The 72,089-nt window shown below is 39.5% G+C and overlaps 2 protein-coding genes and 1 long non-coding RNA gene across 8 annotated transcripts; 2 read left to right on the top strand and 1 right to left on the bottom strand.

The window, feature by feature from the left end:
• The first annotated feature begins 32,322 nt into the window (after nucleotides 1-32,322).
• LOC133718290 (uncharacterized) lies at nucleotides 32,323-37,393 on the top strand. Of its 6 annotated transcripts, XR_009850223.1 has the most exons (5): nucleotides 32,323-32,552; nucleotides 32,673-32,923; nucleotides 34,743-34,847; nucleotides 34,993-35,141; nucleotides 36,995-37,393. It is a non-coding gene; the product is annotated as an uncharacterized LOC133718290 (long non-coding RNA). The 6 variants fall into 6 exon arrangements; XR_009850222.1 differs by lacking the exon at nucleotides 32,673-32,923 and having other exon boundaries at nucleotides 34,770-34,847; XR_009850220.1 differs by lacking the exon at nucleotides 32,673-32,923.
• A 5,143-nt stretch (nucleotides 37,394-42,536) lies between these two features.
• Nucleotides 42,537-45,056, bottom strand: LOC133718285 (rust resistance kinase Lr10-like). The gene is made up of 3 exons (XM_062145098.1): nucleotides 44,249-45,056; nucleotides 43,847-43,873; nucleotides 42,537-43,765 (listed from the first exon to the last, which is right to left on the bottom strand). Exons 1-3 carry the CDS (start codon nucleotides 44,910-44,912, stop codon nucleotides 42,654-42,656), a joined length of 1,803 nt encoding a protein of 600 aa, XP_062001082.1. The 5' UTR covers nucleotides 44,913-45,056; the 3' UTR covers nucleotides 42,537-42,653.
• Nucleotides 45,057-46,109: 1,053 nt separating this feature from the next.
• Nucleotides 46,110-49,427, top strand: LOC133718286 (protein FAR1-RELATED SEQUENCE 5-like). The gene is made up of 3 exons (XM_062145099.1): nucleotides 46,110-46,292; nucleotides 46,812-48,691; nucleotides 48,937-49,427. The coding sequence occupies exon 2, from the start codon at nucleotides 46,812-46,814 to the stop codon at nucleotides 48,504-48,506; it is 1,695 nt and encodes a 564-aa protein (XP_062001083.1). The 5' UTR covers nucleotides 46,110-46,292; the 3' UTR covers nucleotides 48,507-48,691; nucleotides 48,937-49,427.
• The last annotated feature ends 22,662 nt before the right edge of the window (nucleotides 49,428-72,089 follow it).

Here is a 72,089-nt window from a genome sequence, read left to right as displayed (position 1 = left end):
ATAGTATTGCAATTGCCGATAAGGATGCCAAGGATTTAAAGGCGCTTGAACTTTGTTCTGTTAATTGAGATATGATTAAAGATCTACAGTGCAAACTATTTAATTATCTCAATCAATAAGAAGATCCATATCAAATCCCTATTTTCGTTTCTGGGTAGAATTTCAAGAAGAAGGGTTTAAATTGAAGATCTGGTTTTTGGATTCAAATCCATTCCATCCATATTATCTTTGATACGTCCACCTAAACTCCTTCCCTTTTACTTTGAATTCTTATTTTCATTCAGAACATTTCAGTTACAGTTTGAGGTTCTCCTTCTTGCTCTATCACTTGAGAACTTAAGTTCTCTTATCATATATAGCAGAGATTCAAAGATTAAAAGAATATGGGAAGAAGAAAAGAAAACTATAGATTTAAGATCTTATCGACAAAAACTTTCAAGATAAATTTTCTTCTAATTAACCTCTGATGCTAATGGCATAAGTTTTGCTAACCTCTTATGCTAACGGTAGAAGCTTGTGGCTGACGATTAATGACTGATGTGTAATGATTGTACACATGTAGAAATCTTATTAAAGCGTCAAACCACTTGTCAATGTTGATGTGGTTTGACCGTAACACTGAAAAATTTCTCTATATGAGTAGATCACCTCTACCTATTTTCAGCCAAATTGATAATCATTAAGGCATTTATAACTACGATTTAAAATTATAAGCACGAATGGTTCAGGTTGAACAGATTCGGTTTGTCCATTGATTTAAACTAGTTCGATACCTTAACAATCATCAATTTGGCTGAAAATTTGCAGATTTGATCTATACATTAGGACTAAAAAACTGAAACATGGAGATGTGAATAACGATCATTAATTTGGGTGGAAATTTGTAGATTTAATCTATACATTAGGACAAAAAAACTAAACGGTGAATATGTGATCAAAAAGTGGGTCTAATAAGCTATCCCTTAAAATGGCAAAAAAATTGATCCTTTAATGGAAGGGCCCTATATATATATATATATATATATATATATATATATATATATATATATACACAGCCCTTCTTGGCTGCGGACGTCCGCACTTTTTGCTTAAGTGCAGATTTCCGGTTTGTACTCACTTTCCGATCACATTTTCACATCTTAACCGTTCAGTTTTTAGGTCCTAATGTATAGATCACCTCTACAAAATTTCAGCCAATTTGGTGATCATTAAGGCATTCAAAACTGCAAATTACAACAATATATACGAACGGTTCTGGTTCGACAGATTCGGTTCATTCATGTAAATTGCAGTTTTGGATGCCTTAACGATCACCAAATTGGCTGAAATTTTGCAGAGGTGATCTATACATTAGGACCTAAAAACTGAACGGTTAAGATGTGAATGTGTGATCGAAAAGTGGGGAAAAACACAAAATCCGTACGTTTTTGCTTAGGTGCGGATATCCGCACCTGAGCAAGGTTCTATATATATATACAAAAAATGTTCTGAAGAGGACGTCCGCAACCCAGAAAAAGTGCGGACGTCCCTCCTTTCTCCGCGATCAAGCTCCGACGGCGGCGCGCCTCTTGCCGGACGAACTGAATCTGTCAAACTTGAACCGTACTAGCTTTAATACAGTTATCAATGCCTTTTAACGACCATCAATTTAGCTGAAATTTTGCAGAGATGATCTATACATTAGTACCTAAAAACTGAACGGTCGAGATGTGGATATGCGACTGAAAAGTGACCCTAAACTTCAACCTCGCACTTTAATTTCAGAGCGAGGCCTCGCTCTGGATAGGATCTGTGTATATATATATATATATATATATATATATATATATATATATAAAACATCCGAACAAGATGTAGGAAAAGAAAAAAAAAAAAATTTGGGCCTGAGTCAGCTGTTTCTTCAGTCTCGCCTCAGGTCCGGGCCTGTGTATGTTGGTATAAGTATAAGTTTGCCATCGCTCCTTCACTCCTTTACGCTAGTGTCTGGAGAAATGTTGTGAATTGCTTCGAGGTAGAAATGATGTGATAACTCATGGAAGCTGTGTGTGATTCCAAAGCAACTTTTCAACTGTTTAAAAATCTCAAGTTGGTTTTAAATTTGGGAAAACTACAAACTTTCTTCTTCCATGAAATTACAGTAGAGATTGGAAGTTTTGAAATGGAATTTTTTACTTTTCCGTTGTGTTTACTTTGCTCCTGAAGGGAGTGCTGACATTTTATATTATGCAGGGCAAGCACTACCTTGGAACTGCGTTGATCGTTCTGGCTGGAAGATTCAAAGGCAACAAGGTTGTCTTTTTGAAGCGTCTTTCTTCAGGGTCACTGTTAAGTTTGTTTTTCTTAACTGATTGAGAAATTATTTTTACATTTGGTTACAAAGTAGTGCCTTTTGATCTAAGAAGCACAGATACGGGTATGAGTACCCGAATACGATACGGTGCTATACGTAGATACGACAAATATGAAATGTAATAGGATATGGGTACGTGAAGGATACGTCAATTATAAAATAGAGTGCGCTCGCGCGTGCGTTTGTTTTGTATTATGATTAATATTTTGTCTAAATATTAATAGGGTGCTATTTATTTACAAATGTTTTGATAACTATCTTGAGGTTGTGTTTTCATAATTTATTTAGAGAAACCTCGACGGTGCGAGGGAAACTTTATTGATGAAGAAAAAAAAGAGTACACTTAGCCGGGGAGGGGGGACATAAAAACCTTAACCTTCTCTAGAAGATATAACATGGAAGAAGAGACACAATGCTGTTAATCCTACATACGAACTAAGAATACAAATGTAATATTGGTACAATAAAAGAAACTAATTAAACTGACTCATATAGTGATGAGTATGAAATTAAAATTAAGGTAGACAATACTGTCTTCACCCAAACATGAAGACTTGCTGCAGCATAGCTTATCCATCGATCTTTGGTTCTCTACCTCTTGCTTTGAAAATGTGTCTTCCTCGCGGCCAATAAGATTAGCATACCCATGGTGTCCTGAAATATATAGATGGATTAAATAGGGAGTATAATTAGCTCAATAAAGTAACCTTTAGAAATTAAAATAGCATCATATATATATATATATATATATATATATAGAGGTACCTTATAAGATCACATTAATTGGAAGGAAGCAAAATCTCTTTATACACAATATTTGTTGTGAACGTACACCCCTTCCTCGCGCCTTTGAATGAGCCTTTCTTGAACAAAACATTGGTGGTAGCCTCTGAAACTCCTCTTGATAAAGCCACGTACAATTGTCCATGACTAAACACGTGATCAGGAAGGTAAATACCAACATTTGGCATTGTCTGTCCTTGAGCGTTCGTATTATTGTTTTCGATTTTGAGTTGTACTTGTTAAATTCGTCTCTGGCCTTCGTTTTTTATGCGCGTGTGGAAGGATTGCGCTTGAGCATGCGTATTATTGTTTTCGATTTTGAGTTGTACTTGTTAAATTCGTCTCTGGCCTTCGTTTTTTATGCGCGTGTGGAAGGATTGCGCTTGAGCATGCGTATTATTGTTTTCGATTTTGAGTTGTACTTGTTAAATTCGTCTCTCTGGCCTTCGTTTTTTATTCCAAATTTGTCACAAGGACAAATTTTTTAATAGTAAGTTGGAAAAACTTATCCTATTGTTTATGTTAATGGTAATACATAAGTTGCACAAATCTTTGCATTCATATCAAGTATTATGTAACCAAAAAGAGAAAAAATATTTCATTTACGTACATAAGTAACAAAATAAAAAAGATACAATTGATTGCCACAAAGAGCATAAATATCTTATAAGTTTCAATGTTCTTTAACAGTTTAGGCAGTAGCAAGTTGAGGGGCGAGGCTTTCTCTAGTTCCCATCTCTAATAACTGCTTGAAACATTTTCCCTTGGGAAGGAATATTCCAGGCTTAATAGCGTTGCCATTATTGTGCACACATTACCAACTGAGGATGACATAAAGAATGCAGTTGTCCCATGTTTCTTGCTAGTCTAAAGAGTGTCATTGTCCTTCACCAAAAAAGAAAATGGTATTGGAGTCTATAATAAGTACTGGATGCACGAAACAGTTAGTCTAACAAAGAGTGTTAAAGAGTAAAAAAAAAACACACTAACAGTCTTCTCTGTGTTTGAAAGTGAAGAATGGGTATGTGAAGAAAGCAAGAAGGCTCCTTGAGTTGATCATACCAAACCATATCTTGACAAATACAATAGGTAGTATGCTAACAAATCAATTAACAGAATTCCAAAGAGACAATTTGTACTAAATGTACAGTATATACGACACAAATAATGTAATTTGTGACAGGAAATAGTTCTTCAAAGAATAGAACCAAACCTGTGGCACAACGTCCACATTCATTGCGCGGCTGCAGTAAAACCTAAGCATTACAGTAATGCCATGGTCCCCAAAAAATACAAAAAAAGAAAGAAAAGAAAAGAGGACTCTAAAGCTTTTCTTAGAGAACTTGATTGGGACAAATCCTCTTAGCTAGATAGATCATGAATATGGAAAAGGAAAAACTATGACCAAACTATCAATCTTCTCTAAATTTGTGAAGCTGCTATTGAGAATAAGAGAGAAGGAAAAACTGGAATCACCAATTGAAACACTATGGCATCTGACAGGATTGTCATAAAAGACACTACAGTATCTGAAAATGGGGAAATTCTACAATATGTTAACGTATGACATGCATACAATTGCCTTAAAGTGGTAAAATGAGTCCTCAAAATAGTAATATTAGTCCTCAAAGTAGTAACATGAGTCCTTAAAGTGGTAAATTTTCTTAGTTACCACATGAGTTCTCAAGTGATAAAATGAGTCCTTAAAGTGGTAAAATGAGTCCTCAAAGTGGTAAAATGAGTCCTCAAAGTAATAAAAAAAGTTGATGTATGAGAAACATTAACATACCATAGCCTTACCCCTGAAAATGATTGTTCAACACTTCAACTAAATCAAACACTAATTGCTGTTTGAGAGGGGGAAAAAAACTATTTGAGCCAAGATAAATAAAAGAACAGACTCAAAATGAAAAGGGAGAAAGTTTATCAGTTTATGCTTCTTCTTTTTTTCTTTTTTGGTTTTCAAATTCTTTGTTCCTTCCCTGCAGCATCGTAATAAGCAACAGCTCTTTGAAAACCAAGAACCAAGAGCCGAAATCTTTATATCTGAATTACTTACTAAATAGTAAAAAGAACATAAGTGCTAGCCAAGGCAAATTACTACTTGCAGAATTTGAGGAAGCAAAGGAATATACCGTTCGAATTCGGTTCTTTTTTTTTTTTTTTTTCCGTCGAAGGACATTGAATTTTCATGGATATGCTCGAACCCATAAACTGTCATGAACAACGAACCCAGATATTGTGAACAATGGATATTGAATATTAAGGACAAGAAGAGAACTCATGTTTCTCCCCTCCCACAGCTTAAAAATACAATTCAATAAGCGAAAAAAAAAAAAAAAAAAGGAGACTCAAATCAGCAACACTAAGCAATTACATACACATTCATCAGATAACCTTGTTTTGCCCTTCTGCATAGTGATTGCAATGGATCCATTGCTACAAATGGAATCAAAATCATTCAGTAAGCAAATCCAAATCAAATACTAATTAGTCAATGAAGTGTTTCCTAATTTGAATTGCCATGTAAATGATGCTTCGTATATGGTTGAAAGGGCAATAATTACTCCAAAAAATGATGATGTGGATGTACTCATTGAAATGATCATAAAGCGGTTTCCGGGACCAGTGCGCATCTTATACTCTTTCAACTCTGTTGAGGATGACACAAGAAATATGTACCAACAAGAATTCTTAAATTCAATTTCCCCTTCTGGTATGCCGCCACATCAATTGACGATAAAAAATGGTGCTCCTATTATGCTTTTGAGAAATATTGACCCAAATATGGGGTTGTGCAATGGTATGAGATTGACTTGACGTGGATTATATAAAAACCTCATTGATGCAGAGATTCTAACTGGACAATTTGCGGGAATAAGAGTTTTCTTACCAAGAATCAATCTAAAGAGTGCTGAAAGTTCGGAACTCCCTTTTGAGATGACAAGAAAGCAGTTCCCTGTAAAGTTGAGTTTTGCCCTTACTATCAACAAATCACAAGGACAAACAATACCAAATGTGGGTATTTACCTTCCTGATCATGTGTTCAGTCATGGACAGTTATACGTGGCTTTATCAAGAGGAGTTTCAAAGGCCACCACCAATAAAACTAGTCAAGAAAGGCTCATTTGAAGGCGAGGAAGGGGTGTTCACAACTAATGTTGTCTATAAAGAGATTTTATTTCCTTCCGGTTAATACGATCTTATAAGGTACATATAATATTATTGTTAATTTGCAAAGTAATTTTTATCGAGCTAAGAAAACTCTATATTTAAACTATTTATATTTTGCAGGACACCATGGGTAATATCCACACTGGCCAGTCTACCTATTTGGGTGATAATAATATTTTCTACTGTTATTCATCACTATTTATATAAGTCGCGTTAGTTAGTTTTTGTTATTGTGTTTAGTTTGTTGTTTGTATGAGCATGATATATAAAAACTGTTGTTTGTTTGTTATGTATCAGTTACGTTTGTATTTTACTTCGTGTAGGATTAAGAGGGTTGTTTCTTTTTCTATTTTCAATTTCTAGCGAGGGTTAAGGCTTCTATGTCCCCCCTGACTAAGTGTACTATTTAGTTTCATTATTAATAAAATTTTCCTCGCACCGTCGAGGTTCCCTAAATAAAATACAAAAACCCAACCTCAAAATAGTTGCAACATAAACATTAATCTTCAAAAAAATTTGTAAATAAATAGCAGCTTATTATCTATATGGCTGTCCACGTAAATACTAATTAGTTGTGTACTTTGATGTAAACCCTACCTCTATATAAAGGAGGCTAATGAGACTGAATGAGAACACTTCTACTTCCTCCCAACTATTTTCTCTCCATCTTCTCTCTACTTTATAACACGTTATCAGCACGCTCTGCTATTTTTTTTTTTTTAAACTCTATGATGATCTACGAGTTTATGGTGCAACGTTGTTGCTATTAACTATAACTTATGATCTATGAGTTTATTTATGATCTATGTCATTTATGCATATAAGTTTTTATAAAGATAATACGGCATCATATATATCTAGCCAATGTTTGTTAATTACTCAATGCCACGAGTACTGTTCCTTATATATGCTATGCGTTTGCTTTGACTAGATTCCATTTTTGAGATATAGGAATCGCACCTCACTTTGCCCTTAATCAATCTTATAATCATAAGGGTGCCATCGATTCCTGCTTCATATACTTATATACATATGTTCATTTCTTATATATATATATATATATATATATATATTGTAGTTATAGTCATATAAATATATGATATTATCTCTAGCACAAGGACATTTCTTTCTTCTGTTTTGTTTTCAAGTCTGATACGTCTCCTATAAGCATTATCATATTTATTCTTATATTATATATATCTTCCATTTCCTTATGGTTTGAGATTTAATATGGTTGCTAGAAAATCTGAAAGAGACGTTGAATGGGTTATCCTTCTCCTTTTTCTGTTGGTAATCGGTTGTATGGACCGGAGTCATATTCAATTGATGATACAGACTCAATGGAGTATAACAACAGCAGCCGCTACAGTATTAGCTACCAGATATTCATCGATTTGGGCAATAAATCAGTTACAGATCTGATTTCTGCCGATGGCTAGGGATCTATAATTCTACAGAAGGAAGCTTGTGCAGATAATCATGTGAAACAGATTTGTTCTTTCTCTATCACATATATATATATTTCATTACTACAGCATATCAATTATTTAATTCATATATGCTTTGTTACTGATTATCTTTTTACATATGCAAGGTTAAGTCGTACACGACTGAGTTATTAACCAAATTGGTTGATAGAAAACACAGTTGATAACTGTTGCAGACTTCGGTGAGGAAATAATTTTGTTTGGTTCTGTATCAAAACAATTGATTATTCCAGAAATAGTGGACTAGTTTTCCTTTGGTCTACAAGCCCGGTACGGGTGAGCTTAACTGATCAAGAGGACTTGAAGCTCCTCAAGGATTATATAGTGAAATATTGCGACATGAAGTTTCCCAGAGTTTATACAATTACGAGGGCCAGAAGACCCTCATAGCTATACAATCGAATATATAAACTCATCTTAATCCCCAATTATAAGAGGGCCTGAAGTTCCTCTAATCTTTTTTCGATAATGGGGTTCAAACCACCTCCAGAAGCTGTAGTTCGAGGATGGACACCAAGTCAATGCCAAAAGCCTCTTGACCATACATTTTTTTTTATAAAGAGAATTTGTCCAGAAGACAATATTACGTTCTTGTGCAATTTGAAGAGAGATAGAAGATTATCATGAGCAAGACCAGAAGTTCTGTGTATTCTCTTCATTAATGGAACCAGAAGTTTCCATTATTATTTTATTTATTTGCTCGCATTCTATTAATTTCCTTTCTTTCATTAAAGTAATTTTCTTTCTTTTTTTATACACGGACTAGCAGTCTGATATCTCGAACCTCCAAATTTCGAGTGTACATTTTTTTGAACCAGAAGTTCAAAGTACCATGGTAGAACCCGAAGTTCTAACAGTAAAAACTCGAACCTGAAGCTTCGAGTACAAAATATAAATTAGTTAAAAGTGAACTTGAAGCTTCACTTTAGTCATCTCGAGCCTGAAGTTTCGAGCACCAAATTTATTTGAACCCGGAGTTCAAATTACAAAATCTTAGAACTTGCAGTTCATAGAAAAAATTCGAACTTGAAGCTTCGATTACACATATAATTCATTCATAGTTTATTTGACTTTATGTCAACTCGAACTAGAAGTTTCGAGTAAATTTTCATATGTCGATTGATACATTCTTCTTTATGCCTGCTTAAAGCATTCCACCTTAGAACTTGAAGTTCTAATTGTGCAGACTCAAGCCTTAATAAGTTTCGAGTGGATATATGGACAATTTATCGAAGAGTTTTACTCTCGGTCAACCTCAAACCTGAAGTTTTGAGGGAATTATATTGACACCAATTTAAAAGTAAGCAGATATTTAACCGTTGGTTTATGACGAATGAGTATGAGTATGCCTCAAATTTGTGATCGTGAATTTTGTAATTAAAAGAGATCAGAACCTGTAGTTCCTTGATCCTTAATTACATGAGGACTTGAAGTTCCTCAATGATCAAACTAACTAGATGACCATCTAAAGTCCTTCACTCTTAAGTTATGGTCATAAAGTTTAAACTCGGTATTTCGAATAATCATTTTGGCCAGAAGTTCAAAATGCATTTGTTGTTATTAATCTACATCAAACAACAATATAATAATTGAACGTCATGTTTTACCTGTATAACATGAACCAGAAGCTAGCGTCGTGTATATCCTATGAGATCCATTGTTCAATTCTTGCAAATTTGATTTGTGTCATCTTCAAACTTTATGTTTTGAGTGACTTTCAGGCAATGCAATTTTATCCATGGTGTCCAGAAAACATTACTAAGGCTTATGCTTATGAGGCTTGTACATACTAGGGAAGTCTCAACTAAGTTTGGCACTATCGGCTTGGCCCATCGGTACTCCCATGTACTATGCCATGGGCCGGGTTCACGACCCACCATGGCGGGGCTCATTTGGGATGCCACCCCGGGCACCCAGGGCCCTGGGCAAGGCCAGCACAGCCCAACTATTTACACACAGGAGAACTGATATGGCATCAGAAGAATAACTAGTGTCCCACATCGAAGATGGGGGAGACTTCCTTGACATGCTCGAGTATAAAGGCATTAGCACAACCACCTTTTACGGGTAATAACTCCTTCGTCTACTATTTACTTACTATACACCTATATTAGCTTCTCACTCAGGCATCGGAGAGGTGTAAACCGTCCGGTACGGTTTATCCCTCTAAGCGTGTGTTCTTGGTACAGGATTTGAAGGTGCATCGGTACCCCAGACGGTATAGCATTCTGTGTGAGGTACCCGGAGAAAGCCACCAGAAACATTGGCGCGCCAGATAGGGGCCTAATCATGACTGAGCCGGAAGGAACGGCAGGAGAGGGTAGAAGTGTCGCCCGGGCACTGATATTCTCTCCGGGTACTTCATCAGCAGAAGCGCCAGGTGTTGAAGAAATTCATGGTCTCGGATCCTCGGACCCGCATGTCCCGGACCAAGTGTCTCCGGTATCGGAATTGGAATCCATGCGGGCGGAGATAGCAGCGTTCAGGGAACAATCCAGGATCGATCGGGAACAACAGAGTACCGATAGGGAAACGAACCGCCTTACGCAACAGAAAATGCAGGAGCTGGAAGATGAAAACACAGCGCTGGCCCGAGCACTGGACCGGAGGCATCAGCACAACGAGGCGCTCACCTAGGCCCTGGCTAGGGCATCCCAACCAGCAACGGGCGTGAACGCTGCCCAGCGGGTAATCCAAGTACCGGTAGAGTTGTTCCCGGAAAGCTTGAGGCATCTACCACCACCACCGTTGCCACAGCCAGTACCGAATATTCCCCCGGTAACCGACGCAAACACGGCATTACTTGTGCAAATGAGCAACTCTTTGCATGCTCTGCAGGCAAGGGTGCAGGCCACAGAAAACAGGGACACATGGAGGGCCCTGGCCACCTACGAGGACCGCCCGGGTCCTTTCACCCAACAAGTCAGAGGAGCCATTCGAGCGGATATGTCGAAGCCACTAAAGATTGACTACACGGGGGTTGGAGACCCCTACCAGCATCTACAGGCCTTCCGTTCGCAAACAAGCGCCAAGGGATATACGGATGAGGTGTGTTGTAATATGTTCCAGGAAACCTTGTCAGGGGAAGCTTTGAGTTGGTTCTACGAACTGCCGGTCGGTTCTGTAGGGAACTTCAAGGAGTTAGCTGACAAGTTTGTAGCTCGATTCATCTTACGCACCGATGGGATACACACACCAAAGGGCCTATTAAAGGTCCAGCAGGGAGAGAATGAGACTTTGAAGTCTTTTGTAAACCGGTGGCAGGCGGCTACCGCCAAATGCCGGGACCTTAACAAGGAACTGGCCGAGCTGGCTTTCAGGAGAGGCTTGAGGCGCGGAGAATTTCTCTATGGGATTAACCATAATCCTCCAGCCAACTACGACGAGCTGATGGCCACTGCCATCAGACACGCCCAGGCCGAATTCGAAACCTACGGGGATACCCCCAGACCAGAGCTAAGGGTGCCAACCCCGGCTTCAACTGTCAGGGATGAGCCACGAAAGAGGGAGTGGGCCCATAGTCATGACAGGTCACCCCATACCTCGGGCAAAAGAAGCAAAGAGTCCACGTCCAGGACTAACAGTTATGGGACCACTCACCATCAGCGGGAGCCAGGGGTACAGCAGGCCCCGCGAACACCACCACCCCCCCCCGGTATGAGGTGTTCACAATCCTTAACGCTTCATACGAGACTATTTGGAACGAAAGTAAGGATGAGATACCGGGCCCACCCCCAAGGAAGTTCCCGAAGAGTAAACTTACCCAGCAAGATACCGGAAAGTTCTGCACTTATCACGAGGATGCCGGACACAATACCAATCTCTGTGTTGCTTTAAAAAATACTATCGAGTCCCTTATCCAGAGGGGCAAGCTTTAGCGGTACCTGCCTGCTAAGGAGGTAGGAGCGGTGGACGTGTACGGCCAAATCTTCACGATCCACGGTGGGGGCCCGAAGGAATTACATCCCCAGAGGAAGAGGCGAAATTCTAGTTTCGGTCATCCGGAAGTTTTCAACTTCCACAAGGCCCCGCGGCCGGACGGGGGTACCGGATGGACATCGGTGACATTCCTGCAGGAGGAGGAGGCCGATCTGAAAATGCCCCATGATGATCCCTTCTTAATCACGCTCCAAATGGACCATTATATAATGTCCCGGGTTCTAGTGGACACCGGGGCTTCAGTTAGCGTATTATTTCGCGATGCGTACAAAGCTTTGAACAGAGGGAGAGCCAAGCTGTCGCAGGATAATGAGCCCCTCATTAGCTTTTCGGGGGATATTGTCCAACCACTCGGATCAGATTACCTATCAATCACGGTAGGCGAAAGCCCAAATTGTTCAACCATCAAAACAGAGTTCATCGTGGTGGACTGCGTCTCATCCTATAATGCTATCCTAGGCCGACCGGCACTTTGGCGTCTGAAAACCTTCATTGCAGGTCACATGCTGATGATGAAAGTGCCACCCCCGGTCGGCATTGCTACGATCCGGGGTGACCAGGCCGCAGCGAGGAAGTGCTATTCATTGACCGTATCTCGCGGTAAGGGAAAGTCTGAGATGTTGCCCGTGGCTACTAACCCTCTGTCGGAAAGGTACGAGGATCCCAGGGACGATACCGATTCAGACGAAGAACGGCCCGGTGCCGTAGAGGACATTGAGGAAGTGGTTCTATCAGAACAGTTCCCGGACAGGACTGTTAAGATAGGTACTAAGCTCTCTCCGGTTATCAGGGAAAGGTTGATCTCGTTCCTCCGCTCAAACTCATCTGCATTCACCTGGTCATATGAGGACATGCCCGGTATACCAATGGAGATAGCCACGCACAATCTTAGTATTGTCCCTTATTCAGCACCGGTAAGACAAAAGAGGAGGGCCTTCACACATGATAAGTACCGGGCTATCCAAGCTGAAGTAAAAAAGTTGATGGCCATCAACTTTGTTAGGGAAGTCACGTATCCTCGGTGGTTAGCTAACGTGGTCATGGTGCCAAAGAAATCCCAGGGATCATGGCGCATGTGTGTTGACTACACAAACCTCAACCGGGCATGCCCCAAGGATAGCTTCCCGCTCCCGCGAATTGACCAACTAATCGACTCTACTGCTGGGTACCGGTTACTCAGTTTCATGGATGCGTTCAGTGGGTACAATCAAATTCGAATGAACCCGGCAGACGAGGAGCACACTGCCTTCACCACAGACAAGGGTCTCTATTGTTACCAGGTCATGCCTTTCGGATTAAAGAACGCAGGCGCCACTTATCAGCGACTCGTCAACTCTATGTTTGAAGAGGTCATCGGTACTATCATGGAAGTTTACGTGGACGATATGCTGGTAAAAAGTTTAACTCCGGAGGACCACGTAACCAACTTGTCAATCGTCTTCACCATCATATTACGCAATGGTATGCGGCTTAACCCGCAGAAGTGCATCTTCGGGGTCGAGGTAGGAAAGTTTCTCGGGTACATCATTAGCCACAGGGGGATCGAGGCCAACCCGGAGAAGGTGCAGGCTATATTAGACATGGTATCCCCTACCTACCGGAACGAGGTCCAATCTCTTACAGGCAAGGTGGCCGCCCTGTCAAGGTTCATCTCCAGGCTGACGGACAAGTGTACCCCTTTCTTCAACCTGCTAAAAACCCAGCACGTCGAGGTAATAGCCTGGACAGCTGAGCACGAGACTGCTTTTATTGGCTTGAAGGCGTACTTATCAGCGGTACCTCTACTTTACAAACCTGTTCCAGGAGAAATGCTCTACATATATCTGGCGGCATCTTCGACGGCTGTAAGCTCAGCTTTGATTAGGAAGGACTCCGATTGCGAGTACCCGGTGTACTATGCTGGAAAGGGGTACACTGGTGCAGAGTCCAGGTACCCGGACATTGAAAAAATAGCACTGGCCCTCCTGGTATCGGCCCGGAAGCTAAGGCATTACTTCCAAGCACATTCAATCACCGTTTTTACTAATCACCAGCTGAGGCAGGTTTTGCAGAAACCAGAGACATCGGGCAGGTTAATTAAGTGGGCCATCGAGCTGGGAGAGTTCGATATCAAGTACCAACCCCGGACAGCTATCAAGGGCCAGGCAGCGGCAGATTTTATTTCTGAGGCGATTCCCTCCCATAACCCTTCCCGGGAATCACCTGAACCACCAGCCCCGGATCCGCCTCCACCGAGCACTTGGCGATTATATGTTGATGGCGCATCCAACAAGAAAACAAGTGGAGCCGGTATCCTGCTAATTAGCCCGGACGATCAAGCGTACGAGTACGCCCTCAAATTTGCCTTCAAGGCATCCAACAACACCGCAGAGTACGAGGCACTCATAGCAGGTCTGCAGATCGCCCGGGAACTAGGGGTGCAGCACCTTAGTATTTTCAGTGATTCCCAGTTAGTCGTGAACCAGGTCAGCGGTAACTTCGAGGCAAAGGAGCCCCACATGTCCTCTTACCAGGCTCTGGCCCGGGCATTAGTGCAGAGGTTTACCTCTTACATTTTTACCCAAATACCGAGGGCAGAAAACGACAAGGCAGACGCCCTTGCTAAGCTTGCGTCAGCTTCCCCAAGTCCTACCTATGGAGCCACTAAAGTCGAAATACTCGAGAGACCCAGCACCTCTAAAACGGTGTCAGAAATATTCGCTGTGGATCACACAACTTCGTGGATGGACCCAATTTTGAAATATATGATCGACGGCTTAGCACCGGATGATAAGGTCGAGGCCAGAAGATTGCAGTTAAGGTCAGCTCGATACACGATCATGAATGGCAAGTTATACCGGAGAGGCCACTGCTTCCCCAGTCTGAGGTGTGTAACACCGGAGGAAGGTCACAAAATAATGAAGGACATACATGCTGGTGTATGCGGTAACCATGCCGGAGCCCGGTCTCTTGCACACAAGACCCTAAGGGCAGGATATTTCTGGCCAACCATGTCGGCCCTAGCCCAAACAATATCCAGTTCTTGCCACAAGTGCCAAATGTATGCAAATATCCCAAGGGCACCGCCCATTGCGCTCTCCATCCTCCTGGCACCGTGGCCGTTCTGTCAGTGGGGTTTGGACTTGATTGGTAAACTTCCCACTGCAGTGGGACAATTCAAATACGCCATCGTCGCTGTGGACTATCAAACAAAGTGGGTTGAAGCAGAACCTCTTGTCGCCATCACCACGGAAAAGGTAAAAAATTTCCTGTGGAAGAACATCTACTGCAGGTTTGGAGTCCCGGACACCATAATCACGGACAATGGTACCCAGTTTGACAATGATGAGTTGAGGGCTTACACAGAGAACCTGGGCACCCGGATTCTGTATGCGTCCCCGGCCCACCCCCAGACCAACGGTCAGGTCGAAGCTGTCAACAAGATCATCAAGAAGATACTGAAAAAGAAGCTCGACGATGCCAAGGGACTTTGGGCTGCTAAACTCCCGGAGGTGTTATGGGCTATCAGGACCACGGCAACAGAGGCCACCGGAGAGACCCCATTCTGCATGGCTTTCGGGACAGAAGCGGTACTCCCTATCGAAACACAGGTCCAGAGTCCCCGGATCGAATACTTCGATGCGGGTACCAACTCGGAAGGCCTACAACTCGATGCCGATTTACTAGAGGAGCGAAGGGATGTGGCACACATGCATAACTTGGCTAACAAGCGCAGGATAGCTCGCTACTACGATGCCAAGGTACAATCCCGCACACTGAAGTTGGGGGACTGGGTCATGAAGCAGGTCTACCCAGAGCCCCGGGGGCTGGATCCATCCTGGACAGGCCCTTACGAGATCATTGAAGAGGTAGGCCCCGCAACCTTTTTCATCCGGGACATGGACGGAGTCGTATCCCGGCATCCATGGAATACCCAGCGCCTGCGGTACTATTACAAGTAGCTCCGGGAGCATCTTGTCCTAGCTTTTGCTTTTTGACCATACAGCTATGGCAAGCTACCCATCGGGTACTCATTCTGTATTTAACCACCATGTGGTATTTGAATGGAAAAATGAATTATTCAGACCATTTCTAGCATTTTTTTTACCTACCCCGGACATGCCCGGACATAGCTATTGTCAGTTACTCTATTCCAGTAATAAGTGATGCAAGTAAATGCTTAAGGTACAAAATCCTAGAAATTTTAATTCCTTTCCAATTCCCATTCAAATTCAAAAAATTTTAATCCACAAAAGCCTGGACTACCAAGCACAGGAATTACGCCATTGTTCAAGGCAAGGGTAACTTCTACTAAAAAAAAAAAAACATATACAAAAAAAGAAAGAAGGGAATCCAGGTATTACTGCTCCCCACCGGTACTCTGGGATCCACCGGCACCAGACCTGGCCGCCGCATCCTTGTCTTTCTTCTTCTTCTCAAGAAGGCCCCGCCTGAATTTCGCCTCGTCCAGGTACCCGGCCGCCACCCATTCTTTGAACTTCATGATAACAGCTTTGTCTTGGGCAGCAGCCAGCATGGCAATGAGCTCTTCGGAGGCCTTGTACTCCTCCACAGCCTCGTGCTTCTCCGCGGGAAGACGCTCCTCCAGGTAGTCTGCTTTCTCCTTCCAGGATGTGGCAGACTCCGCAGCCTCTTTTTCGGAGTCCCGGGCACTTTTCACTTCTTCCCGGGCCTCTGAGATTTCAGATTCAAGCTCCGCTATCCGCTGCTTGGCCGCGTCCATCTCGGCAACCAGGGGAGTCAAGGACTCAACCTTCTTCTTCAAGGAGTCCCGCTCCTTCTCCAGCTTGGCCTTCTCGCCATGAAGAAACTTCACCAGCCCGGAGAGATTGCTAACCTCCTCCTTCAGTTGAGTGTCTTCCTCGCTGGCATCCACCGCGTAGACATTGAAGAGTGCCTGCAAGCGCACCGATTAAGATATATATATGATAATAAAAGGCTACAAGGGTAAAGCAAACTCTGTACCCGCATCATGGATTCCCGGGCGATACGGCGATTCTCTTTGGGAGTATTGTCTTTCGCCCGCACCCGGTCGAGATCAATATCCTTCAGGTCACTAAGCATGGACCGCACGAACTTCTCGTCAGCAACCCCGTACTCACTCAGCAGCTGCTTGATGGGCTTTTTGGGGATTACCGGAAGGGCAGGAGAGAACAGGGCAAGCGAAGGCGACGACTCGGGTACCGGGTGATCCTTCTTCTGTCTCTTAGCACCGGATCCCTTAACGTCCCGGCCGGTGTAAGTCACCTCGTGCTTCTCACTTCGGTGCCGATGCTTGTGAGATCTCTTCTTCTCACCCGGAAGCAAGGCCTCATCACTCCCAGTGGAGCGGGAGGAAATAGATACGGCGGCCGGTGCTTTTTCCTTTCCGGTATCAGCAATTGTAATAACGTCAGCAACGGACGGCTGTACGACTTGGGTCGCGGGAGCTTCAGGATCAGGTTCCCCGTACCCCGCATCGGTAAGCTCCAGTAGGGTCTCTTCGACGGACCGACCCGTAGTTTTCGACCCGAGGTCGACTTCAATGTGCAGGGCGTCTTCTCCCTGCCCCATCAGCATATCCATCAGCTGATTATCGTCCATCCTGTCCTCCTCTTTGCCTTTCCGGGGTTTCCTCTTCGGTGCTTTCACTGCAATCAGTTTGAAGTTAGTCAAGGAAAAAGGATAGGGTGTCATACAAAAAAAAAAAAAAAAAAAAAAAAAAAAACCTCTCAGCCTCACCGGGAAGCCATCCTAGTCCTAGCCTATAAAGTATTGAGTGCCGGATGAATCTATAAGAGCTCCTCTCCTTCTCACTCCAAACAGCATATACCCGGGCTATCCTCTTCCTTTCTACCTCAGACAAACTGTAGGCCTGGTCCCCGATGGCTTGGAAGGTACCGGTCAGCTGCCACTTCTTATTTTTGATTTGCCACCGGCCCCCGGCTAGAAATACTTTGTTCCTCCACCTTTTGCTCATCGAGGAAGGCATATCGGTAACTAGCGGTTCGTAGTCCCTAGCAGCAAATGTCACCGTACCCGCACAGGACAGCTTCCTCGAGTACAGGATCCTGTGCACCGCGCGGAATTCATTTACGGAAGGCCACCCTTGTTGGCACAAGTCCCACATGGCCAACATACTGTATATTTGACGAATGGAATTCGGGGTCAACTGCCCCGGTGACAGGTTCAGCATCCGCAGCAGATACTGTAGGCACCGGGGCAGAGGTAGCGATAATCCTTGGTGGAACTGGTTCTCGTGCAGCGCTACCCACCCCGGGGCAGGATTTGCGGCCATCTCTCCATCCTTGAGAGGCCTCAGCTCCACTGTATCCGGTATTCCCCACTTCAGTCGCATGGCGATGATCTCCTTCATCGTCATACTTCTCCGGGGTTCGTCGCATACGGTCCCGTCCGCAAGTATATACCTAGGCTTCGGTATGCCCTCAGGAATTGCCACTGTGACTACCGGGGCCTCCGCCGACCCTCCCTCGCTCTCACCCTCGTCCGACTCCTCACTGCTCTCCGAGAACACCCCAGTCGAGGATCCGGTGTTCTCTGCTAATTGACTTACTTGCGCTAAGTACCGATCGATGTCCACTTCAGCTTGCCTGGCAGAGGACTGGTACGACGATCCCGCATCCCCACCCTTGGTTTCTGATTCCATCCTAACTACGATACCGGGGACTTCAAACTCGATGTATCTGGAATCAGAAGCACAAGGGTTAGCCTAGCCAGATCTAAGACCATGGTGAAGCGCGGATCACTCCCCACTTCAAACGAAAAACCCAGAAAAACCCAGAAAAACCCAGAAATTCAAGCAAAGTCCATAAACACCCAATCGGCTGTAGCAATCCCTACCCACTTTCACATATTGCTTATTCTGAAAAACCCAGAAAACGCAAACAAACAAAACCCAGAAACGCAAACAAACAAAAACCCAGAAAAAACCCAGAAGCGCAACACAAAAAAACCCAAGAAAAACAAAAAACATGCCAAACGAAAACCACATTCTCTTACCTCTTTTCCTGCAGTCGCTAATCCGGCCAAGGCCTTCTCTGTGATCGCACCTCAAGGCTTTCGTCTTCACTCCTCACAGCAACAGAAGCACACAGAGAGAAGGTGAAAAAGCAAACTCGCAAATTCTCAGAATTTTGGAAAAAGTGAGAAGGGAAACAGTCTGTTTCCCTCTTAAATTCAATCTCCAAAGCATCAGGACCGTTGAAGACAAAAAGACTTCAACCGCCAGATCACTACACGTGTCCCACGTCTCGAAAACCATCAGTTGAGGGGACGGGCATTTATTGCACTCAGTCTGCCCCACGTGGCTGACATGCACCGCCTACCTCATTGGGTACCGGAGTCTCACTTCCTCTACCCCATCGGGTATCAGAGTCGAGTCATCCTCCACCCCATTGGGTACCGGAGTCTCACTTCCTCTACCTCATCGGGTATCAGAGCCACGTCCTCTCTCTACCCCATCGGGTACCGAAGACTCGCATCCTCTACCCCATTGGGTACCGGAGTCTCACTTCCTCTACCCCATCGGGTATCAGAGCCAAGTCCTCTCTCTACCCCATCGGGTACCGAAGACTCACATCCTCTACCCCATTGGGTACCGGAGTCTCACTTCCTCTACCTCATCGGGTATCAGAGCCACGTCCTCTCTCTACCCCATCGGGTACCGAAGACTCGCATCCTCTACCCCATTGGGTACCGGAGTCTCACTTCCTCTACCCCATCGGGTATCAGAGCCAAGTCCTCTCTCTACCCCATCGGGTACCGAAGACTCGCATCCTCTACCCCATTGGGTACCGGAGTCTCACCTCCTCTACCCCATCGGGTATCAGAGTCGAGTCATCCTCTACCCCATTGGGTACCGGAGGCCCAACCCTCACCCTATCGCAGCGTGTAGATTAGCTACCTACCGCGTAACCCGCTCAAGATATCCCTTGAACGGGAACTTGGGGGACTCCCTATAGGCACACTAGTGCCAAACTTCCGAGACAATAATAAGTCCCCACCCAAGAAACATCTTGAACGGGAACTTGGGGGACTTGTACATACTAGGGAAGTCTCAACTAAGTTTGGCACTATCGGCTTGGCCCATCGGTACTCCCATGTACTATGCCATGGGCCGGGTTCACGACCCACCATGGCGGGGCTCATTTGGGATGCCACCCCGGGCACCCAGGGCCCTGGGCAAGGCCAGCACAGCCCAACTATTTACACACAGGAGAACTGATATGGCATCAGAAGAACAACTAGTGTCCCACATCGAAGATGGGGGAGACTTCCTTGACATGCTCGAGTATAAAGGCATTAGCACAACCACCTTTTACGGGTAATAACTCCTTCGTCTACTATTTACTTACTATACACCTATATTAGCTTCTCACTCAGGCATCGGAGAGGTGTAAACCGTCCGGTACGGTTTATCCCTCTAAGCGTGTGTTCTTGGTACAGGATTTGAAGGTGCATCGGTACCCCAGACGGTATAGCATTCTGTGTGAGGTACCCGGAGAAAGCCACCAGAAACAAGGCTAATATAACAATCATCTCAGATCTGATATATCTGATTGATGGCTCCAGAAGAGCACACATTATTGTCCCTTTGCATTCTGTGCCTCCAATATTACTAGAGATGTATAATCTCCCCGTCTCATAGATATCATTGTATAGTAAGAAAACCGATTGACATGGCTATACCATGAAATGCCACCAGAAGTGGACCATGGCAAGAGAGAAATTAGGAGTCAATGTAAATACTGCCCTAACATCCACACATGTGAGGAAATTGTAAATTAGGCGTGTGTCGCCTATGGTACACTATATGGTGGATGATTATCAAGCCACTTTCGAAAGGGCACTGGTCAAATTAAATTGCATTGACTAATAAGAACATTGCGATTCATCACATATGTCGAGGAAATTGTAAATTAGGCGTGTGTCGCCTATGGTACACTATATGGTGGATGATTATCAAGCCACTTTCGAAAGGGTACTGGTCAAATTAAATTGCATTAACTAATAAGAACATTGCGATTCATCACATATGTCTTATGTCTTTTGCTTACAATAAGCAAATTGAAAACACTATTGTGTTACTCCACTGATTTATTGTAACCTCTTGATTTTCCACTGAAACTAAATGTTTCTTAATCCGATTATCTAGGAACCTGATGTTCCTTAAGAGGTTTTTATAAATTGAAAAATTGAAACCTCAAGTTTCTTAGATCTCATTATATGAGGGCCTGAAGTCCCTCCTCTTTATGACTACACATTTATATGTGTGAGGTTCTCCACATGATAAAGTTTTATGGATTGTAGTCTTCAACTCGAAATTTCGAGTATATCATTTTGGCCAGCAGTTCAAAATAAATTTGGTCCATTACAATTGTTGATATTTCACAATTGATGTTTACTAAAGTTAAGGTAACACTCATATCAGGAGTTGTAGATCTTGTTTTGTGGCTCCGAATGAACTATTATCATGTTACCTAATTTGAAGTATTGTCGCACTAAGTTCCTCCAATGTGGTTAGAGAATACTATTCGCTCTCTCATGTCAAATTTGTATAGTAATTGAGGCATATAATGTCATGAACCATAAGTTCATTGAATCAAATACACTATTTTGGCATGTAAAGTTGCGTCATCTTTTGTCTACCATGTTGCGTGGACTCACTTACAAGTTTTGATGACTGCTAACCTTACACACAAGGAAATTGTTTATTTACCGCATATTTGCGAGTTGTCACTTTAATGAGACAATCCTCCTGCCATGAGGGGGAGAAAGATTGTTTCTGAAGAACGACATGAATTGGTGTGAGATATTTATCCACCGTCTCATTTTGATTTTGGGAAATATCTAAGCTAGTGATTTGATAAAAGATCGATAGTGACAAAATTATATGCTAAATGCAAAAGGCATCTGCCTGGGTTAAAGTCCCAGAGACCAACCATATTAATACAAACAATGTAGACTCCATTTGATTTGTGGGATGCAAGTGTATCCAATTGACATGATTCTCCTGAAGAGAATGTCATTAAACAATATCACAGCTCCTAATATGACTACACATACAAAGGGTGTAGGTACGCCATTAGGAAATGATGTCTTGGTGATACAATAATAAATCAATATGGTTGATGCTAATGAACAAAGCATGTTTTGACCTAAATCTTGGTTTGGGTTCGCCACCAACCAATGAACATCTTCACTCCAAAGAAAGTGATAGATATTTGAACGCATCTTTTGCGCATGGTCATAATAAGACAGTTTTCCCGCCATTAGGGGGAGGAAATAGTACTGTCATTTGAAAAACGGCGTGAATTTGTGTGGAATGTATCCACCAGGTCTAAAGTTTTAAGGCCCCAAAATGGAAGATTATAAAAGCCCTATAATGCTATACCTGAGATTATAAGTAAAAAGATCCACATTCTCTACGTAATTCACCTATGAGAGATGATTGTCCTAGAAGTGACAATATATGCCCCAGAAGTGGCATGGGTACCCAATATCAATAAGCTTCTTACAGCTAATGCATGCATATAAGAATGTGTGGGATCTATGATTAATGATCATCGATGATAATTTACATATGGTAGCTACCAAAAATCATTAAGGGCTGTATGGACGCTATACCACGTTTCACCATGAATGTCGACAAAGTATATTATTGGCCAAATTGGAAAGAGGCAATTCCAATGAAATTGAATAATTGAAACGTGATGAAATACTTGGACCTTTAACCCTACATGGTACAAAAGGGTATTTACTAAAGTGAAGATAAATCACTATGACACAATGTCTATTTATAGAGACATGAGATTATGAACATCTTCCCTTATACGAATGACAATTTTCTATAAAAACAGTGTTACATATAGCTATTATATTGATGAGAGATTTATGGCACGTTGTCAACGTATATTATGAAGATCTTAAAGACACATTGCTAAAAGCAAAATCTCAAAAGCAAAGTGTCATTATAAGCGTATTGCTTATCAAATCCTCAAGAAATTCAAATACATGAACGATTCAAATGCAAGTCCATGAAATGTTGAAAGAGCCTGAAGCTCACTCATGGAATCAAAGAGTCTAAAGCTAGCTCATATGTACTCATTTCGTTCTAGTCAACAAGATCTAAATTGCCTTAATGAGTACTATGACAAGACTACTATCGAATTCGAATTATGATTATAATGTTGCAACATATTCTAACTTTCGCAAAGTTATGAATTATTTAGCTCTTGAAGAGCTTAGATGAGACGTATCAATACACAAAGATATTGATGTGTATGGCTAGGTATGCCATGATGATTTTTCAATGTTTTAAACTATACAAAGTTAAATGTGTCAATTTCAATTCTTTATATTGTTTAGCTATTACTTTGTGTATGAATTTGAGCATATGAGATTGTTTCTAACCTTATCATATGAGGTAAGGCTTATTGAAAATTGTCTAGCTTTGTCGGTATTGCTTAAACTTTGCAGGTATGAAAATTTGTGATGAGCCCCTATATGCAAAGCACACATGGTCTCACTTCAGTGATAGACACATCAAACTACTATACATGGTACATGTAGCTTATCGCATACATAATTGAGGATTGCAACAATCATGGGGAGATTCTCATAAGGGGGAGCATCCAGAAGCATGCTACCTAGGACATATGCGCATTGTGCTCTTTTTGTCCTTCGACCAGGATTATTTTTGTCCCACTGGATTTTTGTTACCTGGCAAGGTTTTTAACGAGGCAACAATAAGCGCGTCTAATATCATCATTCATTGGTGGACATCCAAGGGGGAGTGTTGTAAATATTATTATCTATATGGCTGTCCACGTAAATACTCATTAGTTGTGTACTTTGATGTAAACCCTACCTCTATATAAAGGAGGCTAATGAGACTGAATGAAAACACTTCTACTTCCTCCCAACTATTTTCTCTCCATCTTCTCTCTACTTTATAACAAGTACTAATTTATCACAATTAAACATTATCAATCCAAAGGTTCAAATAAAAGGTTAACACAACGGTGCTTTATCATCTATTCTCCCATTTTCAGGATCAACAGCTCCACTACTAGCACCCGCGTCAACAGACCCGACACTAGAACTTATAGGAGGTGTCCCTCCATCACTCATGGTTCCTGAAAAATACACAATTTATCACAATTCACAAATTAGCATAATGCAAGGAATTGTAAATGTTTTGATCAATTTACATGTGGTTTCTTATGTTTGAGTGTCATTGTGCTGCAGATTTTAGAATATGTAAAACAATACCTTTTGTTCATGTATAATAAGTATCTAATATTTGCAAGTGCAGTATTATTAAGCTAAACCATATTGACGAAGGGATAATGACCACTTACCCATAGAATACCAAAATACACCCCACACACTCCACCAACTTATTTTCAACCCCACTCACACAAAAGTTTTCTCTTTTTCTCCCAACTATTCCTTTTACTTAAGGTTTATCCCATTAGTACCCCTCTCTCTCTCTAAATTCTTGTTTTTACTATTAATTAGTTTCCTATTATTTTGATGAAATGGTGGGCCCATCTTGAATTTATTTGTCTAGATTATAATTGCAGCTAAATTTCATCCTCGATATTCAAAAGTAAACGGCTAAATTTTACTATTCATAATAACAACGATTGTTGACAGACTTGAACTAAATGTTATCTGTAAGAATACTAGCAAAGAATTGAGAAAAAGAAAGAGAAGAGTTAATAAAATTGAAAGACTATAGAGAAGGTCTTAAAAGAGAAACTCCCAATTACTGGGATATCATCTTTAGGATTCAAACAATAATCTATAAAGTTGAGCAGAATATTGACAATTTATTATATATGTTAAAAGATTAACAAAAACCTCTTGATTATATGAGCATTGGTTAGATCCGCAAATCACTGGTATCAGAGCTTGCAAAGAGCTCAAAAAGGGGAATCCCCAATGGGGACAATGTCTGATTTAATAACAGAGAAACTGAATTCTCTATTAAAATCTTCTGATGAAAAATATCAGAACCTACAGACAGAATTATCTAGATGTCAAGGATCATCTAGAAAAATTACCAGATATACTCCACCAAAATTGGAAAACAAACTGGATTATATCAAAGAACTTCCAAAAACGGAAGAAGAAAAGCTAACAAGTGTTAGTAGAAAAATCAATGAACAGCAAAAAACGCTGGATTCTATGAAAAATATACTGAAGGACAAGAAAGTGCCTACAGTAAAAACAAAGAAAACTAATGGATTCAAACCATTAGAAAGACCAGAAAAGAATCCTGTTCCAAACATGATTTTTCTGGAACCATCAACTAGTTATACTAGTATTCGGTATGAAAAACCGAAAGAAACTCGAGATGTCAAAATGAAGAGCATCTTCGGGAAAAAGAAAGGAGTACAACTCCTAAATGCTGAAGAGTTTGAATATAATGAAATCGAACATGAGGTAAAAAACGCCTCAATTCCAAAATTAGATTTTAAACAAATCTATAAAAGGGGAAAGTTTGACCTGATGGATAGCCATCACTTCAAATTATTGGAATTCACAACCCCCTCCACAACAGGAGAGACTGATCTCTTGATGATCACTCCTGATGAAGTTGCCCAAGCAAGAGCAAAAAATTACCAATTTATGCATATTGGAGCAGTCCAAGTAGGCATAAAACTTCTTGCCCGAGAAGGCATAAACTGTTAAGTTCTATGTGTCCTACAAGACAATAGACTAAAAGATTTTCAAGCTAGTCTGTTGGGAACCCCGGCCTTGAAGCATTTTTATGCAATCAAGTGGCATATTTCAACTGCTTCCCAAATTTCTCAACCAGCTTGAAAGATGCAGCTCACTGTCTAAGGCTGAGAGTCAAGACAGATGGCATATCTATGAAAAATGATATGCAGGAACTCGCAATAGTATACATAATATACTATAAACTGATGAGTACCACAGTAGAACCTAAGACAAGGATATCAAATATCCCAGGTCTTACTACTGGATTCCTCACCAGTCAGAAGAACCATTCACAACAGATTCACAAGGTTACTTGGAATGAAGTAACTTTTCCTATTGAATGGAAATTATCTGGTCCGAAAAAACCAGCAGAAAATGCCAAAGCGGCAATATATGAAAGCAGAAAGACTGGAGATATAGTCTAAAATTCGACGATCACAGGAAAAGTGACGTCTGTCCCGAAAATATCAGGGTAAATAAAAATCTTCTTAGAAAAAACTACAACACTAGAGAGGCTAGTGTTAGTGGTACCAAATTCTCTGTTGAAGAACCAACAGAGCCAATCACTGAAGAAGAACTAGAAGCTGATCTAAACAGACCAGTAAATATGCTTAGAGCACAAAAGCTCTATGATCTCTATGATGAAGCAGAATCTTGCGAAAATCCTGAACGATTAGAAGAAATAATCGAGGAAATGAAAAAATTCAAACCAAGAAAGGAAAGAAAATTCCTTCCCTACCAAGATATTGAAATGGAAGAAGGAGAAAGCTCCAAAACTGTCATCATTAGAGAAAAGGGAAAACTGAAACTCCCTATACAGAAAGCCCCTACGGGAAAAAATGGAGAAATAAATTCTCAAAGATTTGTCCCAGAGGACAAGATACCCAGAGTACCGATTTCCAATTATGGTATCTGGCTTGATCTAGACAAAGCTCTAGACAAGAGAAAAACTCTTGACCAATGGGTAGATAGCCTGATGATGGCCTCTGCTCTTACCCTTGGAAAATTCGAAGCACCAGATCTTCAGATGTACTTTGAAACTACCCTCACTGGAGTAGCTAAGAAGTATTACTTCGATTTCAAAGAAACTGCCAGAGGAAAAGAATGGCTGGAAGAAATCCAAACTTCGAAATCTCCATATGATTTTGCAGTGTACGATCAATTCTGTGGAGATCTCTCAAATTTAAGTGAGAAGGCTAAAGAATCGGCCAAATCAAATATCTATGCTCTCAAAATCTGTGACATGAGATATTTTGAAGAATACTTGAATGAATTTCAAGAATACTACTGTACGATTGGTGAACTAGAGAATACTGATCTAGTCAACCTGTTGCACAGAAAACTCCCTGAACCATGGAGAACAGCTGTGAGAGAAAGCATAGCTGAAAAACCAATTAAAAGATTTTCAGTTGGAGGAATTGCCGACAGAATAAGGCAATTACTGAAAGAGCAATGCAAAGCCAATTTAAGAGCAAAAATGGCTAAGAAACAACTCAAAGGAGTTGAAAATTTCTGTTATGATATTGGATATGCCGACCAACTGGGGATGTCATGAATCCAAATTCCACAGAAAGAAGAAAGAAAAATATTACTCTAAAAATTTCAAAAAGAGTAATAGAAAAAGAGATTGGAAATTCAAGAAGAGTTCCAATTTCAAGAAACAACAGGATGAAGATCCTAAAAAAAAATTCTTCAAGAAAAAGAAGAATCACCAAGTTAGCCATAAACAACCAAGCAAGAAAGCTTGCAGATGTTGGTTATGTAAAGCTGAAGGGCACAATGCCAATGAATGCCCGGAAAAGGGTAAAAGATCTACGAAAGCTCTATTTGAAGAGTACAAGCCTATAGTAGAAATAGCTAACATGAAAGGCTACGAAATAGCCTATTCTGATGATGAAGAAGACGACAGGTCAGTATACTCTGCCTGGTCTGAAGAAGAAGAATCATCTGATTCTGAAACAGATTCTAAAGTAGAGTACTTCGAATCTAGACAGATGAATGTTCTGAAAGTCAAAAACTAGGAAGAAAGTAAGACAGAGTCATTACTGTCTTCTTATCAGGTGAACCCTGGTACATTCGTTTGTGACTATGGCCTATGTCACAAAAAAGGATGGTCTCCCTATGTTTTGTGAAGAGTCAAAAAAGACTTATCACAAAGAATGCTTCATAGCTGAAGCAAGAAGAAAAACCAAGCATGGCCTTATCAGCCAGTTGGTTGAACAAGAATATAAAGAATATTTCTCTGAGCAAAAAGAGAAAGAAATAGAACCTTTGTTCCAAGAAATCATGGAACCATCTTCCTCAAAACTAAAGGAAGAAGAAATCGATGAAGAAAAAATCGATGAAAACATAGAACTGGTTGAACCACCAGAAATTGTTCCAGAAGAATGCAAACCATTCATACCACAGGAACAAACTCAAGAAAATGAGCTTCAACAATCGAAAGTCGTCTCTACTAGTAGATACAGCAACTACATAGAGATTGGACTAAAATTCCCTGATCACAAAAAGTATCATCTACATGCATTTGTAGATAATGGATTAGGATTCACTGTTGCAAAAAGATTTGCAATTCCAGAAGAACTCTGGAAAGAAGATAAGAAAAGAACAGCTATTGGAGTCACGTTTGACGGAAGTCACCTGACAATGAGCAAAGTAGCAAAAAATGTTCATATCACCATTGGTGCTGGAACATTTATCATCCACAATGTTTGGAAATCTGAAGGCCAAGGATCTGATTTCTTGTTGGGAAATTATTTTATTCTCCAACAAAGATACATCCAGGATGAAGAAGCGATAGGTTTCAGAAAAGGAGAACGGGTGTTCTGGGCTGACCGACTTACCCCTTACAAACCCAAATTCGAGCCCATACTCCAAATCAAACAACAAAAAGAATTATTTGTTGAATAACCTTCTGAAGAAGAAGAAGAAACTAGCGAAGATGAAGAAGCTAGTTTTATCCATGAGCATAACCTCAAGAAAATTCAGAATAAGCTTGAGTCACAGAAAATTCCAACTCTTGATAAAATCAAGGAACTACTCGAACAGAATATCAATGTAGACCCCCAGAAGTTTTGGGAAAAAGACCCAGTGGTCTGTGAATTAAGATTACATGACATGAATGCCATCTGTCATGTCAAAGCAATTCCTCAGTACAAAGAAGAAGATCATAAGGAATTCAAAAAAGATATTGAAGATCTCCTGAACAAGAGATTAATTCAACCCTCCACTAGCCCTCATCATGCTCCAGCATTCTACATGAGAAATCATGCAGAAAACCTCAGAGGAAAAGCTAGAATGGTGATTGACTACAGAGATGTCAACAAGAAGACTGTCAAAGACGGTTATCAAATTGCTCAAGTACGAGTACTGATCAACCAGCTCAGAGGAGCTAAAGTCTTTTCAAAATTCGATGCAAAGTCGGGTTTTTGGCAAGTCAAGATGCATCCTGAGAGTATACCTCTCACTGCATTTGGAACACCACAAGGTCATTACGAATGGTTGGTAATGCCTTTTGGTCTAAAACAAGCTCCCTCAATCTTCCAAAGAAAGATGGATAACATCTTCAAACATGTTGCGGAGTTCTGTGTCGTCTACATTGATGACATCCTTGTCTTCTCCAAAAACAGAGAAGAACACATAAAACACCTCCACGAGGTTGTAAAGCTGATAGTTCAGCATGGAATTATCCTAGGAGAAAAGAAAATCTTCTTTATCCTCGATGAAGTTGATTTCCTAGGAATAAACATCAAGAATGGAGTGATAAAACTCCAACCTCACATCCTTGAGAAGATCTGGAAGTTCCCAGATAGAATTCCTGATGCTAAGAGTCTAGAGAGATTCGTAGGAGTCATTAATTATGGGAGAGATTTCATTCCTAAAATCTCGGGACTAACAGCAATGTTATCTCCTAAAACAAGTTCCAAAAGAAAATGGAACTTCACTGAAGATGATGAAAAAATTGTGAAGCAGATAAAAAATCTCTGCAAAAATCTCACTCCTCTACAACAACCAGAGGAAAATGATGAAATTATCCTCCAAACAGAGGCGAGTGATAATTACTGGTCCGGTGTTGTTCTGGCAAAAACGCCTGAAACTAACATTGAAAAGATTTGTAAATTTTGTAGTGGCAAGTTCAGCCCTGCAGAACTGAATTATCCCACAGGGGAAAAAGAAATTTTGGCTGTTAAGAAAACAATTTTAAATTCTCCAGCTTTCCTTGGAAAACCCTTTACTGTCCGCACCGATTGTGCTAGAGTAAAGAATTTCAAAAATTTTAAACTTGATAAAGCTGCTGATAGAGGAAGATTAGCAAACTGGCAATTATTTCTTAACCAATATGATTATATTGTTGAATTGATTGCAGGAAACAAGAACTATCTTCCAAACGCCTTAACCAGGGAAATGGCAATGTTCAACCGAAAAGATGACGACGAAGGTCGCAATCCCAGAAACAGAAGAACTGGGAAAGAACATGAAGCTGCTGAGGATCCCAAAGAAAAAAATCCTCAAAAGGTTTCTGCTAGGTCCAAAAGGACTAGCCCCAACTGATCAATCCAGGGTAAAGGATTGGCTAGCCCGTCTCAAACGGCAGACGGTAAAGGCTCATCAAGACCGTTGAAGGCTGTTGCTTTGCCAAAAAGCAAACCCACTCCAACTGGAGTAATAAATGTTTTTAATTATGAACTTCAAACATTTGACGTTCTTGTGTTCAGAACTGGCATGAGGCTAGCTTACCACCAGAAAACAATTCTGGATAATCTCCTATTTGCCTTTCAGGAAAGAAGCAGTGGTCTGATGTTCCCAGCTCTCTTTGCTCTAGCTGAAGAACTCTATGAAAATGCTAGACCACAGTTTGAAGAAATTCACACACAGCAGAATGCTGTTCGAAAGGAAAAAATCCTTTTCCTAGAAGATCCAGAAAGTGCTAGAATCCCTATCATAGCACTAAAAGAATCAGACTGGCATGAATTCCATAGTCTGATAGGAAGTCATAATTCTGAGGCATGTATTCCTCCAACCCTCTTCATCATTGCAGGACCTTATGTTGGAAGATACCTAGTCAATGTTCAGAGTGAGCATCCTCAAGAACACAAGCTTTGGCTTGTTGAATATGGTTTTGTCCATAATCTATGGACTAAAACGAATGATGATCTCAAGGGACTGCCCCCTATAATTATCAACACAGTCAAAAATGTCAGAAAAAATGACTGTATATTGCGATTGAAGTTCAGATCTACTCCACCAGAATAGATAAAGAAGACAAATGGTGAAGTTGAGTATATTTCTCCATATCACTATGTGGGAATTATTCAAAGAAGATATCTTCAGCCTACCTGTGTTGGATACAATGGCCAGCCAAACTCAAGCATTCCATGGATGAAGGCCATGTCGCTGGAATATATCAAGAAGATCATCTCTGAAGATACAAAGAATACTTTCCTGGCAGCAGGAGAAAAAACAATAATCACTGCATACGATAATCCTGACGTAGTCAGCATTATCGTATGCAATGGCCTATATTTCTCCATATCACTATGTGGGAATTATTCAAAGAAGATATCTTCAGCCTACCTGTGTTGGATACAATGGCCAGCCAAACTCAAGCATTCCATGGATGAAGGCCATGTCGCTGGAATATATCAAGAAGATCATCTCTGAAGATACAAAGAATACTTTCCTGGCAGCAGGAGAAAAAACAATAATCACTGCATACGATAATCCTGACGTAGTCAGCAGTGACCTATTCCTATCTCTCACAAGAAAGGAGATAGATTCGACACTGGCATGCTTACAGTGGGTTGAAAAGCTTGAAACCGACAACCACTACAAGATGTATGTTGACACAGATGTCGAAGACAATGCAACAACTGCTCGAATGGCCCAGGCAGATAACAACTCGTTTGTCCTAGGCTACAATTCAGAAACAGACGAGAACTTGTGAAGCAGCAGGTGTAGAAAGCACCGAAAGTACTTTTGGACTCTTCCCAAAAGCTGTTTTGCTTTACAGAAAAGAAAGGTGAAAAACATTTCACCTAAAAGAATCTGCTTTTCCCTTATCCGACCTCCATCATCAGGAGCACTCAGGAAAGCAGAAAATCACGGAGTTGTTCTGTACATTTTTATGTTTTGAATTCCAGTTTGGAGTCCGCTCCCTATATAAGGAGCTTTAGGTTTCATTTGTAGAGCATCGAATAATCCTTCCATCGAAAAATTCCTTCACATCAAAAACCTTCCACCATCCAAAAATAGTTTAGGAACTTGAGCAGAAGAGTCTTCTCTCAAGGAGAATGCCATAGTAGCAGTGTGCTTTTCCTTCTTGTCTAGTGTGAAGTGTGCTTTCATTACAAGTAAGTACTGTAATCATTCTTATGGATAGCTAAACAGCTTTTTAGCTGTTTACCTGAGAATGAGGCTCTGATTTCTTAGCTTGTAATTATGTTTATATAAATAATTTCAGTGTGTTCACCCACTTCATCAAAACTTTTTCAAGTTTTATACTATATCTGTGTTATGAAATCTTATATCTGTGTTGTGTTCAGCCTTAAATCCTGTACTACCAATTAAGTTTAGAATTTTTGTTTCTTAAAAGGATTTGCCTCAGCTTAGGATAGAAACAAGCAGCAGTGATTCCGCCTGTTAAAGTAACCGTTAGGCAGGGAGCCGTTAAGTGAAAAATTTGGGCATGTTGAATGCTAGTTTTGTTTTTCTCAGAAACTTGAATAGGTTTTTCTAAGAAAAGTGAATTTTGGACCCAAGTCATTATAGGATACACTAGACACTACTTTAGAAAGTCTTTTCCCTTAAAAGTTGTGTATATGGGCAAAATACAAAGATGATGGATTGATTGGGCAAAATACCATGTGTTTTTGGGCAAACGGGCACAACCCCATTGACGATATACCCGTACCTAGTACACAACGGTAACCACTAACCGGTGAAGGACTACCATTCGAATTCGACGAGCTGTATAACATCCTTATCTTTCTGTGGATAGTCTCATAGTCAGTAAATTCTGTTTCGGCGCAAAACCCACAATTTCATAGCCATCCATTCAAGCAAAGCAGCAGCCTTTCGCATCGGTTCTGGTACTTTCTCCTCTTCAAATTTCGATATCAGATCCGTTCTGGGCATTACCCATATTTGCGTGCAATTTTTACCAGCATGAATGCATGATACTGTGGTGAATTGACTGAATATTTTGGCAGCAAATCTATGCCATAATTGGATTATAAGGCCTTGGTTCACCAACATGATCAACCTTTCGATGTAGCATCATAATCAATCCAAGATTTCATCTTTTCTCCACTATTAAGCACCAAATTCAATGAAGAAACATTAACCAGTCACCGACACAAAGCCACCCACATTCACCCTCTATATGATTCGCATTCAAATCATTCATGGTTTGATTGATTTCGGTGTAAATACCCAGAAATCGATTTCAATTTGTTCCAAGGTGTCATTTCTAATCCCAGACTCTGATTATGGATGTTCTTCATGTTTTGTGGATAGTTGATTGATATTAGTCAGCAACGGAGGGTTAGCTATGGTTTTGCTTGCTTACAAACACTGTTATATAACTCATTGTATTGTAGAGTCTGTAGAAAAAAGGTACCCTGCACTCATTTCACTGAATTGTGAGAGAAAAAAAATGAAGCTGATTGGGTGCTTAACAAAGAGAAGATTACTATATCCAAGTGTATATGTGAAAATTATCTCAGGTGTCTGGTAACTGGTAATCAATTAGGCTCTGAGAAACCAGTGTCGACTATCAGTTGCCGTTAAGTGAAGTAATCTTATTCAAAATTTCTTTAATGTGATGTACAAATTGAGTTCCTCTTTTCTTTTCCTTTCGTTCAATGCACTAATCACCAGTTTATCACATGAAAATGCAATCCCGTGTTGTCTTACACTCCGTTTGTACTGCTATTTTAGATATGATTTGGGAATTTTTCCATATGGAAAACTGTAAGTTGGAACTTCTGAAATAGATGCCTAGTTACTTTTTTATTACAGTGAAGAGATATTCTCGGCTTTAGGAGAGGATGTTTCATCTTGGTACAACTTCTATAGCTCAGTATTTCACTAGGTCAATGTTCTAATGTGTATGGTAGTCTAGATCTTTTGCAATTGATGTTGGAGTAAAGATTCTATCTCTTTTTGCCTTGATGCTGTCTTGTTTGAGAGAGATTGGCTTCCCAAGATTTCGAGAACTTGGTAGGCTATATGAAAATCACTCAACTTCATTCTGTACTAGATACTGTAAAATGATTTTTTCTGGTGTAAGTGGGAGGAACGAAAAAGGAGGAGCTTTCAGTTTTTGCACCGTCTTGCAGCTATTAAAAGTATTTACTAAAAGTATATATTAAGTGAATCACACCCGTGGGGGATAGTGGTTGGTGTGTGGGACATAGCTAGTAAGTTATCCTCATATGACATGGGAAATCTTAATACTACTCATACTAAGCTTTTAAAATATAGAGAACTGGATTGACCTGATTGGAGCATATAATGGATTGCTTTTCATTATTCTGTATACAAACAGTAACAATCCCTTATACTTTAGAGTTCTGGATGTTCTTGCTGTTTAAGAAATGATTATATGTTTGCAAGGATTAAGTGCATTTCATTGATGTAGTCAGTGGCGGAGCCAGGAAGCCATACCTGGGGGTGTGAACTTTCCAATGCTTAGAGTATGTAACTAGGCACAGTCATTGATAAGGCAGAAAATTGAGTTTAGAGAACCAAACTTTTGAATGATGTATGATTGATATACTGAAGTGGAGTAGTGATATCGATCTAAACTATAATGATTAATAGAAGATAACTACTTTAATTAGGAAGGATGCATGGACCAGAATAAAAAGTTCTGAAGGTGGGATTGCATGTATACATATTAAATAAACTAAGTTCCAGGGTGTGCAGCTGTTGACTCTAGTGCACATCTGCCTCCTCCCCTGGTTGTAGTATACCATATTAGGCCTTCTTGTACTTTCTATGGGCAACCGGCTTTGTCACTTGGAAGCATAAAATAGAACTGATTTTATGGACTGATTCATATAGTGTTACCATCATGGTAGGCTACCTCTCTCTCTCTCTCTAAAGGCATTTAAGCAATTGTTTAGAATAAGTTTCTTCTTTGTTGGCTTTTAAGGACATGTTTTTATGAAAGCATTCTATTTAATAATTTTCAAAGACGGTCATAAAAAAAAAATTGTCCTCTATTCTCGTTTGAGTATGGTTTGTGTCATTTTGATTTTCTTTTTGACTTTCAGAAAAGTAAATTTTGTTTATTTCATAAGGATGGTTAATAATTGTCCTCGGGAAATAGAGGATGATGGAATACAGGATGTTCAAAAGCCGTCGTCCTCTTTAGACAGGTTGGTTTAGCTTTCCTCTCTTGCAATTTATGTACTAATACTTTTATTCATCCTTGTATATTGAGCGTACTCATATGCCTGACAGGCATGCTTGTGTGTGTTGTTTTCTGGGAAAATGTTCTCAATGGCGTTTTCTTGCTTGCAGAGCTGAAGAAAGCCCAGACAATAAACATGCCACATAGAACTCGACCTATGACTGCACTTTTGGTGTTTACTGGACTGAATGCTATCCTAGTTTCAACCATTACTCCTGTCTATGATTTCGTCTGCTTTCTTCCTTTTTGGGAAAGACGGGTATGCTTTCTTGTTATGATTTGTTTAGAAATCTTGTCCTTTTATTTATTTCTTTGTTTATATATATTTTTGGAAAGCTAGTAATAATAGCAGTGGAAAAATTTCTTTAGGTTGAATGGTGATCAGATTGATCGTAAAAAGTATTAGACCATTTTAAGCAGGATACAACTGAAAACAAAGTTTGACAAAATGCTTGATACTGGTTTATTGTATGTGTATGAAGTTATGATACTGATTGAAACATTAAATGTTGGTCTTACTGGTGGTGATACATATAAATCTGTTGCTTGTACCTTTCTCATGTCATAACTAGTTCATAATTAGCATTATTTTTAGTCTTTAGTGCAATTTTTTTTAAAACTTGAAAATGCTAAGATTTTTTGTCTTTACCTATACCTGTATTTATAGATGGGGTTCTATTTTTATATTGTGCACACCACAAAATATGCTTAAGCTTATTGAAATTTATACACAAGGTGCTTAAAGATAGGACTGACGTTAGGCTAGTTGTCTCTTAGGCTCTAATGCATCTTTGAAATCATACAAAACTTTAACGAGTTTTAAAATATTTAATTCATCTTAGGTGTTCTGTTTCTTCCTTCATATCAATAGTAAAACAAAGTTGTGAAAAAGAAGTAACGAGAGGGAATGCTTTGACTGTCAGAAAGTTCTTGTCTCACCAACTTGGATCGCATATTTCAAAATTTAATGATATCGAGCCGAAAGGAAGGTTGCAGAAAACACTGTAAATGCAAAAAGGTTGAATTGGTGCAGTCCACTTAGCCGAGCAATTTGCTCACAGAATGTAGTTGCCTTCTTCCATTTTGTGGGATTTTGTTGGTCCTGTATACCTACAGGTACCCTTAGTCATGTAGGTCAAGACATAGTATCTAAACCTAAAAGAGCACTATTTATCTGATTGCGGTAATCGTAGGTGCACTCATCTCCGTACCCTCCTTTCTCCTTGCTGTACAATGGTTGTTATGGTTTCATGTAGGAGCTCACTATTTTGTTGTACCCTTCCAATATATGTAGGCTTCAATAAGCAATCATAGATGCATAGAACAAACGGGCCAACTTTGACAAACACAAACTAGGGATTCAACTTATTCACTTTCTCCGAGTTTGTTGACTTGTAGGGAACCTACTGCAAATAATTAGAGTTGCACTATTTCTTTCATCAATGCAAAGGTAAGATTATGATTTATGAGTGGTGGGCTAGCTAGGATTCTCTGCAAAACTGGGATAAATTCATTGCTGTTTTCAGTTAAACTAAGGCCTAGTCTTTTAAGTATTACATTGTAAGCATTATTAATACAAGAAACAACAACTTGTTAAGAACATATGTATTTCAATCAACTGCAACACAGATGTTCTGGCAATTTCTGTTAAGAGCACTTGTTTTAAAGTTTTCTAGTGATGTACGTTGTTTGTTTTGGCTGATTTTTAACTGCCAGTATATCCTATGCATACCCACTATATACGTAGCACTTTCTCAAACCGAAACCCTCTGTTTATCATTCTGGATTTACCTGTTGGGCATCCACACTTATTGATCAACTCTGAAGTCATGCTGTAGCAACATTCACTATGCTTTATGTGAAGTCGCAAAACTACATAATTGTTTGGATTGGGTTGGATTGGTTATGTTATTTAGTTACTGCTAATCCCGCTAATCGATGTGATGCGATCAGTCCTTTAAGACTCAAATGTGATCAGTCCTTTAATACTCAGATGTGATCCATAATTTAATATAATTAACTAAAACCACTTTAGATAATATTGGATTGCATTCGTTAGTTTTTCTTGTCGATTTCCTTACATCTTGTATCCTTGTGGTTTTCTACTTTCAGAGGGAACGACTTCGTCAGGAACGTGAACCTACTTTATTAAAGAGTTCGGAATCAAGATAGAAGTATTGATTAGTCTTTTTTTTTTTTTTTTTTTTTTCGGTCTGTTATACTTGTTGCAGTAGAGGTTTTTGATGTATTCTAGCTTTCTTAGATCTTAGTATAGAAAGATACAATGAGTAATGAAGCTTTTGCTTTTGCCAATGAGACATGAGATGTTGTCTTGTTTATGGTGTTTCTTTCTAACATACTGTTAAATTACACCGTTACAGAGTTACAGTTCATGCTCTTAATCAGATAAGTTACGTTATTTAGGCATTTGAACAGAATATTTAATGGTTGATTTCTTTCCAATTGTTGGGTTGACGCTGTACGTGCTCTCTTATTGGAGAAAGTTTTGCTTCCCAGGATCACAAGAACTTGCTAACTGATTGGAAATTTCCACTATGTTGGTGTTTGCGTCAAGTGCCTACTGTTGTAATCTAAAATCATTCAAGTCTGATGCTCGCAAGTATTTTCTCAGTGGGGTTTCAGAAGTATCATTTATTATTCAGGTTGTCATTAAATTTCAAATGCCTGACTTTACTTGCCCCAGTACAAATGTGAGATATGCAAAGAAGCCTTGTGGATACAATGAAGCATTATGTTAGCCTACAGAATTATGTTAGTCTGCATTTTGCACGACCGAAGACCAACTCAAGACACTAGACAAGGTATACAAGTACAAGCTTTATCTAAATGAGATATGTCATTTGTGGTGTTGGTTAGTTGAGAGTTGAGGCTAATCCATAAAAGTTGAGCTGAAGTCAAGCTCATTAAATCTTTTGCACTCAAATTAAATGAACAGCTTGCAGTATACTACAAGTTATAAATTCTCGATTTATCTTTCCATATTGACTACAAAACGAATAATGTTGGCAGTGTTGCTATCCACAAAATCTGAAGTAGCCAATAAAAATGGGGCCAAAGTTGAGCTGTGTCTCAATAACGCACTTTTTCCAAATGAAATTGGGATCTTGACCCACTTCCACTAGTCTACAAGTGAACTCCTTCCAAAGTTGATCTATATCATCTCTGCTTGTGTGGAACAGAAGAAGGCATAAAGCTGTTAAAGAATGTGTCATTTGTGTGCCTTATTAAACTAGGATTAGTTCTATGATTGTAATAGGAGAGAAGGTTCTAGAATTCCTAGTCCTATTCGGAATAGTTTTCCTTGTATCATTAGAATATGTACTTTGTAATCCCTATATATAGGGCTCCTATTATCAATAGTGGAAATGTGGAATACAAAATTCTCTCATCAATCTCTCATTCTAGAACACGTTATCAGCACGAGCCCTAACCACAAAAACCAGAAGAATTTTTTTCCTCCACCGTGAACTTTGCTTGCACCTAGCCCACACTAGCCCTACTGCCGCTACCATCCTCAACCGCTACTGCCTCCGCCTGCCCTATACCACGCCCGTGCGTCTCCGCTGCCCCTGCAGCCTTCTCGGCCAACCAAACCAGCCACGTCTCGGACAAGGAGCAGCAACTCTCGGCCAAGCTTCCTGCAGCCTTCGGCCACCCTTCCTAGTCCCGTCTTGAAGCCCCAAAACATCTCCAAAGTTCAAGAAACAAGTGTTCAAGCCCTGATTCAAACAAGTAAGTATTTAAGATTAAAGTTCCTGCTTTCTGCAATTTACTTTCTTCTTCTTTTTCTCGGGGACTTGCAACCTCCCTTCTTCTACATCCCACCTTTCTGTAACATGGGTTTGATTATTTGAAAAAGCGGAATCGTGGGGATTCACGCTAAACGAACTAAGAGCGTTCGTAAGATTTCGGACTAAGAGCGTCCGTAAGCATCGATTTATGACCATATAAACATCATTATTTCGGTCTAATCCAAATATTCTTGGAAATCAATTTCTTGGTAGCATAGGTCGGAAATCTTATTATTATTAGTTTTCGTGGAAGCTTTGATTCCGAAACTAATCTACTTCTTCTTCTTGTTTTCAGAATGTTGAAACCGAAGCTCGACTTTCCTATGCTTGATTCAACTAGCTCGGAATACCACAGTTGGGTCACGGATGTTGAGAACCATCTCACTTCAAAAGGGATCCTACCCATAATTCAAACACCAAACCCAGAACTCATATTTGAGTGTACGGCTACAAACAATGCCACAGCTCTCATCTTGATGAGACGCCACATGGATAAATCACTCCGATTGGAATACATGGCGATCAAGGATGCTAGAGAACCATGAGTTGCGCTAGAAGAGCATTTTGGTAATGTCCAGGATTCCCTCCTCCCTGACTTGAAGGTTCAATGGAGCAATCTACGATTCACTGACTTCAAGCCCGTCTCTGAATATAATTCAGAAGCTCTACGCCTCAAAACCATGTTGGGGTTTTGTGGACAACCCGTCATAGAGCAAGAGCTAATTGAGAAAACTCTCTCCACCTTCTCCGTCTCAGCAATTTTGGTATCCAAGCAATACAGAGGTGAGTACAATGCTGGACGGATCACGTGTTTTCATCAGCTAATTAATGTCATGTCTGTAGCTGAAAAACATAATAACATCCTCGTGAAGAATTATAATTCAAGGCCTGTCGGAACTAAGAGCGTTCAAGAGGCGAATTATAATAATGCACCCAAAGGAGGGCGCAAGGAGCGGAACCCTAAAATTAAGGGATAAAACGGACGTTTTGGTCCATATAACCGCCCTACAAAGGAAGGTAACCGCCAAAATGGAGCGGGAACACGTGGCAACAAAAGCCAACGTGGGAGAGGACACATTGCCGCCAGCCATAGGGGTGGCACCAACGTCCAACGTGGACGCCCAACTCGTCCTCGTGCACAAGATGCACCTCAATTAAAGGGAGGTAATCACAATGATGCATGCCATAGATGTGGATCTATTGAACATTGGTTCAAACAATGCAACGCAAGCAACCATTTGGCTGCACATTATAAAGCATATAGAGAAGCAAGAGAGCAAGAGGCATACTTTGCCGAAGAAGACGATGATGGTGATGACACCAACGTTAATCTCACCATAGCGGACTTCAAATTTGACAAAGTAGTGCACAAGGATGCTGCAGATTTTGAGTAGTATAATCCATTTATTTTCCAAGAATTATGTAATGGCAATTATGCCTTATATCAATAAAATGACATTTTGTATTAACTCTTTGTCACTAGGCTCATCCAAGAGTAATTGTGATGTCTAGGAAAGGTTTGAACTGAGAGAACGTTTATTAAAGTGAGCACAGCTCAACCAAAATCTCGCCTTACCTTACCTGGTCACAACTAAATTGGAGTTACCGAACGGATTGAGTGACTACAATTTGTCTAAAAGTTTGATTTTTATTTTGGATTAGATTTTGGTCAAGAAACTTTGATGTAATCATTGACTATTTTATTAATAAAGTATTGATTTATTTTGCATGTCTTGGACATATTTTAATTTCGAACTTTATTATTTTTCAGTATGTTTCCCGGAGAGCTAGAGTGCCTCGTGGATAGTGCAACTACACATACAATACTTCGAAATAGGCAACTGTTAGTATGGATGACGCCTACTCGATCTTCTGTGACTACAATGGCTGGATCATCTAAATTGATTCATGGTAGAGGACCAGCCCAATTTATGTTGCCAAATGGCACAAATATTAATGTCACCGAAGCTCTTTATGTTCCTATGGCTGGAAGAACCCTATTGAGCTTCAAAAACATAAGAGCCAATGGTTTTCATGTGGAAACACAATGTGAGAACGGACAAGAGTTCCTTTGCATCACCTTTAATGACTACGGACATAAAAGAGTCTTAAAGAAACTTATGTGTCAATCTAGTGGGTTGTATGCAACAACTATTCGAATCATTGAATCCAATCATGTTATGAGAGATGATTTATGGGATTTCGACACACATAGGCTTTGACATGACCGTTTGGGACATCCAGGTCGTGATATGATGATCTCTATATTAAAGACTTCATACGGACATCCATTTTTTCGTACGAAAAAAAGTAAAAATCGAATTTTGGACCAAGATGGAGCACTTGCGCCTCACGGCTCCGTCCCCTTGCAAGTATAATAAAGGGGTTTTGTCCATTTACCCCATTTCTAGGGATTTTTTTCCCACTTACCCCATTAAAGTTTTTTAATTCTCTCATACCCAATACACTCTAATGGAGTCTTCCCTAATACCCCATTAAGATTTTTTTTTTTTTTTAAATTTTTTAATACCATTTTACCCCTCACCCCTTTGTTACTTAGAGAGAGAGATAGAGAAAATGGAAGAGAGAGAAACCATAGGAGCCTTCGCCGGAGCCCGTCACCGGTAGCCGGAATCCGGTCACCGGTCGCCGGAATCCGGCCAACTTTCGCCGGAATCCGATCACCGGCTGCCGCCCACCGGAATTTGCTGAAAATCTCACCGAAAAGTTTTTTTGCCCCCAATAGACATCTATTGCCCCCTAATAGAGGGGCAATAGACGTCTATTGCCTCAATAGTCTATTGCCCCCTAATAGACGTCTATTGGCCCCCAATAGACGACTATCAGCCATGTATTGCCCCCCAATAGACGACTATCAGCCATGTATTGCCCCCCAGTAGACGACTATCAGCCATGTATTGCCCCCCAGTAGACGTCTATTGCCCCCCAATAGACGTTTAGATTACCGAAATGGTAATTAATCTTCCTAAAACTACACAAATAAAACTTTGATTAAAGAAAAAAAACGAGGAGATTACATCAATTCAAAACATCTATTGCCCCCCAATAAACGTCTATTGGCCCCCAATAGACGTCTATTAGCCCCTAATAAAACCTTTTTTTTCTTTGTTCTTTCTTTCTATTTTACCAAAAAAAAAAAACAAATAAACCAGAAACTGATTTGTGCACCCATAAACTAATCTGGGCACCCAGGAACTAGTGACCTCTAATCCTTCGGTGCGGCAACTTCTGCCACGACGGGTCAGCATCCCAGAGGCCTTCCTCCTCCACTCCACGTCTTGATTTGGGCACCGAAGCTGCGAAATTGGCCAAATCATCTTTCTCCTTTCTCCTCTGCCACCGGCCTGCATTTAGCACTAGAGGATACGACACTGGAGCAACGGCAGAGTGGATCGAACGTCGGTGACGCACAGCGGAGTGGATCAAACGCTCGGTGAGGCCAAGGAGACGGCGGAGTGGATCGAACGCCGGAATCTGGGCAAGAACTCAACGTCGCGCCAAGGTGAAGATCGGGGAGTGGATCGACGCCGGAGATGCGCAGCACCGGCGGGTTGGTCCTCGACACCGGAGTCTAGAAGAGAGAGGTAGGCTGCGTGGGTCGAGCACCGGAGCCGGAAACGGCCTGGCTCGTGCGTCGGAGCCGGATGTCAGTAGGAAGTGGGGAATGAGGGAGAGAGAGAGATCGGGACCAGAGAGAGATTGATATTGAGTGGCAGTGGTTGTAGTTATTTAATTGAGTTGAGGGTAAAATGGTCATTTTGTGTTAAATTGTGTGTGTGGGAACAAGAATCTGTTGCTGGGGTAAGTGAGATAATTTTTTGTTATTTTAGTGCTTTGGGTCAAGGACCCTAATAAAGGGGTTTTATCCATTTACCCCATTTCTAAATTTTTGTCACCTTTACATGCAAAGTGTGCATACAGTATAAAATATATACATATTACTCTAACTCGGCAATTGCTTCCAGTTGAAGGTTTAATCTTCTGGCAGGTGTACTTGCACTTGTTCCTGTAGGACCTTGAGAGGAAAAAGGATTTGGAGGCATAGTTAAGTTTTCTCCTCCTTCCAACATCTGAACCACCCCTTTCATAGAAGGACGATCTACCGGGTGCCATTGGATGCACCAGAGACCGACAATCGCAAGTCTCTTTGCAATTTTAGCATCTCCTTCTTCCCCAACATGGATTCGAAGGTCTTCACCTTCTTCCAGTAGATTATAGATCCATTCTGGGTAGTAAACTTCAGTTGTGTTCTCTGTGGTTGAACTGATGTTCTTTCTTCCTCCTACCATCTCGAGCAGTACCATTCCATAACTATACACATCTGACTTATAGGATACATTTCCAAAGTTTCTGGAGAACACTTCAGGTGCAATGTACCCCATCGTTCCCCTAGCTGTAGTCATTGACACTATACTCTGATCCTTGGAACATAACTTGGCCAAACCAAAATCAGAAATCTTTGGGGTGAAGTTATGGTCAAGCAAAACATTGTGGGGTTTGATATCGAAATGGAGGATTCGTTGATCGCATCCTTGGTGTAGATATTCAATTCCCTTGGCTATGCCTAGAGCAATATCTTGCAACTTATCCCAACCAAGAAAAGAATTGTTATTGTCTGCTGATGAAATGAAATCTTGCAGTGAACCATTAGGTAAGAAGTCATAAACAAGAGCTCGTCTAAACCCATCAGCACAGAATCCAACCAAGCGAACCACATTGACATGGTGGATATGACCCATTGTTCCCACTTCATTTACAAACTCTTCCCCATCCCCCTTTGTACTATTGAGGACTTTGACAGCAACAAAACATTCAGAAGAAAGCTTTCCCTTATAAACAGTTCCATAGGCTCCTTGGCCTAATTTGTCCTTGAACTGATTTGTAATCCTCTTGATATCTGCATAGGAGTATCTGCTTGGTTTGAGAGCTCTGTAATCCTCTAAAAAATTTTCAATTTTTAATTGATTCTGTTTTTCTTTTCTGTCAGAACTATAGACATGATAAGCTGCAGCAGCAAGTAGTATGAGTACAAATGAACCCAGGGATGCCCCTGCAAATTAATACTCTTGAGTAAATATCCACATTGCATATGAGATATGAAAAAAACTAAAGAACCTGTTCGAAAACTCACCAGTGGCTACTAACTTTGCTTCTGAACCTGTAAAAGGATAATAGAAAAATCAGACCATATTTGTCAAATTAAGTATTTGAGTAGTGAGCTATTGCTAGTTTGCTAAGACATAACTAATGGTGTAACATTGCAAGGACTATAGATGAAGGCTTTCAGAAAAGTAACGTGGGCTAACTGAGCTCCATACTTCCTGTGATACATTATGTGTGCAAATTTTTCAATTTTCCATGAGGTCATCATGTGCAAATAGCCATATATGCTTGCTTAGAATGAACTTTCGTGTGCATATATATGCTAATATGTATCTCATTTCATGAATGCATGAATAATCATCATGTGCAAATATTCTTGGAATCTGTAACATATATATAGCAAAATTTATATACGCATGTTACCCTGTACCTTCTTTCTTCCTGGGAAGGCATTCAATTTCAGTACGTGTGGTGACATTCTTCTTCAATCCACATATTTTGCCATGTGCTTCACACGGTCTACAATTTGGTTCAGACCATTCCAAATAAAGATTTGAAATTGGATATCCATACGAGCTGTATGGAACCAGTGAAAGATTACGCATCTTTGTACAAGACAGGAGGGGCAAGTCCTCAATGTTTCGGGAAGAAGAAACCGAGTAGATTTGGTAGCCAGGGCCATTAAAGCAGGGGACTGGATGCATATATGATTGCCTTTCAGCTAAAGAACAATTGAATAAGGTAATATCAGTCATTTGGTCTGTTGAGTAGTTGAAGGGAGAGATTGACATGTTGTGGACATTCGATAGCTTCATCAGCAAGCAATTTTCTGGGTCATATAGCTGGATTTTCTGAGCTTCATAGTCTATGGTTTCGATTGCGAATTTAACTGGGATTGGCAGCTCAAGAATGGTTTCCTGCTTTTCATTGCAGGATACAAGAAACCCAGGATACCCAGGGTGCTGGCTACCTTTGAAGCTAAAAGGGAATTTGATATCTGGGCCATGTTTACAATGCCTCGATTTTTCACCAAGGACTTTGGAGGAGAAAGCCAGCAAGATGAAGCAAAAGGAAGAAATGAGAGTTTGCTGCATTTCTGAGGTAGTACTAGTTTTTTCTGGACACAGAATAAAATGGTGTTTAATTTTCTGATATATGCGGATGCAGTATTGAAGTGGCTAGCTAGAATAATGATTGGATGGTATATGAAGATGATTCCAGCAGATGACTGACTAACTAGTCTTCCAAAGAAAAACTCCAAAGTTGACTGAAGACTAAGTCTATAGTCTCCGGTTTAAAGTCTGATCTCTCCGGTTTAAAGTCTGATCAGTGATCACTATTCAGCTTGACTCCATGGAAATTTCGCTGAAAATACCAACCCAATACCAATTTTAACAAAAGTCTAAAGTTACGGCTCAACTCTAAACTGTAACTTACAGCCCTTTTCACTATTGTTTGATTCCAAAAAAAAAAAAAAGAGTAATAAGAATAACAATAATCATTAGAATAAAATACAAAGAAAAACGTGTCAGCACGGACATCGAGAAGAAAAAAAAATAAGAAAAGAATCCAGATCAACTCTCCATACTATTTTTTATGCAACCAAGTAGTGAAGTGAAAAATTGTGGAGAACTGAATTATTATCAAGTTAGCTTACAGATTCACGCTACATTGTAATCAAGAAATGAATCTATATTGTAATCAAGATATCAGAAATTTGCAGCCCCAAAAGGATGAATTCCTCTTAAAAGTTAATTGAATACAGTTAATAGACCAATGAAATTTGAAGAGTTGTGTTTCTTCTGGCCTCAGTTCCCCGAGCCTTTGCTTTCGATAGACTTATTTTTCCACTCAAACCAAACTCGTGGGTATAGTTTCAGCCGTACTTTATACAAATTTGTGCATTTCTTTTGTCCACATATCCATGATACATAAAAAACATTAGGGGAAATATCACCAATGGTCACTGAGTTATGTTTTATTCGACACTTAACTCACTGGGAGAATTCTTGAGTACCTTGGTGTTTGCCATACCCTCATTTTGTTAAATATTTTGGACCATTGGATTAGTAATATATCCAATGGTTCAAAATATTTAACAAAATGGTAACTTGTTTAGTCCTTAGCCTTTCTAATTTTTTTTTTTTCCTTTTTTTTCCTTTAGGGTTAAGTTGGAACAAGAAGAAACAATTTTTTTTTTTTTATCTCCAGCAATATTGCACGCAGCCGCATATCAAATTTCAAAAGAATCAATAGGAAGAAGAAGATAAGAGAAAGAGGAGCTGATTTTGAGAAAGGCAGCCGCATATCAAATTTCAAAAGAATCAATAGGAAGAAGAAGATAAGAGAAAGAGGAGCTGATTTTGAGAAAGCTTGTTTTGATTTTGAGAAAGCTTGGTTTGTCAAATTTCCAAAAGTTGAAGCTTTCACTCACTCTGAGCGGCATATCTCTTTGAGGCTCGACTCTCCTTCAGGTAAACCCTAACCTCATTTTGTCTTCTTAATCCAATCTCTTACCTCTACTAATTATTGTAGCTTCTGTCCATTTCTATTGCTATTTTTCGTTTTCTTTGGAATTCCTTGAAGTGACTTGGAATCGTTGCTTGTTGGGTTTTCTTTCTTGCTTGGCCTCTATTTTTTTTTTTCTTAGTTTGATCGGCTCTGATCGATCGGTTGCAAGAAGAGATAATGTGTAGATATATATGTTGCTTTTGTCTTTTTTTTGCAAGACAAGCATGAATCTCACACTAGCAATTTCGCGATTCATAAAGCAGTTATCCATGACAGCAGATGAATCAATGGACACATTAGTTTATTCAAACAATCATGAGGTTTAATTACAAACAAACATAACAACATTCACAACACAATATAGCAATAGGGTTCCATTTCCTTGTCTTTTTTTTTTTTTTTTGTGCACTGTTTCCTGGCATGAGATTCACTTGAAGATTGAAATGTTATAGTAATATAGCAATTTTATCTTGTGCTATCAGATGTCAAGTGTAGACATATCAAACGAAGTTCTAATTTCCAATGCTAATTTGCAAGTGCAAAATATGGAGAGTGGAAGTGACATGAATCATCTGCAATATAATTGTGTTAGATTTGATAGATTGTCTGCGAATGATGTTCTAGGCAAGGAGTTTAAATCTGTTGAGGAAGCAGAGATCTTTTATTTTGCTTACGCCAAGGCAATGAGGTTTGATGTTAGAAAGGATGACAAGTATGTAAGTGCAAGGACGGGGAGAGTCACAATCCGTCAATTGGTTTGTTCTGCACAAGGGAAGAGACGGGAGGAATATATGAACAACAGTAACAAGGTCCGTATGCCAAAAAAATTGACAAGGTGTAATTGTCCATGTTTGTTCAAGGTAAGATATTTTAAGAAGAATAACTCGTATGTTGTAGTTGATTTCAAAACAAACCATTCCCATGATCTTGCACAGCCACACGAGTCACATCTTCTCAAGTCACATCGATCTGTACCAGATTCTCATTTAGCATTAGCTAAATCTATGAGGAGAGTACCGATTAAGGTTTGTCATACATACCAATACATGGCTGACAGAGCTGGAGGCCTTACGAAAGTCGGTTTTCTAAGGAAAGATCTGTACAATAAGTTGGATATAAGTCGTCGAGAGGCTCTACTTGAAGGGGATGCAAAAGCTGCACTTTCATATTTGGAAGGAAAAGCAGCCACAGACAAGAAGTTATTTTGCAAGTATAGCACAGATGAGAGTAACAGGTTGGCTAACTTGTTTTGGAGAGACTCAACTTCATTGCTTGATTATTCTTGTTTCGGAGATGTGTTGGTATTTGACAGCACGTACAAGACCAATCACTATGAGAAGCCGTTGGTATTATTTGCTGGTTCAAACCATCATTTATCGACTACGATTTTTGGTTTTGCATTACTAGTTGATGAGACGGTTGAGACATATACATGGGCTTTGCAAATGTTTTTAGAGTCTATGAAGGGCAAAAAACCCATTGCAGTGCTAACTGATGGAGATGAAGCAATGCGGAAGGCCATTGAAGTAGTATTTCCAGATTGTCCACATCGTTTATGTACATGGCATATTGCAAAGAATGCTCAAAGTAACTTGCATAATCCAGAAGTAATTGCAGAGTTTCGGAGATGTATGTTTGATGAAGCAACCCCATATGGTTTTGAGCAACGGTGGAATGATATGGTGAACAAATTTGATCTTCATGATAAAAATTGGGTAAGAATGATGTATGAAAAAAGGCATAAATGGGCTGAAGCGTTTATTAATGGTCACTTTTTTGCTCGAATGCGTAGTATCCAGCGGTGTGAGGGCATGAACAATTGTGTGAAGGATTATCTTAGCACCGGAGTGAAATTGTTTGAACTGATGCCACTACTTGATTCAGCATTAGCACGGCTTAGAAATAATGTACTTCAAGAAGACTTCCGATCAAATAACTCTAGTCATGTGCTTACTACTCAACTCCGACAGTTGGAGAAACATGCATCCACTATTTACACTGACAGTGTATTTTACCTAGTACGTGAGGAGATAGAGCGGGTTGGAGGACTGATCACATCAAGAATTATGCGTTTCCGCACAAGTAGTGTGTACATAACATCCAGTTATAATAACAATGAAGAGAATGAGTGCACGACTGTTTACCACCATCTGGAAAGCAATCCTCACATAGTATGATCTTGTAAACTTTTTGAATGTGAGGGCATCCCATGTTGCCATTCATTTAACATTATGAAGCACGAACATATGAAGGAGATACCTTTGTCTTTGGTGATGAAACGGTGGACAAAACACGCAAAATCTGAAATTCAATCCACAATTCCTGAGGACAATATACCTGGTGAAGCTCTACAATTGATCAGGTACGCAAATGCTTATACCGCAAAGTTGATCTCAGTTGTTACTTTTCTTTAGTCTTCATACTTTCTGATTTGAAATAGAACTCCATTTTTGCTTTTGGAGAACATTGTAAATTGTTATTTATTTCTTTGCAATGGAAATTTTTGTTTGTTTACAGTTTAGATTTGAGAGACAGCTAGAGTTATTTTCTTTTGAAGTGGAGAATCTATCTTGATCTGTTACATGAGTTTTGATCTGTTACATGCAGGCACGGCGATTTAAGTTATTTGGGTAGTAAGGTATCTTACCTAGCATCGAAGACAAAGGAGGGCACTGACATTTTGAGAAATGAACTCGTTAAACTAGAGCCGGTATTGGAAGAGATTTTGAATCAACAAAAAGAAATCATTGTTAGTTCAAGCGATTGTGATAACATCCTGAAAGATCCAATCAAGGTCAGAAGCAAAGGTATGCAGGGTACTGAAAACAGCAAACGACCTAAGAACAACCAAAAATGTAGTTTGTGCAAGAACTACGGACATACAAAACCTAGATGCCCAAAGAAAAATAGGGTACGTGGCAGAACCAGTCGTGTAAACCATGATAAGAATTTCAATTCAGATAATGTGCAGCAGCCTCCCAAAAAGAAACCAAAGGTTTGACGATTTAGTGAGATTGAAGTTTGATACTTACTCTGTGTAACGATAGCAATTGTGGAGTTCTTTCTTGTCCTTGATCTATATTAATTGGCAGTTTGATAAACATGTATTTCGTCATCTTCTTGACAACTGTTATGAGTAGTATATTTTGCAATCTTAATCTTTTCCTCCAACACCAGAGTTTGTATTGATTATTTTCATTATGAATGAAACGGTACGTATAACTGGATCATTTTCTTGTTGTGTGAGAGTCTCACGTTATTCTTTTGAGCTTATACAATTAAGATCTCTCCTCGAGATGGTCTGAACTCTGAACCTTTCACTACTCCAAATTGGTGGGCTTTCTCTTGATTAGAACTCGGCTTCATCTTATTCAAGTCGACCTTAAAGAGATTGTGCGTCACTTGGATTCTTCCTCGAATGGATTTGCCTCATTGAGATCTTCTTTGAAGGGATTTGCCTCATTGAGATCTTCTTTGAAGGGATTTGCCTCATTGAGATCTTCTTTGAAGGGTTTTGCTTTATTGAGATCCTCTTTGAAGGGTTTTACTTTATTGAGATCTTCCTTGCTTGATTCTTCCTTAACTAGATACCTCCTCCTTGAGAAGATTTCTCTTCCTCAAAGAGAAATTTGCTCCTTAGCGAATCTAGACCTGTGAATCTGCAAACTTAAATTTATTATTTATAAGGACTTAAAATTAATTCCCAGAAGACTTCAATTTATAGTTTGAGGAAACTCTGTAGAAACTAAGTTTGTAGCTACTTAATGTGACTGATTACTTAATGTTACCACTAGGGGATTGCACTCCGGTATCTTAAGTATACAATGAACTCAAGTATCTTTGGTTGCATAGTTTGTATAAGTACCAATATTTTGTTAGGACATTTTAGTGATGCAATGCCTAACACAAACACAAGATGAGTTGTAATTAACTTTCACAAAGAGGATTTAAGGTACCAAGTATTTGAAATGGCTTACAATCGTCTTAGACACACAAAATAGAATATCGCTTGCTTTTTCGGCATGTATGTCTCATAAAAAAAGACCATGATTTTGCATCTATCTAGAATAGAAACTTGATATGTATGTAGTGCGGCATGTACGTCATACAAAAAAAACACTATGATTTTGTGTTCTATCTACAATATGAACTTGATACACACGTAGTGCACGATGTATGTCTTATAACAAACACTATGATTCACTAGACGCAACTACATTTTATGAGAATACAAAATATAAATATAACATCATTCTCTACTGCCTATTATTTAGAGTTTAGGGTTTAGGGTTTAGGGTTTAGATAGCAAGTTGATCATAGACGATTTTGGCAATTCTATCAATTGACTATCAAACCTAATATGACTATTATTTGATACAGAAATTAAGCAGATTTAATTGATACACTAACCTAATATGAATACTAATTACCTTTTAAAATAATCTTTATTGGTAAGTAATTATGTCATCAATAATTTCTTAATTTTAAAAATCCTATCTCCCTCATCCCTAATGAGACGCACAGAACAAAGCACAGAAACCTTAAAGCAGAAAACGACGTTTTACTATTAGGTGTTCGATCTTGTTCGTCCCACCATTTAGACGAAGGTAAGATTGTGCATCTTCTACTATTTTCTTTTCATCAATAGTTTGGATCTTTATTGTTCGTATGTTCTGGCCTGTAGACTATGGCGCCAGCGAAAAAAAGAAGGGTCCGTGACAATGAAGACAGTAATGGTCGAGAAAATAAGGAAGAGAAAGTGGTTGTTGGTCGATATACCTTCAACCGATATTTGTAAGTGTTGGTAAGATTTCAAGTATGTTGTGAAATGAAAGTATTGCAAATGATTATTTTATTAAAGTCAATCTATTTGTTAGGAAAACCCAAGCGGAAGAGAGAAATATCAAGATAGATAATGAGGTGAGATAGTTCCCTTGCCGTTTAAATGTTTTATACTTTCTCTCCCTATTATGCGATGGCAGATTTTGACATGTAAGTGCCATTGCTTCAAAATTTTGCAGTTCAGGAAAGCAATCGCTTTGAAATGGCATACACTTGATCCAACTGAGAAGGCAAAGTTTTTTGTTCCAAGCGCGCATGCTTCAAATGCAACTCCTAAAGCCAATGAGGATTTGTCCAAATGCTCAGCAACTTTGTTAACTCGATGTAGTCCACAGAGATTTCATGATATTGTTTCCCGATTTTCGGAAGATCAAATTAACGCAATAAAAGAAATGGGATTCGGCACGTTGGTGCAATTATCATGTACCAGGTTACGTCGTGATTTTTGTCGCTTATTGATCTGTCATTTTGACACTGAAGCTTGTACTATTGAGCTGCATGGTAAGACGCGAAAAATTTCTTCATCAGACTTTGAACAAATTATGTGTGTGCCAGAAGGAGGATCAAGTGTTGACCTTAGAGGCTCAATCGAAGACGATGACGTGAAACCATGGCATGATTTTTATTTTGGGACGTCTGAATACATATCAATTGCAGGCCTAATTAAGAAGCTAGAAGAAGCAAAAACAGTAGATGACAACTTCAGAGTCGGCTTCATGTTATTGACCATTGGTACCTTGCTTTGCCCCAATACTTCAATAAACATCCACTCGAAGTACCTTATACCACTAAGGGATCCGAAAAGGATAAACTCTCTAAATTGGGCGAGTTTTTCGTTCAAATTTCTTGTAGACGGAGTGCGTTCATTCAAGCAGAAAAAATCAAGGTGCTTGTGTGGGTGTGTCCTATTTTTTCAGCTTTATTATTACAACAGTATTGACCATGGGAGGACAATTATCGATTGTTCAAAGCCTGTGGTTGCTGCCTGGGAAGACGTAAAGTCATCAAAACTACTTAAATGGATCTCGAGGAAAGGCGGTCTTCAGCGAACAACCTAGCACTCAGCGAAATTGAGAAAGGTATGCAGTCTGAAGAGTCTTCGACTAAAGTTATGCAACCTGAAGAGTCTGAAGAGTCTAGGGGTACAAGTGTCAACAGGAACACCAAGACACTACAACAACTTGATGAAACTTTGCAAAACCATGCTAATGGGAACAATGACAAGAGAAAAGTCATCAAGAAGGAAAGCAAATTGCAAAAAGAACTACCATTTCAACCTGCAAAACGGGGTCGGGGCCGCCCTCTTGGCTCAAAGAATAAATCGAAAAAAGCAAAATAAGTGAATACCTAGAAATTAAGATTTTACTATTCTTGACTTCTGACTTCTTCTTGTTCTTTTTTTTTTTGGTTACTTTTTTAATTTCTTAACTTAAACTACTTTGGTATATAATTGAAGGTTTTCTCTCCTTTACATATAAAGAAGTACTGAAGCCAACATGGATATACATGAACAATTGTGCACATTTGATTCCATGAACTCGGCACATGTACTAGTTTCACATCTGCAGCCCCCAACATATTTCAACCTCTTCAATATGGTTACAAGATTCTTTTGTTCTTTTTTTCTTTTCTTTTTTATCCAAACCGATGGGATATGTACTCTATTTTAGGTAATATTGAATCGTCTTTTATTCTTTGCTAACTAGAAACTAAATTATTGAGAATAAATTAAAACGTGTTGTCTGTTGATTGGACGCTAAAATCCTTCCTTATTTGGTGATATCACATATTGGAGTGATCAACATTATTTCTAGGGGGCCAATTAAGCAAAACCTTTCAAAGTCTATTAAGTATTGTCTTAACAGCTCCATATAAGGAATCAAGGCTACTAGCTCTGCCAAATTAATGCCAACAATCTTGTACCAACTTCATTCCACAAAGTATTACCTAAGCATACAGCTTAAATATATGATACAACTCCAATCCAAACTCAGTCTGTCCATTTAAATCTTCCATATATACTTTATTCTTTGTCTTGCTGAAACCATACACAACAAGTAACACCAAGTAACACTTTTGCTAATTAAACTCCATAAACCACTCATTGTCTACAAAGCTAAACTAAGCCTACAATCATAGTATAAGTACCTCAGACACAAATAAAACAAAAACTCATTTCTAAGAAGGATAGTGAAAACAATATAAGTTAACAAATTACTAATTGTTTATGATATCAAGAACTAGCAATGACTACTTAACAAAATTTAACCCCAGGCACTAATTATGCTACATATTTCCAATAAGCCAAAATGTTAACACAAACTACTAATTGAATTGAAAACAATAAAGATAGTGAAAACAATAAAGCCAATTAATGTTTGATTATCAATTGACAATTGACAATTATGATTTTTCCTTTTTCAAAAAAAATTAAAAGAACCTTCTATCCTAGGTTCAGCGAATTACTTTTAGTTAAATAGTCTATATTACTAATTAATTTTATTATTAGTGAATTAATGCTTGATTAATGCTTGTTATTAATGGACAATTACACAATTGAAAATTATGTTTTTTCCTTATTAAAAACAAAAACCTTCTAACCTAAGTTCGCAAAATTAGTATTAGTTAAGTAGTCTTTATTATCAATTAATTATATCATTAGTAGTTTCCTTAACCAAATATAATTCTTTTTACATGCATTTTACGACAACGACAACAATTAGTGTAAAAATAAATAATATTTGTTTTAAATGTAGTCAAATGAGAACTTACTTTAGGACTTATTTACTCAAATGAGAATCTACTTTACTCTAATGAGAACCTATTACAATTACCACTTTTAGGACTGAATTACTCAAATGAGAACCTACTTTACTCTAACGAAGACCTTATTTACTTTAATGAGGATTTTTTTTCTAATTACCACATGTGTCCTCAAAGTGGTTACATAAGTCCTCAGAGTGATAAATATTATATAAAATCGAACATGTATGAATCTTTATGTTTTTATCATTAATGAAATGATTACTACAATGACTACACATTTTACCAGAATCACAACAATTGATGTAAAAGCGGTAACTTTTGTCCTATTTATAGTAATTACTCAACCTAAACTAATGTACTAATTTATAGACAATTTAACAAGTATGACAACAAATTTGTTGTCAAAGTGGTAAATCTTTATGTTTTTATCATTAATGAAATGATTACTACAATGACTACACATTTTACCAGAATCACAACAATTGATGTAAAAGCGGTAACTTTTGTCCTATTTATAGTAATTACTCAACCTAAACTAATGTACTAATTTATAGACAATTTAACAAGTATGACAACAAATTTGTTGTCAAAGTGGTAAATCTTTATGTTTTTATCATTAATGAAATGATTACTACAATGACTACACATTTTACCAGAATCACAACAATTGATGTAAAAGCGGTAACTTTTGTCCTATTTATAGTAATTACTCAACCTAAACTAATGTACTAATTTATAGACAATTTAACAAGTATGACAACAAATTTGTTGTCAAAGTGGTAAATCTTTATGTTTTTATCATTAATGAAATGATTACTACAATGACTACACATTTTACCAGAATCACAACAATTGATGTAAAAGTGGTAACTTTTGTCTTATTTATAGTAATTACTCAACCTAAACTAATGTACTAATTTATAGACAATTTAACAAGTATGACAACAAATTTGTTGTCAAAGTGGTAAATCTTTATGTTTCAACAAATGATTACTACAATGACTAACCATTTTACCAGAATCACAACAATTGATGTAAAAGCGGTAACTTTTGTCCTATTTATAGTAAATTTTATTTTTAAAAATGACACATGTCGATATTTAATTGGGTAACCTGTTGACCAGTTCAGTAGGTTTCCACTATATTTGTCACGCCCCGGATTTTGAATGATAAATTCAAATCCGAAACCTGAATAATTACAATTACAAAAAAACCAAATCTCGAAACTTCGAGTTCATTATTACAATTCACTCTCACAATATATTATAAAGCTCAAATGAGCATAACACACCTCACAACTTACAATTGTTGTAAAACTCTAACAATTGCTCTAACCGCACGATCACCGTCCTGGTTCTCCTGTCCTGTAGGATTACCCGCTACACAATTTGAATAGTGTACCGGGAGTTGCAACAACACAAAACCCGGTAAGCTTTTTACAGCCAGTATGAGTAAACAAGAAAGAACTGTTGATTTATTAGATTTCAAGACTACCACAAACCCACGTTACTTTCTCACTCTCATATATATATATAGACACTTATGAGTTACTCTCAATTTAGCTCATAAGATCACTCACTCTCATATATATATGTAGACGCTTATGAGTTACTCTCAATTTAGCTCATAAGATCCCTCACTCTCATATATATATATAGACACTTATGAGTTACTCTCAAATTCGCTCATAAGATTTCCCAACATTTGGTAGACAGACTCATATATATATATAGACCCTTATGAGTTACTCTCAATTTCCCTCATAAGGTTACCATATATATATTGACACTTATGAGTTACTCTCAATTTCACTCATAAGGTCACTCCACATTTGGCAGACAGACTAGAGCTCTAACTGAACGTAACCACTCGTCCGGCCACAGACGTGATTACGATTTAATACTATTAATAACCACCAGCCCGGTACGAGAGCGTGATTCACTAATAGATGCCATGGTCACCTCGTGACCTAGTGATCTCCACAGATCACAACAATTTATTGTTCCTCAACAATAAAACTCAACACCTCTCACAATATATTGTTTCTCAACAATAAACTCAATATCTCTCACAATATATTGTTTCTCAACAATAACTCAACACAACTCCAACAATACATATTATTTCACGTAATAATATATATACAGACATTCACACAGGAATGTCTAGTAACACCAACAATAGTTCATATGATTGCAACAAAATAAAGCAATTAATTGTATTGGGTTCGTAATATGAACCACGTGAGGTTTACTCACCTCGATAATCCCGCTGCGTCTTCAATTCAGCTCAAAATACGATCCACAATCGTCCACCAACTCAAACCGTCAATCACCTAGTCCAATAATGATCTTGACTTAGCCAACAACTCAAATATGTAATTAAACGACGATCCAACGCTCAGATTCAAATTAAACGATGATCCAACGGTTGGATCTGAATTTAATGATGATCCAACGGTCGGATCCTCACGGATCGCCTTTAGGATCATCCTCCAAAATTATCACGAAGATCCAACGGTCAGATCTTCCTGAATCGCCTTTACTAACATCTCCACAAAATTATATGAAAATCCGACGGTCAGATTCTCACGAATCGCCTTCCGAATCACTATTTCGCAATTATACGAAGATCCAACGGTCGGATCTTCGCCCGTGACCTCACAAGGTCACCGGGACAGTCATACGATCAACATATCCAAAATTGAAGCAAAACCGATGGTCAGATCTTCACAGATCGTAAACCGAAGATAAACATAAAAACGTTAAATAGTAACGTCAAAACGTAAATCCACTATTTATCAACTTTTTCTAACATGACCATGTTATATATCAAAACGCTCGTATGGATGCATAGATCATCGCCTAGATAATGAAAACTCGAAATATGGTCTGATGCGCCGCCACAAGCGGTGGTCAGTGGGCGGTCAACGCGGCGGTCAACGCCGGTCAACCACCTCAGATGGCAAAGTGACCAACTACAAACTGGTTCAAAATGAAAGGGTGATCGACTTCCATACCTGGAGCTAAGTCTGGTTTGGCCTAGATCGTCCTAGATCAAGCGTTGAAGTTGGATTAATCTCGTGCGTCTGATCAGATTCCAGATTGAATCAGGGACGTCGAAATCTTCAACTCGTGATCTTTCACTCCACACTCCAAATCGTCAAGCAAGGCCTATATGGGGATGATCAGGGGGAAGAGGAGATCACGAAAATGGGGAGGATCGGCCCGTGCAACGCCGGCACGGCTGAGATCCGGTCGGGTCGGTTACTCCGCCTGGGGTCGCTTCGATCCAGCTCTGGGGGCAACGGCGGTGCAAGGCAGCGGCACCAGGCGACTGGGCGGCTTGCGGCGATCACAAGGAGGGCCGGGTCGTGGCCGGAAGACGCCGGAGGACGAAGATGGGTCCGGGTCGGGTCAGTCGGGTCGGCCGCGTGGGAGAGGAGAGAGAACGGAGAAAATGGGGGACTGTTCCGCAAAAAGAAATTGTTTCGTCCTTAAATGAAATTTCTGATTTTTTTTCGATATTTATAGAAAATTCCCAAATTTCAAAAGTTCATAACTTATTCATACGAACTCCGAATATTGCGTTCCACATGTCCACGAACTCGTATCGACAAGCTCTACAACTTTCATGAAGGAAGTTTTCCCAAATTTTGAACGTATAAAAAGTCAACTTTGTTGACCCCCTAAAAACGTTCGTTTTCGAAAATAAAATCGTTCGAACTAATTCCACACTTCTCCAAGCTTCGTACTCGCTCCTACTATCGTGAAATCATTTCTAAAAATCCACGGAATTTAATTTGGATTTTCCGGGGTATTACAGTCTACCCTCCTTAAAGAAATTTCGTCCCGAAATTTGAGCGTAAGTCAATTCCTCTCGATTAAGGTTGACCTAACTATAGAATCTCCATCTTTTCCAAATCTGTAGTAATCTACAAAGCCTCAGCCCTTTGTATAAAAATACATTCCTATGGCCACTAAATCCTTTCATCACAAACGTAAACGCACAACACAACTGCTCAACATCACTCCACATCAATTACACAAAATCATCACATGGATCATCTCATAGATCCTTACATAGATCTTCACTCTGTACTGGCATACAAGCACAGTAAACACTCCCACAAAGTGTTTCGCTACTCAATTAGCATCACGGTAAATCTCTATAGTAAAACTCAAGCATGCACCATTCTTCACAACAATAGAGATGCATCACTCAAAACAAATCATCCCCAAAAGCACGCCAATAAAATATGTCACCCAGTGACGATGACTTGGGCTTGTTCAATCCTTGGGCTAAGCACTAGGGCTGGCCATTTGGGCCTGAAGAAATCGGACCATCCACATTTCGAACCGGCCCAAACCACTTTGGGTTTAACATTTGGGCCTACTATTCGGGCTTACTATTTGGGCTTACTATTTGGGCTTACGATTTGGGCCTACCAATCGGCCCACCAACTTCCAGCTCGGCTACGGTATGAAATTGTACATACCGTATATACGTATGCATACCGTACAGATCGTATATACGTATGCATACCGTACAACTGTATATTCGTATGCATACCGTACAGACCGTATATACGTATGTATACCGTACATACCGTATATACGTCGTATATCAAGCATATACGAGATCCAAAAATATTTGTAAGAGGTAAGGTTCGAACTCCCGACCTCAAACACGAAGGTTTTGCTCCCAACCACTGAAGCAAGAGCTGCCTTCATTAATATATGCTCACGTGTTATATTTATTATGTCATAAGCGACATAAATAAAATAACGGGGGAGGCAAGGTTCGAAACCTCAACCTGCTGCACGAAACCTTTGTCCCCAACCACTGGAGCACAAGCTGTGCTTAATATAATGTGTACAAATTTTATACTTATTATGTCATAACGAACATAATAAAAATAAACGAGAGGCGAGGTTCGAACCTCAGACCTCTTGTACACGAACTGTACACTCAACCACTCGAGCACGGCTGCTCACGTTATTATCCATACAAATCCTTTTATTTAAACCAACTGTTTCAACTGTTTAAACAATTCGGCCCAAAACATCCAAGACTGTTGCAGAAACCCAGCCCAACGTATCCAAAACTGTTACAGAAATCCAGCCCAACTCATCCAAAACTGTTTCAGAAACTCGGCCCATCATGTCCAAAACTGTTTCTGAAACTCGGCCCATCAGGCCTCCACCCACAGCTACAGTGATGCCTTGATCCGAGACAGGCCCAAGTACGGCCCACTTGTGTCACGGCTTATCCCTTCCGTGATTTACGGCAGTCAAATCTGCTTTCGGCTACAGCTGTCTGCCACAGCGCCTCGAGATTCCCTCGGTCCCCTTACACGCTCTCCACGCGCCAACAGCTTTTCCGGGTTTCGGGGCGACTTTAATCCAACGCGTGGATTGAATCTCAGAGATCGTCCATCCAACGGTGGAGATCTGCTCACATCGTTCTATAAATAGGTGCATCCTGGAGAAAAACTGTTCACACCAAAGAAAAGAAATTTTCCCCAGCCATTCTCTCTCAAACTCTGCAGCCTTCCTCTCGAAACTCAAATCCTTTCTTCATCAATTTCAATCCTTCTCTTCTGATCTTCTCTCCCATCTAGTTGATTCAATCCCATCTTTCCTCTGAACTTTCAGATCTTCAATCTTTTCCTCCAAATCTTCAATCCTTCTTTCTCAGATCTTTTCTTCCATTTGAAGATTCGATCTCATCTTTCCTCTGAGAATCTCAGATCTCCAATCACCAGTTCAACAACTCCAATCCTTCTAACAAAATCTCCCTCAAACACTAAACCATGTATTCCTCGATTTCCACATCCTCTCACCCCATGACCCAAGAGCCACGAACTCTGCAACTAATGGAGCTCCAAACCCCGCAACAAATGGAACCACAACAACAGCAACCAACAGAGGAGGGAGGAAACACCCAAGCAGCTGGAAGTAGTGCCAACATGGATTTCTGGCGAAGCCGTACCAGGTGGATTCCTACTCCAGAACAAATAAGAATCCTCAAGGATCTTTACTATGTCAAGGGATTTAAGTGCCCAACTACAGAGCAGATTCACGAGATCTGTCTCCAGCTGAACCAGTATGGGCATGTTGAGGGTAAGAACATTTACTTTTGGTTCCAGAACGTCAGGGCTCGAGAGAAGCAGATGAATAGGTGTAATCAGGCTGCTCCAGTGCCCATGAGAACTAGTTCTCTTGGTACTGGTAGATCCATTGATCTCAATTTTGGGTCCACTGGTTCTACTGGTGCTGGTGGATCCATCGACATCAATTTTGGGCCAGCTGGTGGATCCATTGACATCAATTTTGGGTCCACTAGTTCTACTGATGATGGTAGATCCATTGATCTCAACTTTGGTTCCACCTATTCTACTGGTAATGAAGGATTTCTTGATTTAAATTCTGTTTCATATTCTTCCTCACACTTCAACACTAATACTAGTACAACTCTTTTGGCACAACAGGAGGACAAACATCCCTGCAACAACGAGGAGGAGATCACCAGGAGGTTCAAACTCTTCCTCTGTTCCCCGTGCACGGCGAGGACGTCTTTGGTAACCTGAAGACTACTTCCGAGGAAGGTAGTGCACATGATTACTATTTCGGTGGCTCAGGCGGTTACAACCGTGGATCTCCAGTTTCTCTTGAGCTCAGCCTCAACCCATCCGGAGCTGCTGACTAGGCTTAGTACAGCATAGTCCTCGTTTTCCTTTTTTTTTTTTTTTTTTTTTTTTTTTTTTTTCTTTTTTTTTTGTAATATAAACTCAATAAGATGGTGTGCATGTTTTCTTTCCTGTTTGTTTAACCAACAACAACACCAAGGATCGAACCTTGGTCACCCAATACTATTTTCAAAACCATAAACAACTCTACTGCACACATCTTTCATAATGATGCAATAAAAACAATCACTCAAAAAGAATCCAACAATCAATTAAGTCGCATCGAGGTCTAGCTAGTATCCTCTGAGTCAAACCAAACACAACAATTTCATCGATAGGATTAGGGATTTATAAAGCTAAACACATCCTGAGTTAGCTAGGAAAAACCCACGTCTTTAGAGTTACTCTTACAACTCTTATAGAATCTCGATAATTCCATCTATCAATTGCTTCAACAAAAACTCACCACAATTCAATCCCTAACATTTAGCGATTCAGAAATCAAATCAAACTCCATATCACATAGTAATTCACTTGAACCACTATGGATACCTAACAAAATCACTAAAATCAATATCCGAAATTGCGTTTAACTATAACACCTAAAATCAATCACCAAAGGCACACACTCTCATCCAACATCATTCACAAGAACTGATTCTAACTCTCCCAATTAATTACACCAAAATCAACTCCATTGCAAAACTTTAAGTGTCCCGCCTACTTAAACTTAAAACACACAACAACTTCAAATTCACTGCAGCCCATCTCCATACTACGATCCAAAACTTAAGAAAACTAGTTCACCACACAAAGGCCACAAAATTCAATTTCATTCACTTGAACAAAACTATATTCACAAGTCACGGTCAGGTCATCAACCCATGGTGTTCAAATGAATAAATTTCAAATCCAGTTTTCCTTGTGAATCGTAACGTATCGTTCCAAAATGATGCAAGCAACATCAACCACGTATATAAGACACATCTCGCGAACTCAATTCAAATTCAGAATCACCAAAACTACTACTAATTCCAATTCTACCAACAATCTTGATTCTGAAGGAATTATAGTACTCAACGACAACCCAAAACAATGGTCTCTCATCTCTAACCATCGAGCACAAAATAAAATTCTTGTCTCGCACCTTAAACCCTGCTTAACAACTTACAAGCACAAGGAAGAAGTAACCGCAATAATTCCTTCCCTAACCGCAACACTACTCACAACTCCACATGAGTCAAGAATCTATTCAAGAACATTAGTATATTCAACTTAAAAAGGCAAAATTACCATCGATTAATACTCGTATCCACATTACAGACGAGCATAGGTCCACACCATGCCTTCAACCAAACACTTCAACAATCAAAAGAACCTCATCTCCATAAAACAATCCTCGTTGACTTAACAGAGTTGAATCAAGAGGTTCCTATTCCTCAAGGATTGTAACTCGCGGCCACTGAACTTATTCCCATACGAACCTACAAGACAACTGTAAGGTTCTAAGTACAACCCCTTCGAATATCCATCACCTAAGGAGTATAGTATGCTTGGCTAATACATGTATAACACTTAAAACACAGTATAAGTCAAATACAAATTCATATTAACCAAGTCAATACTATAGGGAAGGTATTCACGTTCCCTAAACGACCTAGCGGCCTAAACAACTCCCAACACTCACGCATACCCAATGACTTAGCCAATACCAAAGAGCACACGATGGGGATCCGCTGCAGACGGGCCATCACTCGGAAGGTATTGACACATCACCAAATATGCACCTTACGCTCTGATACCAAACTGTCACGCCCCGGATTTTGAATGATAAATTCAAATCCGAAACCTGAATAATTACAATTACAAAAAAACCAAATCTCGAAACTTCGAGTTCATTATTACAATTCACTCTCACAATATATTATAAAGCTCAAATGAGCATAACACACCTCACAACTTACAATTGTTGTAAAACTCTAACAATTGCTCTAACCGCACGATCACCGTCCTGGTTCTCCTGTCCTGTAGGATTACCCGCTACACAATTTGAATAGTGTACCGGGAGTTGCAACAACACAAAACCCGGTAAGCTTTTTACAGCCAGTATGAGTAAACAAGAAAGAACTGTTGATTTATTAGATTTCAAGACTACCACAAACCCACGTTACTTTCTCACTCTCATATATATATATAGACACTTATGAGTTACTCTCAATTTAGCTCATAAGATCACTCACTCTCATATATATATGTAGACGCTTATGAGTTACTCTCAATTTAGCTCATAAGATCCCTCACTCTCATATATATATATAGACACTTATGAGTTACTCTCAAATTCGCTCATAAGATTTCCCAACATTTGGTAGACAGACTCATATATATATATAGACCCTTATGAGTTACTCTCAATTTCCCTCATAAGGTTACCATATATATATTGACACTTATGAGTTACTCTCAATTTCACTCATAAGGTCACTCCACATTTGGCAGACAGACTAGAGCTCTAACTGAACGTAACCACTCGTCCGGCCACAGACGTGATTACGATTTAATACTATTAATAACCACCAGCCCGGTACGAGAGCGTGATTCACTAATAGATGCCATGGTCACCTCGTGACCTAGTGATCTCCACAGATCACAACAATTTATTGTTCCTCAACAATAAAACTCAACACCTCTCACAATATATTGTTTCTCAACAATAAACTCAATATCTCTCACAATATATTGTTTCTCAACAATAACTCAACACAACTCCAACAATACATATTATTTCACGTAATAATATATATACAGACATTCACACAGGAATGTCTAGTAACACCAACAATAGTTCATATGATTGCAACAAAATAAAGCAATTAATTGTATTGGGTTCGTAATATGAACCACGTGAGGTTTACTCACCTCGATAATCCCGCTGCGTCTTCAATTCAGCTCAAAATACGATCCACAATCGTCCACCAACTCAAACCGTCAATCACCTAGTCCAATAATGATCTTGACTTAGCCAACAACTCAAATATGTAATTAAACGACGATCCAACGCTCAGATTCAAATTAAACGATGATCCAACGGTCGGATCTGAATTTAATGATGATCCAACGGTCGGATCCTCACGGATCGCCTTTAGGATCATCCTCCAAAATTATCACGAAGATCCAACGGTCAGATCTTCCTGAATCGCCTTTACTAACATCTCCACAAAATTATATGAAAATCCGACGGTCAGATTCTCACGAATCGCCTTCCGAATCACTATTTCTCAATTATACGAAGATCCAACGGTCGGATCTTCGCCCGTGACCTCACAAGGTCACCGGGACAGTCATACGATCAACATATCCAAAATTGAAGCAAAACCGATGGTCAGATCTTCACAGATCGTAAACCGAAGATAAACATAAAAACGTTAAATAGTAACGTCAAAACGTAAATCCACTATTTATCAACTTTTTCTAACATGACCATGTTATATATCAAAACGCTCGTATGGATGCATAGATCATCGCCTAGATAATGAAAACTCGAAATATGGTCTGATGCGCCGCCACAAGCGGTGGTCAGTGGGCGGTCAACGCGGCGGTCAACGCCGGTCAACCACCTCAGATGGCAAAGTGACCAACTACAAACTGGTTCAAAATGAAAGGGTGATCGACTTCCATACCTGGAGCTAAGTCTGGTTTGGCCTAGATCGTCCTAGATCAAGCGTTGAAGTTGGATTAATCTCGTGCGTCTGATCAGATTCCAGATTGAATCAGGGACGTCGAAATCTTCAACTCGTGATCTTTCACTCCACACTCCAAATCGTCAAGCAAGGCCTATATGGGGATGATCAGGGGGAAGAGGAGATCACGAAAATGGGGAGGATCGGCCCGTGCAACGCCGGCACGGCTGAGATCCGGTCGGGTCGGTTACTCCGCCTGGGGTCGCTTCGATCCAGCTCTGGGGGCAACGGCGGTGCAAGGCAGCGGCACCAGGCGACTGGGCGGCTTGCGGCGATCACAAGGAGGGCCGGGTCGTGGCCGGAAGACGCCGGAGGACGAAGATGGGTCCGGGTCGGGTCAGTCGGGTCGGCCGCGTGGGAGAGGAGAGAGAACGGAGAAAATGGGGGACTGTTCCGCAAAAAGAAATTGTTTCGTCCTTAAATGAAATTTCTGATTTTTTTTCGATATTTATAGAAAATTCCCAAATTTCAAAAGTTCATAACTTATTCATACGAACTCCGAATATTGCGTTCCACATGTCCACGAACTCGTATCGACGAGCTCTACAACTTTCATGAAGGAAGTTTTCCCAAATTTTGAACGTATAAAAAGTCAACTTTGTTGACCCCCTAAAAACGTTCGTTTTCGAAAATAAAATCGTTCGAACTAATTCCACACTTCTCCAAGCTTCGTACTCGCTCCTACTATCGTGAAATCATTTCTAAAAATCCACGGAATTTAATTTGGATTTTCCGGGGTATTACAATATTAATTTACTAAAAGTAAAAAAAATAAAAAAATAAGGGTATGGCAAACACCAAGGTACCCAAGACGACTCCTAACTCACTGTATTTTCAACAATATCACTTAACTCACTCAGTTTTACATCCGGCTTTCACTTAACTCATTGTCGTTAATTCTGCCATTAAAAGCTATTAAAATTGAGGGTATATTTGTCTAAACATTAAAAAAATGCATTACTAATTTTTTTTTTTTAAAGACAAATTTTTTTTCAAATTATATTTAAGTTAAAAAAATCATTTTTTATTAGAAATCTCAGAAATTTAAAAAATTGAAAAAAGTCTAATAAATGTAAATTGAGGGTATATTTGTCTAAACACTAAAAAAATGCATTTTTAACTTTTTTAAAAAAAAATAGACAATTTTTTTTTCAAATTATATTTAAGTTAAAAAAATCATTTTTTATTAGAAATTTCAGAAATTTAAAAAAATTGAAAAAAAGTCTAATAAATGTAGTTTTTTTAAGTTAAAAATGATTTTTAAGTGTTTTGACAAATATACCATCAATTTTAACGGCTTCTAACGGTAGAATTAACGGCAGTGAGTTAAGTGAAAGACGGATGTAAAACTGAGTGAGTTAAGTGATATTGTTGAAAATACAGTGAGTTAAGTGTCGAATAAGTCATAACTCAGTGACCATTGGTGATGTTTTCCCAAAAAATTAAAGTAACCATATTTTGAAGAGTAATCATTCTTAAACAACTTGACTGATACTAAATTTACAACTGGCTGGGAATTGAAGATTGACTACAAGACTACTTGAAAGAATTAAAGAATATGACTTTGTCATTTAGGGCATGGATAAAGTCATCAACATCCTCTCTAGTGTTGTAGAAGTAGAGACTCGCACGTGCACGTGCACTTGCACTGACTCCCTACATGTCGATGAAGGGGTTGGGCGCAATGGTGACCTGATCGGGTAGCCACTCTATGCTGAATTTAAACATAAATCAGTTACATAACAGCTACTAATTTGAGATAATACTTAAATTAACAAATGCCAGGAATAAGTCAGAAATGAAGGAAATAAAGTCTACCAGTTTTGCTTCTTGCATAAAGATACCTATTGGTCAAGAAGAGTTGCCAAATCTGTAGGGTGTATGTTTTCAACATTGAAAGAACAAAGAGCAGCGCAGTGCACATCTTCTGAAGGCAACAGACCATAAATTCGAATGTTGGGTATTGAACAAAGACTATCATATATTCATATAGATATTTGGCCAGCCCTATCTGCAAAAAATAAAATATAAAATAAAATAAATAAATTGCAAACAATAATGAAATTTCAATACAAAATATAAACACATGATCTTCACACTCAAAATTTCTGAACACAATGTTACAAGCACAATCAGATCTAAATTCTTCCATTGATTGCTTTCCCAAAATAATCATAATATTTAAACAATATGTATATTTCCCCAGTCTACACTATCCCTAATCAATATGATACATGAAATTATAGGATTTCTTTGGATAACCAGAATGAATACAAACAATGCTCCCAACAGAATAAAAGAACCCAAATTCTTTCAGTTATATAACCTTATCAATACCATATATGAAAATGAAACGAACAGGAAGAAGTGCAGTTATCAAATACTTTGAAAAGAAAAGAAAAAAATAAAAAATGGTTGCGGTACATTATATTCAATTCACATTGTTATTTATGTCAAAGTCTTGTGATAAAAAATAAAAAGTTGCATATGTAAAGTTGAGTAAGCATGACCTGCTTGGGCTCACGTACTATTCTTATATATTCAATTTCCACAAAGGAACAAATATATATATATATATATATATATATATATACGGAGGCGTTCCAAAGAGGACGTCCGCACTTTCGTTAAAGTGCGGACGGCGCTGCTGCAGCTCAGCTCGGGGCGCGACGGAGCGGCGGGGGTTGCCGGAAGGACGCCAGGGGTCGGGCGGAGAGGTCTGCAGTCGGTGGAGTCGCCGGCGACGTCGTTGCAGCGCTGCCCAGAAAACCTGCAGTTGCAGGTCGGGTTGCTGCCCAGAACCTGCAACTCGGACCTCCTCCGACCTCGAACGCTGCCCAGACCCGTCCGCCAAGCCTCCGGCCTCCGTCCGCCAAGCCCCGAGCCGCCGTCGCCGCCTGGAAAGCCTCCGCTGCGTCGCCGTCCGCACTTTAGCAAAGTGCGGACGTCCGCTTTGGAACGGGCCTGTATATATATATATATATATATATATATATATATATATATATATATATATAAGCGTTATGTAGGGGGTAGGCAAATGTTGAGTTAAACCCAACTGACCCAACCTTACATGGTTGCAAACCAAACCCAACTGACCCAACCTTACATCTTTAAATCCTTCTTTTTCCCACTCACATAACTTCTTCAATGAGGCTGGCAAGCTAAATGGTAGTGACTGCAAGTCAAACTTAGCATCTGAATATGGGCTAAACTGATTCCTTTTTTGCTCCATACTTGCTTTACCACTCGTTTTTTTTTTCAAATCAAGCAAACAATATAGTTAACCTTAGAATCACCACAATATATAGGTAAAAATATAATCATCGTATACATCTATACTTTTTCATCATAAATGATCAGGTTTTTCGGCCACATGACCCAGCTCCCCATAGCTTGCTTCACTGTCATGAACTCATCCTTTATAGGAAATGGAATCACAGCCTACTCCTCAATAACAGCATAAATAGAAACACACAAATTTTCATCTCCTAATGGAGTCCCATAACACATTGCGGATGGACCATCGCCTGTCATCACCGTTGCAATAACAACAATATGACCAATATCACCCAATGCCAACTTGCATTCCTTCTCAGTAGGATTTACCTATGCCAACAAGTTATAATTAGTAAGTTATAATTTATCATCACATACGTGCAACTAGAACAATATGAAAAATCATTCATAAAAATAAATATAACTTCCTTCGTTTCTCTATGCTGGTCAAATCTACTGATTCTATTTCCTCTATATCATTGTTCACTGCAGCAACCCTTTCCTCTTCTCCTTGGCTTTATCTTCAATTTCTTGAGTTGGTGCTCCATCAATCTTGGGCTTTGAAACCTTTCGGGTCTTCTTCTTCTATTTTTTTGCACCACATTTCTCTCCATCAAATCCAAGGCTTTTGTGAGTTGTCACTACTCCTTGTTCCATAAGGTTGTCAAGTTTAGTAGCAGCCTTAGGGCTGGTCTTAGAACAACTTGCTTGGCCGGATATATGCTCATTTGCTCCAGCTTTGTCTTCACTAACGTGAGGAACTGCCACCTCATGCAAGGTTCCATTAATTTTTGCTTCCAATTGTTCAATCCTAAAACACCAATATACCCTTTTAGCTGCCACTATCTTTTCCATCTCTTCAGCCAATATCTTCTCCTTTAACTCTTCCTCCAACTTCTGTTTATCTTCTTCAAATATCTTCCTCACGCTTTGTCTCACCGACTATTGGACGCTCTCCTTTCAGCGTTTTGGGAGGTGGAAGTAATCAGTTGGGTTTACATAATCCCCCACACCTCTAACTCTTCCAAGGTGCTCAGGAGTCTCCAAAGCTAATGTCAGCATATCGTCACTTCCAAAAATCGTCAGTTCTCCACTGCGTTCCTTCTGCTTCAGTGTTTCCTACCATATGCAATGTAAAGGAATTAAAATATAAATTTCACCATTCATAAACATGTACAGATCCAACTATAGCTACCCATTTATAAACTATAGTTATCTATGTATACATGTCTTCATATACATATGATTTTCAAAGTCACAGTGGCCAAAAAGCAGCTCATTCTATTTAACCATTCATAAACATGTGCAGATCCAACTATAGCTACCCATTTATAAACTATAGTTATCTATGTATACATGTCTTCATATACATATGATTTTCAAAGTCACAGTGGCCAAAAAGCACCTCATTTTATTTAACCATTCATAAACATGTGCAGATCCAACTATAGCTACCCATTTTTAAACTATAGTTATCTATATATACATGTCTTCATACACGTATGATTTTGAAAGTTAGTGGCCAAAAAGCAGCTCATTCTATTCAATGTCACCATTTTACATTGATCTGTATTATTGTTAATCCATATATATTCAAAAGGCACATAAGTATAAGGTACATACGATTTTATCAGCTTTGTCCTTAATCGCATCATGTTTAAATGTCCTCTGTTTGGTTTGACGTCCTTTGATCCAAAGCATTGCCTTATCAATCTCCTCTGGCATGGTTTGAGACTGTGTACTAGAAAAACTCTATCAGTTTTATATTATTTGGCAATGGCGAACACTTACAAATAAATTTTTTTTGACACTTGTACTAAGCAACTCTTCTCTCAGTCATGCGTATCCCTTACAAGACATATGGTGATCATACTGGATTCCACATAACTAGAACAATGAAGGTGAGCATAAAGCCACTCCTTCCAGTTCATAGCAAAGGTATTAGCAATGGAAACAGGAATATAGAAAAACATTCCAAATATATTTCACACTAGGGCAATCTCAAAAGAAATGAGTTAAAGATTCCCTACCTCGTTGGCAAATTGGACATGAATAATCTTGTGTGATGCCTCTGCGCATCTGGTGAACATTAGTTAGCAGTTTTCCATTATTTAGCGGTTCATCTTGTGTTAGGCCATGTCCACCCAACTCCTTAATTTCTTCAAACCTCATTATACAACAAGCCCAACAAAAGCGTTAACAGAAAGAAAGCTGAAGAAGAAAAAGGAAAGAGGAGATGACAAACGGCGTTAACAGAAAACGTCTCAATTTATTTACCTAATACCCATTTAATGAGGTGGCGACTTATTAGTCCTTAACTTAAAATGAACGGCTGATATTGAAACCCAAGCAAATTATAGTTCTAGCAGAGAGGCCAAGTCCACACGTGTCACCTACGCAATTGCCAATTGCGGGCTGAAAAGGGAAAATGTTCCATACGGTACCCGAATTTTTCCTCTTTATAACTTTTGGTATCTGAACTTCAAAAAATATCAATACAGTATCTGAGGTTTTTTGCCCGACTGAAAATAGGTACCTAGAGCCGTTAGCTCCGTTACGGCATTTGTCAGTTGGCAATTTTTGAAGGGTATTTTCGTCCTTTCATGCCTTAATTTTTTTTTTTTTTCTAAGCATCTCTCTCGCTCTATTCTTCCTCCCTCTTTCCAGATCAAAGATCAAAGAAAGCATAATCGTTAAGAAGTTATCAATTAATGCATAATTGTCGCAGTTATCAATTAAAGCTTCGTTGGCTGAATTGAACTCTAGACCTGCAGATGGTTCAACTTCACACTGCATTTCATCCCCATTCGATTTAGAACGTTTGGCAGTAATAACGCCAGATGGGCAAGGTCATCCATCCTCAACTGCCTCAATCAACTTGCTTTTTGGCCTATGGAACACTTCAACAAGTTTAGCTGTTAGAATCTTCTGCTGCAAAATTAGAGAATGGTTTCTCTCTGTAGGTCCAAGATCATGATTGTGATCCTTTTTGTTGTTTTCAAAATCCTTAACAATAGAAACTTTGAGAAGAGCTGGGAGTTGTTGTCATTTTAGCACCAACGAAGATCCATTTGAAAATCCCTTAAGTCTTTCAACCACGACAATTTTGAAACTGATTCTTGGGTCATGTAGAAGCGGTTTAATTGATAGTTTGGAAGGACACTCCAGATTCTTGGGTTTCTAGAGACTGTTGCATGAATAGGTGGTGAAATGCCACCGGAGAGTTGAAAACACTTCTGGGCCGAAGATTTTCTCAAGGACCAAGAAATCCCAAAACTATTATCGATACTAGATCTTGAAAACAAGAACACCCAATAAAGAGTAGAAGTAGTAGATTCATTGTTTCATAGGTGAATCTAAATGCATGGCAGCTAGTGTAAAGAACTAAAGATGCATACGGGAAACACAAGAAATCCCTAAGAATTGTAACTTTTTGGGATAACCAAGAATCAAAGCCAAACCCAAATCAGCCATGAACCCAATTACTCAGATGGTAAGCTCAGTAACAAATCTTCATCAGCAATATGAAATCCCCAATCCAAGTCTTCGAATTTCAAATCCCTAATTCTACGAATTTGAAGAAGATGAGAGATAGAATCCCTAATTCTATGAATTACAAATCCAAGTCTTGACATGGGTGGCGAAGCAGATGAGAAGATTGAAGGCGAGGTGTGGATGGGTTTGAGGAGGAAGAAGATGAGAAGATGGGTTTGCCGGAAAAAGAACTGCTTCTTCCTACTCCTCCTCGTCTTCTGTATCTGGTAGTGGTGGTGGTGGGGGAGGACGAGAGAGCTGGTGGGGTTAAAGGTGGAGTGGGGACATGGCTGGGATTAGTGAGGATTATGACAAAAAATGACGAAAGTACCCTTCAAAAATTGCCAGTTGGCAACCTCTGTAACAGAGCTAACGGCTCTAGATACAACCACTGCAAGTGGCCTAGTGGTTCTTGCCTTGTTGGGTGTGCTCCCCAACCTAGGTTCGAACACTGAAGCTGTCAAAGTGGCTAGGCACTGTGCTGCAATGCACAGTTGGAGCATTTTACATGCGCCGAAGGGGTTTATCTTGGGCCTAGGAAGCCTTTGGGTTCCCCTTGACAAAGTCAAAAAAAAAAAAAAAAAGGCTCTAGATACCTATTTTCGGTCGGGCAAAGAATCTCAGGTACCGTATTTATATATTTTTAAGTTCAGGTACCAAAAGTTATAAGGAAGAAAAGTTCGGATACCGTACGGATAATTTTTCCAGCTGAAAAATGGACCGGAGGGAATGACAAAGAAAATTGAGAAACCCAAACTTCGACCAATTCAGAATTTCAGAAAGGGAAAATTTCGCAAACAGTACACCAAGTAAAGGCCACTAATAATTCTTATACATAAAGTTCCAAACCAAACATTTCGGTACACGAAATCTGAAACTCGACCCACTATCAGTACACGACGTCAATT

The sequence above is a fragment of the Rosa rugosa genome, chromosome 6 (genome assembly GCF_958449725.1).
Source record: "Rosa rugosa chromosome 6, drRosRugo1.1, whole genome shotgun sequence".
NCBI classification, from domain to species: domain Eukaryota; kingdom Viridiplantae; phylum Streptophyta; class Magnoliopsida; order Rosales; family Rosaceae; genus Rosa; species Rosa rugosa.
This window is presented reverse-complemented; position numbering and strand designations above follow the sequence as displayed.

Coding starts and splice junctions, on each gene's coding strand:
- LOC133718285 (XM_062145098.1), bottom strand. CDS start 44,912: ATGCAGCAAACTCTCATTTCTTCCTTTTGCTTCATCTTGCTGGCTTTC. Junction 43,874..44,248: donor CCTTCCCAGGAAGAAAGAAG/GTACAGGGTAAC, acceptor ATCCTTTTACAG/GTTCAGAAGCAAAGTTAGTA. Junction 43,766..43,846: donor AGCAAAGTTAGTAGCCACTG/GTGAGTTTTCGA, acceptor ATTAATTTGCAG/GGGCATCCCTGGGTTCATTT.
- LOC133718286 (XM_062145099.1), top strand. CDS start 46,812: ATGTCAAGTGTAGACATATCAAACGAAGTTCTAATTTCCAATGCTAAT.